General features: G+C 43.9%; 4 protein-coding genes and 1 pseudogene across 6 annotated transcripts in view; 2 read left to right on the top strand and 3 right to left on the bottom strand.

Annotated features, from left to right (window-relative positions):
- Positions 1-3658, top strand: part of CUNH20orf96 (chromosome unknown C20orf96 homolog) — a 23652-nt gene extending 19994 nt beyond the window's left edge. For 2 of the 3 annotated variants that reach the window (XM_040447420.1, XM_040447421.1), the window contains 4 exons: positions 53-154; positions 314-400; positions 1066-1184; positions 2528-3658. In XM_040447420.1, the coding sequence (XP_040303354.1) occupies positions 53-154; positions 314-400; positions 1066-1184; positions 2528-2588 (369 nt within the window). In that variant the 3' untranslated portion in view covers positions 2589-3658. The remainder of the gene's footprint in view (positions 1-52; positions 155-313; positions 401-1065; positions 1185-2527) is intronic. The other variant, XR_005782067.1, reaches the window with a different exon arrangement.
- A 25011-nt stretch (positions 3659-28669) lies between these two features.
- DEFB132 (defensin beta 132) lies at positions 28670-31199 on the bottom strand. Its single transcript, XM_040446803.1, has 4 exons — positions 30946-31199; positions 29512-29795; positions 28891-28998; positions 28670-28708 (listed from the first exon to the last, which is right to left on the bottom strand). Exons 1-4 carry the CDS (start codon positions 31133-31135, stop codon positions 28670-28672), a joined length of 621 nt encoding a protein of 206 aa, XP_040302737.1. The 5' UTR covers positions 31136-31199.
- A 5714-nt stretch (positions 31200-36913) lies between these two features.
- On the bottom strand, positions 36914-39229 carry LOC121012350 (60 kDa heat shock protein, mitochondrial-like; annotated as a pseudogene).
- A 918-nt stretch (positions 39230-40147) lies between these two features.
- LOC121012356 (cytochrome c oxidase subunit 7C, mitochondrial-like) lies at positions 40148-40897 on the top strand. Its single transcript, XM_040447427.1, has one exon. It carries the CDS (start codon positions 40706-40708, stop codon positions 40895-40897), a length of 192 nt encoding a protein of 63 aa, XP_040303361.1. The 5' UTR covers positions 40148-40705.
- A 15379-nt stretch (positions 40898-56276) lies between these two features.
- On the bottom strand, positions 56277-59210 carry DEFB129 (defensin beta 129). Its single transcript, XM_040446802.1, has 2 exons — positions 59153-59210; positions 56277-56824 (listed from the first exon to the last, which is right to left on the bottom strand). The coding sequence occupies exons 1-2, from the start codon at positions 59208-59210 to the stop codon at positions 56277-56279; spliced, it is 606 nt and encodes a 201-aa protein (XP_040302736.1).
- Between the last annotated feature and the right edge of the window lie 11199 nt (positions 59211-70409).

Below are 70409 nucleotides of genomic sequence, written 5' to 3'. Positions count from 1 at the left end.
GGACCATACTGGAGACAGGGCTGGTGGCCAACACCCTCCTGCTGGCCCCTAGGATGAGCTGGATGACCTTAATGAGATGCGCAGAAAGGTCCTGGAGTCTTTGTCTGAGCAGATTCAGAGGAAGAAGAAAAAACTTCTGAGATCTCTGGTGGTGGTGAGTAGCCAGCTGCTGGGGTAGGTATCCAGGTCCTGCCCCAGCCCTGCTTTCTTCCCCGTCCTCTGCCTCCAGGCCCCCTGCACCCCCTCTGGTCTCTACCACGCACTGCTGCCCAATAAGAGGCACTGGGGGGCCAGACCTCTCCTCCCTCCACAGAAAAACCAGCAGCGCCATCAGGAGGCTCTTCTGCAGAAGATCCGGGATGGCCAGGACATGCTGAGATGCACGGGCAAGTTCAGAGAAGTGAGTGGGCACGGAAGGTGACGGTCCCTCCGGGAGGGAGCAGAAGGGTGGGCGGTCCCCAGGACCTGTGGGAGTCAGGCTGGTCTTGATCTGGCGCTCGGGTCTCCAGCCCTGGTACTGGCCTCCCTCCTAGCCAGTGCCTTACTGTCACCTGCCATTCATCGTAGGAGGAGGTTAGTGCCGCCTCAGCCTTGCCTCGTTGACCAGCATCCCCGGTGATGACCCATTAGCAACATCGCCAGACATTGTCTGCGCGGCCATCATTTTACTGTCGTTCCCACCCCCTCTGTTCATCCTCTCATTTTTGTCACTCACCATCACCCGTTAGCCGTGTTAATGAACCTCAACCGTCACCCCCCCCTCGCGTTAACTTTCATTATCGTCTTCCTTCATCCACTGTCGGCGAGAGTGGCCTTCGCTGCCGGCCCCCGTTAAGTCTCATTACCAGGTACCGCCCCCCTTTGCCACCTGTCGCCATTCTCCGTGATCTCCTGGCTGCTTTCAGCGCCATCAGAGGTTGGCACTGACTCGCGAGCCCAGGAAGCCCTGTGACGAAGCCGCCCCGATTCCCTGGATGTCCTCGCTGCATCTGCATTCTGCCCCGGTCTCCCTGTTGTTGGGGGATGTTGGCTTCTCACTCTCCCCTGCTGCACCTCTGTCCTCAGTTTATCAGCCAGTTTGAGGAGGAAATACCTATCCTAAAGGCCGAGGTGGGGCGGCTCAAGGTCCAAGTCCAGGAGCCACGAGAGACCGTGTTTGCGGATGTTCTGCTTCGGAGACCCAAGTATGTGATCTTTTTGGCAGCTGCCTCTTAAACGCGCCATGCCGTGTGCTTGAAGAGGCTCTCTGTTCCTGGGGAAGGCAGAGCCCTGCACAGGGGGCCGGGGAGACCTGGGTCTCGCCTCACCTCGCCTCGCCTCTGCAGCTGACCACGTGGCAGATGTGACGTTGCCCGTCTGGGCCTGCTTGTCCCACCAGCGCACGGGCAGCTGACTTACATCATCTCTCTGGAACCCCCTTCTGGTTCCCAGATTCCGTGTTCCCACCAAGTGGGTGCACCCCTAAGCTTCTTGGTTGTTCAGGAAGGCGCAGTTGAGTGGGGTGGTTGACGCCAGGGAATAGCCTGGAAGACACTCTGAGGAGAGAAGGATGTCCTCTCTGCTTGGTACACCGCTGGGCTCCAGAGGAAGAAATTCCTTCCTTCCAAAGCCAGTTCTCTGCCACCTTTCTTGTGTCAGGCCCTTTGTGGCAGAGCTTGGGGGTCCTACTAGGTCTGGCCTCTCCGTGATGGCGCGCAAGACCTGGGGCACCTCCATGTGGAGGCCTCAGGTAGGCAGTTGACCTCAGAAGATGGGTACTGGCTAGCGATGGAAATTTAGGTATTGCCAGTATAGAGATGCGTTTCCTTTTTCTTCTTTTTTAATGTTTACTCATTTTTGAGAGAGAGAGAGACAGACAGACAGACAGAACACGAGGAGGGGAGGGGCAGAGACGGAGACACAGAATCCGAAGCGGGCTCCAGGCTCTGAGCTGTCAGCACAGAGCCCGACCTGGGGCTCAAACTCACGAACCGCGAGATTGTGACCTGAGCCGAAGTCAGAAGCTTAACCGACTTGAGCCGCCCGGGTGCCCCTAGAGATGCTTTTTCTTTTTACCATTATTATGAAACATTTCAAATATACAGACAGTAGAGAGAATATTAGGATGAATACCCGGTGGCCCGTGTAGTTTTAGGAGCGGTTATACTTTTGCCATATTGGCCTCATCGTCATTCCTTCTTCTTGTGAAGTGTTGTGAATTGCAGACAGCCTGACATGTCACGTCTAAAGACGTCCGTGGGCACCAGGAGACTAGGGAAAGCGTGAGCACGGATGGGAGAATTGGGACGGGGTGGAGACAGAGTGTCCTGTGTGGCCTCGTGGGTGTGCTGATCACTGGGGGGCGGGGGGGATGTACTGGAGATGCAAACCCATGGCGCTGGCTACTTGTGTGGAAAGAATGATGCCTGTCAGTTACCGAGCGCTCTTTACGAGCCGGCATGGTCTCACTCAGTCCGCCTGCCAACCACGGAGGCTGAGTCTGGCGCCCTGCTTGGCTTCTCACATCTTCTTTGCTCTTCCCTACCAGGTGTCCCCCAGACATGGACGTCATCCTCAACATCCCTGTGGAGGAACTGCTCCCCTTCTAGATGGCGGGCCATGGGCCACCCTTCCCTCCCTGCTCTTTCCCCCATATCTGGAGCCTTGACTTGTCTCCTTCCACGGCCACGTGTCCACTCAGACCCTGGTCTGCCCTCTCTCCCTTCCTCTCTTCCTTTCTGCCTCCCTCCCTCTCTCCCCCCACCCTTCCTCTCCTTTCCTCCCTCCCTCCCCCTCCCCCTCCCCCTTCCTCTTTTCTTTCTGGCTGGTGCAGCTGCTTGGGCCAGGTGTGCATTCCCAGTGAAGCGTGCCATTTCTTTTTTACCAATAAAGCTGGCTTTGCATTTGCTCCCTTGCTTGGAGATTTCCGGCTAGGCCTGGAGATGATGTGGTAGGCACGGACTGTCTTAAGATAAGGGGTGGGTAACTGTGCTGACTGTATCTGGGGGCACAGAACATCTCAAGAAGGGCTCCTGACCCCCTGCCTGAGTCTCCATGGCTCCGGGCTGCCCCGCCCCTGGCATCCCTGGTGCGGTGGGAGCCCAGCTTCCCTCCGGATTTGTACCCAGACCTTTTGAGGCCAGTGCCAGGGCGGAGGGGAGACCCCCCCGAGTCCGATGCACCTGGGATGTTGCTGGGCTTTCATAGCCGATGGCCGTCTCTATTCTCGTGCAGCTGTCTGTCTGTCCACGGCCTGTGCCCCAGCTGTGCGTGGACGTGACACCCGCCCAGGTGCGTAGTTGGGCACAGCCCCCAGCGCGTGCTCCCGGACTCCCTGCGTGCAAGGACTGTCCCTCCAGTTATTGGGAGTGCTGTTAGCACACATCCCTCGGCCGTCGGACCCTCAGGGGCTGCCTCAGCTGCAGAGGCCACTTCACCCAAGGTCAGCTGTCCTCCCACATCCGATGACTGCTCCGGGTGCAAATGCCGAAGTCCTGGCCATCTTGGCCTCACTTGGGACAACCCCGAAGGCCTGTTCTGGCTCCAGAACTCCCTGCAGGGTCAACTGAAACAGTCCTTGGGCCTGCCTCGCAGCTTGACCTCTCCCTCTGCCCAGTCCTGCCTCTCCCTTCCTCAGTTGACTCCCGGGTGCCCATTAAAAAACATCCTGCACTTTGTACTTCACCTCAGACTTGGCTTCCCTCGGACCCAGACTCTGGCTGCTCACGGATCCACTCTATCGAGGGACTTTGGGCTACAGGTTACGGGACACCTGACCAAACTGGCCTGAACAACAAAGGGCTCAGGTAGATAAGTGTTCTAGGTGAGGCGAGGCTTTACCCGGAAATCAAGCGAGGACACCTTCCTCTACTTTGTTCTCCAAAGTGTTCTCCTCCCCCTGAGGCTGGCACTCCTGTGGTCACGGCGTGGCTCCCAGCATCTCCTGGCAGGGCGGGGGTTACGATTCGTTGTTCACGTCCTACTGGAAAGAGTGTCTCTCCCAGAATTTTCAGCCAAAGTCTTCCATCTTCACTGTGACCGGACCGGCTTATACCGCGTGCCCACCTTGAAGCAGTCAAGGAAGTGGAGAATGCCTTCGGGTTTAGTCTAGGGCATGCACACCACCCTTGGAGCAGGGGAGGGGTGGTTGGGGTGGAGCACGTGACCTAGGCTAAGGCGGTAGGCACCTCCAGAACCACACGGGTCCCCAAATTGAAATGGAAAATGTTTTTTTTTAATATTTTATTATTTTTAAAATTATTATTATTATTTTTTAACATTTATTAACTTTTGAGAGACAGCACAAGCGAGGAGAAGCAGAGAGAGAGGAGACACGGAATCCGAAGCAGGCTCCTGGCTCTGAGCTGTCAGCACAGAGCCCGACCCGGGCCTCGGGCCCACGAACTGTGAGATTATGACCTGAACTGAAGTTGGACACTTAACTGACTGAGCCACCAGGTGCCCCTAAAGATTTGTTTAAAAGTAATCTCTATACCTGGGGCGCCTGGGTGGCTCAGTCGGTTGAGCAGCCAACTCCGGCTCAGGTCATGATCTCACAGCCTGTGAGTTCGAGCCCCGCGTCAGGCTCCGTGCTGACAGCTCAGAGCCTGCAGCCTGCTTCGGATCCTGTGTCTCCCTCTCTCTCTGCCCCTCCCCTGCTTGCGCTCTTTCTCTCTCTCTCTCTCTCTCTCTCTCTCTCTCTCTCAAAAATAAATAAACATTAAAAATTTTTTTAAAGTAATCTCTATACCTAACGTGGGGCTTGAACTCACAACCCTGAGATCAAGAGTTGCATACTCCACCGACTGAGCCAGCCTGGCGCCCCGGAAGTGGACAGTGTTGAACATAATCCGAACAAACACTTAGCTGGCACTTACTCTCTCAACCCTATGAGGTACGTGTTGTTAGCATTTTCCATTGTACAGAGGAAGAACCCAATATGTGAAGGGGCAAAGGGATTTTTCCAAAGTCACCAGGCTAATCAGTGGTAGAGACCGGTCACTCTCACTTAACCACTGTACCATCAGGAGCTCAGCTGAGCCGCAGAGCTGAGGTGTCCGAACAGCCGGTTAAGTCACAACTAATGTGACAGTCAAGCCTTTTGTTGCTTACCCAGTGCAAGGAAGAGGCTAAGCCAGAGAAAGTGTCCACATCCGCCCTGTTGCATTTTCCCCAAGGAATGGCCCACTTGGTCAGGTGGATCAGTGCCTGGGGGTGGTTTTGCTGCTGAGGGAGCCCTGAATGAAAGGCTCTTGGAGTTTTGTGAATCTGCCCCCCCCCCCCCCCCCAAGGGGTTGAGATGGGGAAGGGAGAATGGGAGGGGCTACGAGAAGGAAAGTAAGTGCTGGGTCCTGAGGCAGACTGGAGACAAGTATCTTCAGGGGTTCCCCTCCCCCCTGATACGGAGGCCTTGGCAGAGGTACCCGAGGAGGGCCTTGGTGGCTGAGTCCCTGGTTGCTCCCCATTCAGAGACTGCCGTGCACTGGCGGGGCAACGAGGCTGGTGGGGGGAGAACTTTTCCCGGGGAGGCCTACCAGGGAAAGCCTTCGTAATGGCCTATGGCCTAAAAAAATCACGTGGGTTTTTTGGGTTTTTTGGCTCGGATCACGATCCCAGGTTCATGGGATCAAGCCCTGCATGGGGTTCCGCACTGAGCGTGGAGGCTGCTTAAGATTCTCTCTTTCTCTCTGTCTCTGTCTCTGTCTCTCTCTCTCTCGGCACCTGGGTGGCTCAGTTGGTTGAGCGTCCCGACTTCGGCTCAGGTAATGATCTCGCAGTCTGTGAGTTCGAGCCCCGCATCGGGCTCTGTGCCGACAGCTGGGAGCCCGGAGCCTGCTTCGGATTCTGTGTCTCCCTCTCTCTCTCTCTGCTCCTCCCCCGCTCACACTCTGTCTCTCTCTCAAGAAATAAACATTAGAAAAAATAAAAATAAAAAAGATTCTCTCACTCTGCCCCTCTACCCTGCCCACGCTCTTTCTCTCAAAAATAAATAAATAAATAAATAAATAAATAAATAAATAAATGTAATAAAATAATATTCTAATGGGTGTAAAGTGATATCTCATTGTGATTTTGATTTGTGTTTGTCTGACCACTAATGATGTTGAGCATCTTTCATGGGCTTATTTCAAAGAGCCTTTTGTGTGACTGAGTACTTTGAACTTCTGATCTTCCTGAGATATTTATTAGCAAAAGTTTCTACAACCATTGTACAGCCCCAAACCGTCTTTTTTTTTTTTTTAAGTTTATTTATTTTGAAAGAAAGAGAGACTGCATGAGTGGGGGAGAAGCAGAGAGAGGGGGAGACAAAGAATCCCAAGCAGGCTCTGCATTGTCAGCACAGGGACCCGAGGCGGGGCTAGAACTCACGAACCTCAAGATCATGACCTGAGCCGAAATCAAGAGTCGGACGCTTAACTGAGCCACCCAGGCGCCCCTACAGACAAAAACGCTTAGCGTTTTCCCTAGAACATGTTTTCCTTACAGTGAATCTCTTAATGTACCCTTCGTCATTGCCCGGTGTATTTCCCAAACCAAGCAAGTCCTGGTTGCTTTTGGGTTGACAGCTTTTTCCCTCGCTTTATCTCTCTTCTCTCCCTTTTACTATCAACAGCAAGAAGAAACCAGGCTTCACCTTCAACAGGTTCTAGTTTAGGTGACCGGCAGGAATTAGGAGGGATTTGGTAAGGCCCTGAAGGGTAGGGACCTACCCCGAGGACCGCTGGTTCCCAGTAACCCGGTGAGGATCGACCGTGGCGTGGGCATACCGGATATCGCCAGCAGATGGCGGTAAAAGGCCAATAAAAATTAACCTTCAGGGCCGGCTCCCTCGGAGTGGACGGCCGGTTTGTAACTCGCCCGTGGCGCGTTTTATCGGAGTTCGCAATTGCAGACGATCATTTGGACCGTGAGAGTGGCGAGGGGGAGACCTCGGTTATGTGCCTGTTGCCATTGCCTGCTCCATGCATCCAGCCTCACCCCTTCCTATTCTTCTCCGGTCCCGATTTCTAGTCCCACTTTCCTTGCCTCCGTCAAACAGGCTGATTTCCCGCTCAGCCTTTGCGCTGGCAGGGCCCCTGGTCTGAATGCTCTTGTGTCCGTCTTACCATGCGGTGGTAGTTCAAATTTCCTTTCTCAGAGAGGTCTTGCCTGACCGCAATTTCTAAGGTGGTTCTCCTTGCCCATCACATCGTTCTATTTTATTCTAATTAATTTATCTATCATTTTATTTTATTTATAGCATCGACTACTGCCGGACATTAACACATTCATTTACTTCTTTTTATATCTGTGGTCTGAGTCCCCCAGCTATAAGGTAAGCAGCAAGAGGATAAGCAATTTGTCTTTCTGGTTTATGGCTACCCCTGGTGTGGGGCGCAGCGCCTGGCACACAGTTGATGCTCAACAAATACTTATCAAATTACTGAACGAGTGAACTGGCCCTGCTATTCGTAAAGCTAGGTTTCAGCAGTGACACTTGCATCGTCATGGAAACAGAGCCCCAACCCAGGGAAAAGGCTCCAATGAAGAGGCAAAAAGGAGTATAAGGCAAACTGCATTATAAGACCATCGCTGCTCTGTGAGCTTCCGATGGCAGGACCTGGGTGCTTGGCCACACCCTCCCATTGCGCTGAGGCGACAAACAGGACGTCTGTAACCTCCACGTCACCTTTTATCTTCACGCAGGCGTGTCCCTGGGTTAAACATTGCACAATCTTTTTGTGCAGCTTTTTTTTTAATGGTTGGCTTGAACCTGCAAATCGTCTCTTAAGAATGCAGCCGCGTTGGGGTGCCTGCGTGGTTTAGACGGTTGAGCGGCCGACTTCAGCTCTGTCATGATCTCACGGTTGTCGAGTTCGAGCCCCGCTTCGGGCTCTGTGCTGACAGCTGGGAACCTGGAGCCTGCTTCGGATTCTGTGTCTCCCTCTCTCTCTGCCCCTAATCCACTCGCATTCTGTCTCTCTCTCAAAAATAAATAAACATTAAAAAAAAACAAAAACAAAAACAATGCAGCCGCATAGGGGCGCCTGGGTGGCTCAGTGGGGTAAGCTCACAACTCTTGGTTTCCGCTCAGGTCATGATCTTGTGGTTTCATAAGTTTGAGCCCTGCGACGGGTTCTGCACTGACAGTGCTGTGGAGCCTGCTTGGGCTTCTGTCTCTGACCCTCCCCCACTCGCGCTGTCTCTGTTTCTCTCAACATAAATAAGTAAACTTAAAAAAAATTAACAAACAAAAGAATTCAGTAGCATTCACACACAAAAAAAAAAAAAAAAAAAAAAAAAAAAGAAAAGAAAAGAAAGAAAAAATGCAGCAGCAACTAGGGACGCCTGGCTGGCTCAGCGGTTGGTGCATGCAACTCTTGATCTCGGGGTCGTGAGTTCAAACCCCGTGTTGGGTGTAGAGAGGACTTAAAAGTAAAATCTTTAAAAAAATGCAACAGCAACTCGTGCCCACCCCACCTGAGCAGGGTTCAATTACCTCCATTTCCCATGAAAATGCATCATGGTGACTAGCTCTGAATGGGCCCTTGTACTCATGGAATTTCTGCAAAGTTCTGTCTTAGGCAAATTAGAATTTGCGTAGAGGGTTAAGTAGGGGAGATGATGCAAGATGCAAAGGCAACAAGTACAAGCTCTCACGGCTTAAGACAGTGGTTTGGGGGGCGCCTGGGTGGCGCAGTCGGTTAAGCGTCCGACTTCAGCCAGGTCGCGATCTCGCGGTCCGTGAGTTCGAGCCCCGCGTCGGGCTCTGGGCTGATGGCTCAGAGCCTGGAGCCTGCTTCCGATTCTGTGTCTCCCTCTCTCTCTGCCCCTCCCCCGTTCATGCTCTGTCTCTCTCTGTCCCAAAAATAAATAAAGCGTTGAAAAAAAAAAAAAAAAAGACAGTGGTTTGGTTATTACTAGGTGATATCTTAGGGCTGTGTAGATTCTTTCTAGTAGAAGCACATGAAAAATATAGATTCAGTGTCTAAGTAGCTATTTACACAAGTTTAATGTAGATGTGCATAGTTATGGGCAGGGTCCTTTCGAACAAGTGACAGAATACTGGTATAACATTGACTGAACAATCTTCTCTTTTTAAATGTTGACAATAGGGGCGCCTGGGTGACTCAGTCGGTTAAGCATCAGCTCAGAGCCTGGAGCCTGCTTCAGATTCTGTGTCTCCCTCGCTCTCTGCCCTTCCCCTGTTTGCGCTCTGTATCTCTCTCTCAAAAATAAATAAACATTAAAAAAAAACCTTTAAAAAATGTTTACAGTAAAAACAATTCTAAATTAAAAAAAAAAAAAAATCTGAATACACTCACTGTCCTGAGCCAGTTTTGAGAACTGCAAGGGTGTATTTCATCATGGAGCATCTCAGTTTGACTCTAGATACATGTACCTAATGCTGGCTCTCAGCTTTAATTTCAGTTGTTTAATGGAGAAAAAAAAAAAAAGATGCTTTCAGAGACTCAAATGGACCTGTGGCCCAGAACACTGAAACACAGCCAGTGGGGCGCCTGGGTGGCTCGGTCAGTTAAAAGTCTGACTATTTTGGCTCAGATCATGATCTTGTGATTCATGAGATCGAGCCCCACACGTGGGGCTTCGTGCTGACAGTGCAGAGCATTCTTGGGATTCTCTCTCCTTCTCTCTCTGCCCCTCCCCTGCTTACACTCTCTCTTTTTTTTCCCCCTCTTTCAAAATAAATAAATAAACTAAAAAAAAAAAAACCCACAGGGGTGCCTGGGTGGCTCAGTCGGTTGAGCGTCTGACTTCGGCTCAGGTCATGATCTCATGGTTTGTGGGTTCGAGCCCCATATTGGGCTCTGTGCTGACAGCTCGGAGCCTGGAGCCCGCTTCAGATTCTATGTCCTCCTCTCTCTCTGCCCCTCCCCTGCTTGCGCTCTGTCTCTCTCTCCCAAAATAAATACATATTTAAAAAAAAACCCACAGCCAGAAATTTCAGGATGTTTCATGACTTCATATCTCTTCTCTAAGTTTCTGGGGACACAGTATCTTCGTGGTCAGGATAGCTTGCTTTCTGCTTGTGATGGACAAGCAGGAAGCTACTCTACTTTCTGTAATAACAACTCCAAAACTTCCTTTTGGGGAATCCACCCCAATCCCTGCAGAGGCTGGCTCTATTTCTGGATTTGGGGGTGAGATTTGTGACCAAGACAATCAGAGGGTCCCATCCCCCAGCCACTGATTGATTTAGAGATGGGCACAAGATCTAAGTAGGGTCAATCGGGTCTACTGAGGCTCGGGTCTTGGACTTCTATTTGTGCTGCTGGGGTAGTGAAATCTCTTTCCTCCTGGATTTCTTATTGGAGTTGATGTGTAACTGCAGTTGCTTGAGAGCAGTATGCATATACAGCTATCAATGAATCCACGGCAGCAGGAGGTAGCATATTACCACTGGAGGTGAAAGAAGACAGGTTCTAATGACATCATGTGACCCCTCACAAACAGCTTTGATGATTGTCCCTGGTCTTTTGGTTGGGTGAGCCAATAAATTGCCTGGAGAGTGTTGACTGATATGTAACTAAATGGCTCCTTTTTGTATGGAAGCCTGGAATTGACTTTGAAATACATCAAGAAAATAAGATGTCTCGTTAACAGCACTTTCTAACGTTCGCCCTCTTAGGAAAAGGAAGATGCAGAAGCTTAAAATAGAATTCTTACTTATCAAAATACATGCATGAATTCTGGAAATGTGGCTTCAGGGCTGTTAAAATCTGTGATTAAGTCAATCAGTATTGCACACCTCGGGACCCCTGGCTGGCTCAGTCTCAATGGAGTGTGGGACTCTCGATCCGGGGTCTGGAGTTTGAGTGTGGAGCCTACTTAAAGAAATATTGTATGCCTACTCTGTCTGTGCCAGGTGCCCACTCCAGCAAGGTTGGGGCAGCTCAGTAGTGGGAAATAATGCAGACCCTAAATGCTTTTATTTGCTCAGTTGGCACGCCTCACTCAATGGGAATATCAGCACTGCCTTGAAGAAATGAACAATTCTCATCCTCCATCAGCTTCGAGTTCAAATTATTCTGATGTTCTGTCGCATCAGTAAAAATAATCACCTGATTTACCATGGGAGGCAGGGGTGGCTTGATGGGTGTGTGATTTGTGCAGTCACACAGGTCCCTATACTCAGAAGGACTCTCTGCTTGGTTTAATATTCTATGGTAGCTGTCTTGAAATTCTTAATAATTTTGGAACAAGTGACCTCATATTTTTATTTTGCACTGGGCCCCGCGAATTATGTCTCTTGTACTGACTGCGGTCCATTAAGTTGAACCTCAGATTCCTTAAATCCCACCACCAACCACCCCCTGCCCCCGCCATTTTTTGATTTGCAGAAGCAGCTGAATGCGTTCTTCATCAGATTTATGCCACCAGCCTGCATTTCTGCCATCTGATTCCATGAAAACGAATGCATTTCTGTACTATGTTTCATAGCCTCAGGACACACAGCGTGATGATTAAAGGCACGAACATGGAGAAATGTCACATCTTCTACTTCTTTCATCCTGTTATCTGACTGAGAAATGATGCTGTGGGAGAGGCGCATGAATAACTACTGGAACACTCTCTTCTGGTCTGCATTGCTCTAGTGAACCCAGCTTTTTCACATTCATGACAAATTTAAAAAATGATTTACCAGCGAAAGAGCCCAAATACAGGTGCTAAAATTAGGCCCAACGTTTTCTGCTAAAAATATCAAGATGGATGCACTTTATTCACAGTTCATGAGTTGGATCCTTCTTAGAGGGGCCCTTTGTCTAAGTAAAAATGGCTCCAAGGATGGGACCAGGGAGAGGTTGAATGCCAGGAGGGGGAGATTTCTTACTATCTGTAAGATACACGGGAGGGACTCAGCAGACATCTTTTGCTCCTTCCCGGAAGCCATGGCATCTTCAAATTAAAGACGGTTTGGCGGGGCAGGGGGCGCCTGGGTGGCTCAGTTGGTCCGACTGGCGTCCCACTTCACCCACCTCAGGTCATGATCTCGCGGTGTGTGAGTTCGAGCCCCGCGTCGGGCTCTGTGCTGACAGCTCAGAGCCTGGAGCCTGTTTCGGATTCTGTGTCTCCCTCTCTCTCTGCCCCTCCCCCGTTCATGCTCTGTCTTTCTCTGTCTCTCAATAATAAATAAACATTAAAAAAATTTTTTTAAAGAAGGTTTAGGGGATAGTGATCAAAGGCAGCTACCCAGGAGGCAGAGGGAAAGCATGCTAAGTGCCTCGGGAGAGCTTCAAACTCCCTCTGACTTGAAAGGAAGAGATACTCTTGGACGAGAAAAAACGTAAGTGGTTAGTCCATTCCCAGTCTCCATTTCATAGCAGACTCATTTGCCCAAAGTTTTCTTATGAAACATTTCAAACACATAGCAAAGTGGAAAGAATACCCTTTCCCCACCACCTAGATTCTACTCTTAACAATGTGCCATACTTGCCTCATCACATGTCTGTCCATCTGTCCATCTTCCCATCCAGCCATCCACCCATCTTATTTTCATGATATATTTCTCTTTTTTTTTTAGTTAGGAATTTGGTGTTTTTAAATTGTGGTAAAAAAAAAAATAAAATTTACCATCTTAACCATTTCTTTCTTTTAAATGTTTATTTATTTATTAATTTAATTTTGAGAGAAAGAGAGAGAGAGAGAGAGAGAGAGAGAGAGAGAGAGAACTATTGGGGGAGGGGCAGAGAGAGAGGGAGACACAGAATCCAAAGCAGGCTCCAGGCTCTGAGCTGTCAGCACAGAACCTGATGCGGGGCTTGAACCCATGAATGGTGAGATCATGACCTGAGCCCAAGTTGGATGCTCAACCGACTGAGCCACCTAGGCAGCAACCCCCCTCCACTGCCCCCGGTCTTAACCATTTCCAAATGTAGAATTTAGTGGTTTTAAGAATGCATCCATTGTGGTGCAACTAATCTTCAGAACCTTTTCAATTTATACAACTAAAATTATACCCATTAAATCTCAGCTCTCCATTTTCCTGTTCCCCCAGTCCCTGGCAAATGCCACTCTTCTTGTTTTCCTGAATTGGGGTATTCTTGGTAGTTCAGTTCAGTGGAATCACACGGTATTTGTCTTTTCTGCAACTGACTTTTTTTTCACTTAGCACAGCATCCTCCAGGTTCATCCATGTTGTAGCATCATTCAGAATTTCCTTCCTTTTTAGGGCTGAGTAATATTCCATCGGACAATTATGCCACATTTTGTCTTCCCATTCGTCCGTTAGTGGACGTATGGGTTGGTTCCACCTTTTGGCTATCGTGAATAGTGCTGCTGTGAAAATCGGTGTGCAATGTCTCTTCAAGTTCTTGCTTTCAATTTTTTCCAACTTTATTGAGGAATAATTGGCAAATATAATTGTATATATTTAAAGTGTATTAAGGTACTATTTCTATTTCACCTATCCACATTCTTTCTAGAAGTTTCTTTTTTACTAACAGAACCCCAAATTTTAAAGACTCATTGCCTCTGGGAATAAAGATAACATTTTCTAGCTTCCCTTAAAGATGGTGTGGCCATGAGACTAAGTTCTGGCCACTGGTATGTAAGCAGAAGTGTTGTGTGGGACTTTTGGGAAAGTTGCCTAAGGACGAGGATCCTTTTGTCCTCACCCATTCCTTCTGTTCTCTGAAACAAAAGCATGATGGCTGGAGGTCCAGCACCCACTTTGTGCCATGAGGTGACCTTGAGTATGGAGGCTATTCACTAGGGATGGTGAAGCAGCAAATTAGCAATCTGGGTTGATGATGACATAGTGGGCCTGTCAAACCAACTCCTGAACTACTTCAAAAAAATTTTTTTTAATTTTTTAATGTTTATTTATTTTTGAGAGAGAGATAGACAGGCAGACTGTGAGTGCGGGAGGGGCAGAGACAGAAGTAGACATAGAATCCGAAGCAGGCTCCGGGTCCCTAGCTGTCAGCACAGAGCCCGACATAGGGCTGGAACTCAGGATCTGCGAGATCATGACCTGAGCCGAGGTTAGACACTTAACCGACTAGGCCACCCAGGCGCCCCTCGCCCGAATTACTTTCTACAAAAGTCTTTTGCGTGAGAGGAATAAACTAAAAAAAAAAAATTAAAAAATAATAAACAAAAATTTTTTTTAAAGTTTATTTATTTTTGAGAGAGAGAGAGAGAGAGAGCACAAGTGAGGGCAGGACAGAGAGAGAGAGGGAGACACAAAATCTGAAGCAGGTTCCAGGTTCCGAGCTGTCAGCACAGAGCTTGATGTGGGGCTCAAACCCACGAACCTTGAGATCATGACCTGAGCCAAAGCCAGATGCTTAACTGACTGAACCACCCAGGGTCCCCAAGAGGAATAAACTTCTATATTGCTTAAACCCTTTTGGGTTTTTCTGTTATATGAAGCTGGATTTATATGAAGCTGGATTTAATAATAGTTTCTATTATATGAAGCTGGATTTAAATTACTTAATATAAGTAATTTAAGTAAATAAAGAAGGTTTCCCACCTTCTGTTTCTATCTACCGTTTTTACAGCCCCCAATTTTTCAGACACAACTCTGTAATAAATTCCACGTCTTTACAATCTAAAGCTCAAAACATTATTTTAATTTTTATGTTTTATAATTCCCAAGACTTTGGTGTATGAACTTTGTGGTAGTAATTATTGTTGCTTCTGGGTCCACGGTAGGTTTTTATTTCTTTGTCCCCTTGCGGCTGGATGGAACCATGGGACTCATTTTTTTTTTTTTTTTAATCTTTATTTTTTTTGAGAGAGAAACAGAGCGTGAGCAGGGGAGGAGCAGAGAGAGAGAGAGAGAGAGAGAGAGAGAGAGAGAGAGATGGAGACAGAATCTGAAGCGGGCTCCAGGCCCTGAGCTGTCAGCACAGAGCCCGACGCGGGGCTCAAACTCACAAACCCTGAGATCATGACCTGAGCCGAAGTCGGCCGCTTAACCGACTGAGCCACCCAGGCGCCCCATCATGGGACTAATTCTGACCAATGAACTGTAAGAAGTGGCTGCTGTCACTTGAGAACTGGAGCATATAACTGCCAGTGTGAGGGCCTGCAGGGCTCCTTTTCCTTCCGGAACGGTGGCTGGGAATATTAGCAGCCAGCCTGGGTCCTGGGGACAACGAGGAGCAGAGCACCCCATTGACATGTGATGGTCAGGTAGCATGATCAAGAAAGAAGCTTTTTTTCTTTAAGACCATTGAGATTTCCTGCTTGCTCTTACCGCAGCAGTAAGCACCCTAGCCCAGCTGTCCTCAGATGTGGTCAGTGGACTCCCAGGGGCCTCCAGAACCGCTTAAGGTGGTCCTCAGGGGGTGGTCAAACTATTTTCCTATCGACACAAAGGCAATTGGTTTTTTAATTTTTTATTCTATTTTTTTAATTTTAATTTAATTTAATTTTATTTTTATTTTATTTTTATTTATTTTTATTTTTATTTTATTTATTTGCCGTGTTGGCATTTGCACGCCTGGTTCACAAGCAGTCGTGGGTAAAACTGTTGGCCCCGTAGCATGAACCAAGGTGGTGGCCCCCGAGCTGTTCTTCCTCACCTTTGATTCACCGTAAAATAAAAGGAGCAAGCAATACACCCAAAGGAACAGCAACCACCACCACCACAAAAACCTAGCTGTACTTAAGAATGTCCTTAATGACAATCAGAATTTTGATCAAATTTCATCCCATGAGGCCTAGAGGCACCAAGGGCAGGCTGCTCCCACACGTGCCATTTTGGCACCCTGATTGTTTGAAATTAAAGTTACGTGATAATGGGGCCCCTGGGTGGCTCAGTCGGTTGAGCGTCCGACTTCGGCTCAGGTCATGATCTCGCCGCTTTTGAGTTCGAGCCCCGCGTAGGGCTCTGTGCTGACGGCTCAGAGCCTAGAGCCTCTTCAGATTCTGGGTCTTTCTCTCTCTCTCTGCCCCTCCCCCGCTCACACTCTGTCTCTCAAAAATAAATAAACATTAAAAAAAAAAAAAGTTACGTGATAATAAAAGTTACGTAGCGCAGGGACGCTTAGGCTGTTCTCTGTCCCCTTGAAAGCAGGAAACCAGTCTTTCCCTGTGAAAGATACCATCCCTGTACTAGAAAGTTAAAAGACATTTTCATCCTCAGAGGCAGGGACTTCAAAGGAGAGAAAGCTTAGAAGCACATTTTATTTTTTCAAATTTACTACCCCAGCCTACACTCTGCTTAGAATTCTCTACGAATTAAAGCTCCCAAACACCTGTTTTCTATATCCTGTCAATTCGTCACAGATTTATTGCCCAAAATGTATAAAAAGTGCCTGCCTTGGTCATTTCTTTAGGGCTCACTCTTGGGCTTCTGTGCACATCTAACAGAATCTCGGTTTTTTTTCCTCCTGTTCACTTGTCTTCTGTAAACTTAATTCTGGGTTGGCTGGAAGACCTTGGAGGATAGAGGAAGAATTTTTTTCTTCCGTACAGAACACATTCTTTTTCATCTTCTGTATGATGAAGCGGGAAGTACATCTAAAGCAGTTTGGAAGTATAATGGCGTCTCAAGGAAAAAAACACTTGTGCCGCTGAATTGTGAGCCACTCTTCGTGAAACACCATTTTAATTTGGATGAATGACTTATAGGCAAATTCTGGTTATCCAGACTTTGGTATGGTATTAACAAGAATGTGCGTCATTGTGATTTATAAGAACTACAGGGGCGCCTGGGTGGCTCAGTCGGTTAAACGTCCGACTTCAGCTCAGGTCGCGATCTCGCGGTCCGTGAGTTCGAGCCCCGCGTCGGGCTCTAGGCTGATGGCTCAGAGCCTGGAGCCTGTTTCCGATTCTGTGTTTCCCTCTCTCTCTGCCCCTCCCCCGTTCATGCTCTGTCTCTCTCTGTCCCAAAAATAAATAAAACGTTAAAAAAATTAAAGAAAAAAAATAAGAACTACATATTTGGTCTTTGCCTGTAGATCCTGGCTCACAGCTTCCCAAACCCTTGGAATTTCCTAAGGGTGGAGAGTGATAAAGGTGTCTTTTCTTATGTTAATGAGGCGACTTTTGGATTCTACCTAAGGGTCGGGGCTGGTTGCCAAGGGAACCCACCCAGCAATTAAAGGGTTGGGATTTCCAAATCCCCCCACCTCCCATCCTGGGGTTAGGGGGAGGGGCTGGAGGTTAAATCAGCCATTGGTCAATGACTTAGTCAATCAGGACTATGTAATAAAGCCTTCATAAGATCCAAGGGGACAGTTTTTTGGTCTTTTTTGGGGAAAGCTTCCACATGCCATTGAGTTGGACCCCGTACTCCAGGAGGACAGAAGCTCCCTTGTTTGGAACCTCGGCCTATGTATCCCTTCAAGTGGCAGTGTCCACATTAAGTGAGTGTTCCCCTGAGTTCTGTGAGAGACTCTTGCAAACTAATCAGACCTAAGGAGGAGGTTGTTGGAACCTCCAACCTGTACCTTGTCAGTCAGAAGCAAGGGCAATAGCCTGGGGTTGGCGCCAGGCATTGAGGCCGGGGTGGGGGACAGGCTTGTAGGACGGAACCCTTAGCCTGTGGAATCTGCTATCTCCGGAGAGACAGTGTCAGAATGAAGTTGAATTTTTCGATTCTAGGCTGGTGTCTGAGAGTTGTTTGACGTTGTGTGTATGGGAAACACCCCTACCCCCCATATTGGAATTGGGTCCAGGAACCCTAAGAGAAAATGATGTTTTGCTATTGTATAATGAAATATGTAAAAATGTGAAAGATTTGGTAACTCAGTGAACCAGTATTTTCCAAATGACCGATGCATGAAGTGACCAGATCATGCATGGGTAACAGATCCATTTGAAGAAAACAATAGACCCGGGCGCCTGGGTGGCTCAGTCGGTTGAGCGTCCGACTTCAACTCAGGTCACGAGATCTCGCAGTCCGTGAGTTTGAGCCCCGCGTCGGGCTCTGTGCTGACAGCTCGGAGCCTGGAGCCTGTTTCCGATTCTGTGTCTCCCTCTTTCTCTGACCCTCCCCTGTTCATGCTCTGTCTCAAAAATAAATAAACATTAAAAAAAAAAAGTTAAAAATAGAACTACCCTATGATCCAGTAATTACACTACTGGGTATTTATCCAAAAAATACAAAAACGCAAATTCAATAGACAAATTATGGAAACAGCTTAAGTGTCTCTCAATAGATGAATAAACAAGATGTGATATATATGCACACACATATACGTATATCGGTATCCTCTTCAGAATGTGACCTATAATGTCTATCTCCTGCTGTCTAATTATTATTCATATTTATATACATACACACAATGGAATACTATTCAGCTGCAAAAAAGAATGAAATCTTGCCATTTTCAATGACATGGATGGAACTAGAGAGTATAATTCTAAGTGAAAGAAGTCAGAGAGAGACAAATACCATATGATCTCACTCATATATGGAATTTAAGAAATAAAGCAAAACAAACGAACACAGAAAAAAAAAAGAGAGGGAGAAAGACAAACCAAGAAACAGACTCTAACTATAGAGAACGATGGGATGGTTACCAGAGGGGAGAGGCGGGTGGGGAGGGATGGGTAAAATAGTTGATGGGGATTAGGGGGTCACTTGTGATGAGCGCTGGGTGATGATATATGGAATTGATGACTCATTATATTGTACACCTGAAACTATTATTACACTGTATGTTGGTGTATCTACTCAATTTTAGTAAATTTTAGTCCACATAATTTTATAGTATAACCTGGGTGTACAGATATAGATATAGATATAATATAGATATACAGATATAGATATATAGATATATAGATATAGATATAAATATAGATATAGACATACGTAGGCTCCACACTGGAGTGATCAAGACCTGAGCCGAGATCAAGAGTCCGAGGCTCTACCAACTGAGCCACCCAGGTACCCCAGTATTTTTATATTTGAACCAAGTAGTAATTCATTATTCATGCCAGCCAGGGAACACTGCTTCTGAAGGCCTCACCTGATTTGGTCAGACCTATATGGATAACCTCTGTATATTAAGGCCCACTTTGACTTGAGACTTTTATTATATCTGCACAATCCCTTCATAGCTGGACTTTGATCGGTGTTTGATTGAATTAGCAGGGGACAGGAATCTGGGGGTGGGAGTAATGTTAGAATTTTGCCTATCACGAAACCCCAGTTTATATGACATTATAGGTAATGGAAAGAGAGCTGATGCTTTATAGAAAGGCAAAGGAAATTAAAATGTTATCGGCGGTTTTGCTTTCGTGTAAAAAGCAAATTAAAAAAAACCAGAATAAAACGTGCCATCTCTATTTTCAAAAGTTTTGACATTCTCTAACCAATGCATCGTTATAAAAGAATCGAAGCACGTCTCTATTCATTTTCTCAAAACAATGATAACTGTTTGTCAATTGTGCTTTTTGCTAATTGGTAAAATTAAGTACTGAAATTCCAGGGGCACCTGGGTAGCTGAGTCGTTGAACCTCGACTTGGGCACTTGGGCTCAGGTCACGATCTGGCTGCTGGTCAGTTCCAGCCCCACGTTGGGCTCGATGCTGTCAGCCTGTCAGCGCAGAGGCTGCTTCAGATCCTCTGTTCTTCTCTCTCTGCCTCTCCCCCACTTGCGCTCGCCCCCAAATAAATAAAAAAAAAAAAAAATTCCAAAACTGAGTGCTACAGACTGAATATTTGTGTCCCCCCAAGATTCACAGGTGTTAGTTCCCAAACTGGGGGAATTTGAGCGGGGGGGGGCGCGCAGATCTGGAACCGCCCGGAACCCAGAGGGCAGGGAGAGACCCAAGAAGGGGGCAGATCCGCCCCCAGATGGGTGGCTGGTTCAATGAGCGAGGGAACTTACCTACGAGAGGCTTGTCTCGAGAGCCTTAATGGGTTCCGCAAAGGCTCCATTTCCGACGGTCTCATCAACACAGCGCTCTCTCAAGGCTGTGTCCTTGAAAATGGCTCCGGCCGTGGAGGTGGTGGGCGGAACCAACATGCTAAGGACGGGGCAGGGGGTGAGGGACCTCCCAGCTCCCGGGTCGACCTGCTATCGCGTCCTCTGGATGACCTCCTCCAACCACAGGTCGCAGCCCCAGCCCCCCCTCCGTGACTGTACTTGAATGTGGGGCCTCTAAGGAAGTGCTTACGGATAAATGAGGCCATGAGGGTGGGGCTCGTATCCTTTCGGATTAGGTTCCTTGTAAGAAGAGACCCCAGAACCAAGCCCCCTGTCCGCCCTGTGAGGACACAGCCGGAAGATGGCCAGGAGGGCTCTTTCCAGAAACCCACCCTGCCAGCCCTGGATCGGTGCCTTCCAGCCTCCAAAACTGTGAGCAAATAGACCTCTGTCGTTTAAGCCACTCAGTCTATGGGATTTTGTTAGGGGAGCCTGAGCAGACTAATGCACTGAGAAATATCAACATTTCATACATTTTATTATTTGCCTTTACGTTTGGAAATAAGATAATAATTATTAAAATTTAAAAATCGGGGTGCCTGGCTGGCTCATTCAGTAAAGCTTGTGACTCTTGATCCCTGGGTTGGAAGTTAAGAGCCCTACGTTGGGTGTAGAGATTACTTAAAAGTAAAGTCTTTTATTTTTATTTTTATTTTTATTTTTATTTTTATTTTTATTTTTTTATTTTTATTTTTATTTATTATATATATTTATTTATATATATTTATTTATATTTATTTATATTTTATTTATATTTATTTTATTTATATTTATATTTATTTTATTTTTATTTTTAAAAATTTTAAATATTTATTTTTGAGAGAGAGAGAGACAGACAGACAGAATGTGAGCGGGGAAGGGGCAGAGAGAGACAGAGGCACAGAATCTGCAGCAGGCCCCAGGCTCTGAGCTGTCAGCACAGAGCCTGACATGGGGCTGGAATCCACGGGGCTGGATTGTGAGATCATGACCTGAGCCAGAGTCGGTCGCTTAACCCACTGAGCCACCCAGGCGCCCCTAAAGTCTTGAAATAAATTTAAAAACCAGCCCATATTAGAAGACTGGTGGCTTATTTTTTTTTCTCTGCAGCTTATAAACCAGGGCCATGGGATGTAGTTGTTTTTTTTTTTTTTTTTTAAGGAAAATAAACATTTTATTTTCAAAAACTTCAGGACTTCAGCTTCAGAATGGAATGTCTTGAAAGTAGTTACTGTGCCATTTTTTTTCCTGGGTATAATGCCATGGTATGTACATTATTTTTATCGGTTTCATGCCTTTCTGCCAATTTGTAGTTTGATAACTCACAAGTTCAATTTCTTCTATGAATACGACTGTTCTGAAAGATAGAATATTAAGGACTATTCAATTTCATAGCAGCATTTTGGTTTGGTTGGTTAACATTCATCTTGACGTGGGTTACTAGGACAACCTCTTAACGAAGTTTCCCTCCTCCTACTCTCCTCCCTCCCTCTGTCCTTTCCTTCGTGGCCAAGCATACAATCACCATACAATTATCCTTGAAGCAAGATTCAGAGTTGTCTTCTTTTGCCAGGAAAAAAAACTGGCAGAAATAGAGGAGCAAGCTAAATACACACCTATTAAAATAGTGATTGCGATCGAGCATATTTAGAGCTCTGTTCGGTTTTCAGAGCATACCTGTTCCCCATAATTCCGGTTTCAGTTCCCTGTAGCAAAATGACACAGGGGAAAAGGGAGGGAAAGAATCCTCATCTTCTCACAGGAGAATTGTTTACTTCAGGGGTCTGTAGACGTTTGAGTTATAGCTCTTGAGTAGTTACACTTTAATATTTTGTATTGATACTTTATTTGATAAGAGGGACGTGTTGACCTAAATGAAAAGTTCGCTGTCGTCTCAGTATATTGAAGACATTTCTCCCACCCCCCCCCATGACACTTTTGTGATTGTGTTTTTTACTCTTTGATTTCAAAAATTACCCTAGAGTAAAATGGACTCTTTTGGGTATACAGTTGTATGAGTGTTGACTACCACTAAAGTCAGGATGCAGAACAGTCCCCCGCCATCTCCCCAGAGTCCCTTGGTATCCTTGACTACCGCAGAAGGCAATTCTTTCATCTTCTGCCCAGGAAGTCAAAGCCTGGCTGGCAGGCCAATTGAAGCAGAGAGGGAGAAGGAATCAGGTGTCTTACAGATCAATAGGTGATCTTTGAATTCTTTCCTTTTAGAGTGGTTTTCAGCTCCTCCGGTGCTCTTGAATCTAGCATTTCTTTGTTCATACTCTGCAGAGCAGACGCTTGCCTCTCTCTTTATTGCAACTTCTGATCATCTTTTGCTCTGAGTGAAGACTGTGAAGTGTGTATATTCCTGCTCTTAATTTCATTTATTTATTATTTAATTTAATTTTAATTTCATTTATTTATTGCAATCTACAAAGACTTTGCTAATTTTTGTGAATCTTCCGCAGGTTTTTGTGAGGAAATGTTGATTTTTTCTAGTCATGCAGAACGTTCTTTTTTTTTCAGTTATGCAGAATATTTTGTATTTTAATTATTCAAGTTTGTTAATTGTTTAGTACAAATTCTCCATGTCCTTCTTTTTTTTTTCTTTTTGTACTTGATTTATTGATTTCTGTAAAAAAATTAAAAAAAACTTTTTTTAACGTTTATTTTTGAGAGAAAGAGAGAGAGACAGAGCGCACGCAGGGGAGGGGCAGAGAGAGAGGGAGACACGGAATCCGAAGCAGGCTCCAGGCTCCGAGCTGGCAGCACAGAGCCTGATTAGGGCCTCGAACCCACAAATGGTGAGATCATGACCTGAGCTGAAGTCAGACGCTTAACTGACTGAGCCACCCAGGCATCCCATTGATTTATTGATTTCTAATAGCATTGGAGGTCATTTACCTGGAAGAAATTTTAGGAGAGACATTTTGGGTGGGAAAAACTTTATAAGTAGAAATGTGGTGCATCATTTTCTCTAGTATCCCCTCAATTCTGTCTCCTCCATGCACTGTGGGTGAAGGGGATAGAAATAAGGCATAGTATCCCATCTTTTTCAGAGGTTGTGTCTCGTCCTTTGATGGTTCATCATTGGTGGCACCACAAATAATTTTGGAATCCTGCCTTGGAATTGTTCCTTTTTATAAGTCTGTGTACATTTTTAAAGATTGGGGTATAAATGACATATGTTAGTTTTAAGCATACTTTAACACAACTTTCAAATATATAATACAGTATTATTAATTATAGTCACCATGTTATACATATCATCCCAGGACTTTATTTATTTTATAATTGGAAGTTTGTACTTTTGATGCTCTTCTGGCCATTTCTAGCCATTGTGCCCCATGGATCCCTGTGAATCTTTTTATTTTTATTTTTTTTAACGTTTATTTATTTTTGAGACAGAGAGAGACAGAGCATGAATGGGGGAGGGTCAGAGAGAGGGAGACACAGAATCCGAAACAGGCTCCAGGCTCTGAGCTGTCTGCACAGAGCCTGACGCGGGGCTCGAACTCACGGACCGCGAGATCATGACCTGGGCCGAAGTCGGCCGCTTAACTGACTGAGCCACCCAGGCGGCCCATCCCTGTGAATCTTTGATGGGGAGTGAGGAAATGAGTAGGAAGCTAGAAAATGTTTTGCCAGAATGAAAACCACACTGAGATACCACCTCACGCCAGTCAGAGTGGCCAAAATGAACAAATCAGGAGACTACAGATGCTGGAGAGGATGTGGAGAAACGGGAACCCTCTTGCACTGTTGGTGGGAATGCAAATTGGTGCAGCCACTCTGGAAAACAGTGTGGAGGTTCCTCAAAAAATTAAAAATAGACCTACCCTATGACCCAGCAATAGCACTGCTAGGAATTTACCCAAGGGATACAGGAGTACTGATGCATAGGAGCACTTGTACCCCAATGTTTATAGCAGCACTCTCAACAATAGCCAAATTGTGGAAAGAGCCTAAATGTCCATCAACTGATGAATGGATAAAGAAATTGTGGTCTTTATACACAATGGAGTACTACGTGGCAATGAGAAAGAAGGAAATATGGCCCTTTGTAGCAACATGGATGGAACTGGAGAGTGTGATGCTAAGTGAAATAAGCCATACAGAGAAAGACAGATACCATATGGTTTCACTCTTATGTGGTTCCTGAGAAACTTAACAGAAACCCATGGGGGAGGGGAAGGAAAAAAAAAAAGAGGTTAGAGTGGGAGAGAGCCAAAGCATAAGAAACTCTAAAAAACTGAGAACAAACTGAGGGTTGATGGGGGGTGGGAGGGAAGGAAGGGTGGGTGATGGGTATTGAGGAGGGCACCTTTTGGGATGAGCACTGGGTGTTGTATGGAAACCAATTTGACAATAAACTTCATATAATAAAAAAAAAAGAAAATGTTTTGCCAGTTTGAGTTGTGATGTGCTTTATAATTATCGTGCTTTGGTTAGAGTATTACTTTTTCTCGGTAATGTGTTTACTATAGAAAAAATAGAAAGTAGATAAATAACAGAAAACATTATCCGTAATCCCATATCTTTGTCCATTTAGGGCCTCTGGTTATCAGAAATGTTTTTATGAGGGGCGCCTGGGTGGCGCAGTCGGTTAAGTGTCTGACTTCAGCCAGGTCACGATCTCGCGGTCCGTGAGTTCGAGCCCCGCATCAGGCTCTGGGCTGATGGCTCAGAGCCTGGAGCCTGTTTCCGATTCTGTGTCTCCCTCTCTCTCTGCCCCTCCCCCGTTCATGCTCTGTCTCTCTCTGTCCCAAAAATAAATAAATGTTGAAAAAAAAATTAAAAAAAAAAAAAAAGAAATGTTTTTATGATGATAAAGAAATAATTTACTTGCTATCCCATGCTATTTTCTAAAGAGATTAAGTGCTAAGGAAGGTTATTATCTGCTGACCTGGTTACGGAGGGAAGAGGGTGGATGGGAGAGAAGCAGCAAGAGGCCAAGAGGTATGTTGTAGAGAATGCGGGGGAATTATAGGGAGTGGGTTGGGAATTGGAGGCCTGGGAAAGAGCCTTGATGAATGGAGGAGTGCAGTGACTGCCAAGACCCAGGACCTGTGGGCTGAGGTGTCAGTGGCCAAAAAGGAACTTGGAGGAAACCAAGGACTTTGAAAGGGAATGGTTGTGAAGTTTTGCTGGATAGGGTGATGGAAAATGTCTTCCCTATTTCCCCGTGACATCTTCAGGAAAGCATTTATTTCTCATGACTGCATTGTGGAGTTGAAGCTACTGTGGGATGCATTGCATTGTTTTCTTTGAGAAGGTCACGGAGAAAAAATAAAAGCTGTTGCTAGAACACCCCCCCCCCTAGCATTTTGGGTGCCTGTTTGTGCGTGTGCATGTATCTTTGGTATACAATGGGATCGATATGGATGTGATTTTTATAGTGCTCTTTGAGTGAATAAAACAGTTGGATTCTTTCTGTATGACTGAAGAAAGCTCTAAATTTATCCTTTTGAAAGGATGTATGCATTATAGATTATGAATATATCTGCTTAACACTTCTCTCATTTCTGGACGTTTAGGTAGTTTGGAGTTTTTTGCTATTTTAATCTATGCTGTTATCTGTGTTTGTACAATACATTAAAAAAACACTTGGATTCTTAAAAACAACAACAACAACAACAACGAAAAACCACGGATTCTTGTTATCTCCTCAGAATGTGTTCATTCCTAACATCCGAGTCTCTGAGCCAAAAAGCATGAACGTTTTTAGGGTTTTTGAGAAGGATAGCTAAATGTCTTCCAGATTTACCCGTTTAGTCCTAACTAGTCTGATGACAAGGCTTGTTTCTATCTATACCTTGACAAACGTGGGCTTGCAAATCTTTCGAATATCTGACAATCTGATAGATAAAAATGAGAGGTCACTGCAGCTTTAATTTGCATTTATTGGTTTTATAAATTTAAAAATTTTATTTTTATCTGAAGTATACTTGACGTATATTAGTTTCAGGTGTACCACACAGTGGCGCAACAATTACATACGTTACTCAATGCTCATCCTGAGCAGTGGAGTCACTATCTGTGACCCGTTACAAAAGTATTGTGATACTATTACAGTATTATTGACTGTATTCCCTATGCTATACTTTTCACCCTGGGTGTTTATATTATAACTGGAAGTTTGTGACTTTTAATCCCTTCCACCTGTTTCCCCGCCCCTGCCCTCCCCACGACTCCTCCGACTCCGTGTTCATTCTCTGTATTGATGGGTGTGTTTCTCTTTGTGGTTGTTCTTTGTTTATGCATTTGTTTTATTTTGTAGATTTCACCTGTAAGTGAAATCACATGGTCCTTCTCTGTCTGACTTATTTCACTTAGCATCCTACTTTCTAGGTCCATCCATGTTGTTGCAAGTGGCAAAATTTCATTCTTTTTATGGCTGAGTGATGTTCCATTGAATATAATTGGTTCAATTTGCATTTATTTGAGACCGAGTAAGACGTTTTCTCCCCCATGTTCTTTGGCCATTTTCACAGTTACGTTGCTAGTTCATGTCACGCAGCCCTTTTTCTACTAGAGGTTTGAGGTTTTCCTCCTTTATGTTAACTTACTATATTTTTAGGGTATCAGCACTTTGTCATATATGTCTCAATTTGTCATTTGCCTTTTAACTATTTAACTATTTATGATACTTTAGTTTTTCTGTTTCACTTTGAGGTTTATTTTAATATACATATCTTTTGAGGTATCGTTGACATACAACAAACTACCCACATTTAAAGGGTCCGAGTTGGGAAGTTTTTGCCTTATGTATACCCCTGCCAGGCCGTCACCACAATTAAGATAATGAACACATTCACTGCCTCAAAGTGTCCTCATGCCTCATTGTAACTCCTCCTTCCACCCGCCCCTCATATTCGTAGGCAACCACTGGTCTGCTTTCTGTCATTAGGGATTACTTGGAGTTTTCTAGAATTTCATATAAATGGAATCAGACAGAATAAACTTTTTTGGGTAACTAGTTATTAAAGAGTTGTACATTTAAAAGCACAATGAGATACCACTACATGCTTACTAGAGTGGCTAAAATTTAAAAGACCGACCATATACCCAGTGCTGGTGGCAAGTAGAATGTGTACTTTCCCTTGATGGTGGGAATGTATAATGATGCAACCATCTTGGGAAACAATTTGGTATTTCTTCTGTTTTTTTTTTTTTTTTAATTTTTTATTGTTTATTTATTTTTGAGAGAGAGACAGGGCATGAACAGGGGAGGGACAGGCAGAGAAGGAGACACAGAATCTGAAGCAGGCTCCAGGCTCTGAGCTGCCAGTGCAGAGCCCGATGCGGGGCTTGAACTCACGAACCGTGAGATCATGACCTGAGCCAAAGTCAGACACTCAACCTCCTTAGCCACTTAGGCACCCCTGTTTCTTCTGTTTTTTAATGTTTATTTATTTATTTATTTATTTTTGGGGGGAGGGGCAGAGAGAGAGGGTGACAGAGAATCCCAAGCAGACTCCAGGCTGTCAGTGCAGAGCCCGACATGGGGCTCGATCCCACGAACCGTGAGATCATGACCTGAGCCAAAATCAAGAGCCAGGCACTTAACCAACTGAGCCACCCAGGTGCCCCCAGTTTGGTATTTCTTTTAAAAGTTAAACATTCACCTACCATGTGATCCAGCCATTCCACTCCTACGTATTTACAAAGGGAAATGAAAACATAGGGTCCATACAGAGACTTGTACATGAGTGTTCACAGAAGCTTTATTTGTAATAGTCCTAAACTGGGAATAACCCAAATGTCCATCAACAAATCTGGATAAATAAATTGTGGTATATTCATACTATGGAATAGTACTCATAAATCAAGATAAATGAACTATTGATATATGCAACAGTATGGATATATTTCAAAATGATATTTTTTGACGTGGAAGTTTAATATTTTATGCTATATAATTAGCTTAATTGTATGTGATTTTTTCCTTTATTGCTGTACTTAGAACTTTCTTGCTCTCAAATATTTAACTATATAATCTTTTTTTTTAAGTTTTTAAAGATATTTTATTTATTTTTGAGAGAAAGTGAGAGAGACAGAACACAAGTTGGGGAGGGGCAGAGACAGAGAAGGAGACACAGAATCTGAAGCGGGCTCCAGGCTCGGAGCTGTCAGCCCAGAGCCCTACTCGGGGCTCGAACTCGCGCACCGTGAGATCGTGACCTGAGCCGAAGTCGGCCGCTTAACCAGGCGCCCCGCTATGTAATCTTTTAATACTTTGTTTTTCACACTGTCATTTTTAAACCATCTGGAATTCATTTTGGTTTGAGATGTGAGGTAGGGAATTGGCAGTTCCGTGTTTTTGTGTGGTTAGCTGGCTTCCAGGATTTCTTGGAATTATTTAGGCCTGAGTGTTCTGGTTTGTTTCTCTCCGGGGGAATTTGGCATCTGTCATGTAAATGTTATAGAAAATTCATGGGCATCAGGATGTGAGAGGAAACTTATCCTGCTTTCCAACCCCCTCCCCCCCGCAAAAAAAGTCATAATTTTCATGAGTTTCATTGTATCCTTTGAAGAGATAGTTTGATATAATGGCAACCATTGTATAAATGCTATTTTGGATCATGTTACTCGTATGTACCCTATTCTCTTAAGTATTTCCATTGTTCGTAACTATATGTGTTATTAGTATATAGTGTTTCGCCGTTTAGAATTTTCCCGTTTTCTTGCCATTTTAAGTAACGTTGCATTGAACAGCTCCGTGCCTTTTTCCTTCCTTTGAATAACTTGACAAATGGATAGATTCCTAGAAGTAACGTTAACTGGATTAAACACGCAGAAGTTCTGTTTCTTTGTTCTTATTTCCACTTGACTTTCCAACAGGGCTGTGCCAGTTCCTATATTGTGAGGGGGCACATTTGCGTCCCAAGCACCATTGCGGCCTTGCTTTCTGAGACCGTTACCGATGTTGGATGTCTGCATTTTGTCCGTTTTATTACACAAACGAGTAAATGAATACCTCATCAGCCAGTCAACATGGCTGGCCAAACCGTGCACCTTCAGCCCTCCTCTCTCTCACCTCCTGCTTTGTGGCAGCCATGGAGGTGCACTGCTCAGACCTCCCTTCAAGAGAAGCGGCTGTGAGGATGTAGCTGGTGGACAGCCTCCGGTTGCCATACTTCCAGATCTGCAGTAGCATTTACCCAAGGCCATGTTCTCCAGGGGCTGCTCCCAGCCCTGGACTATACCCCAGGGGATACTCGAGCCTGGAGCTCCTTGCCCTGGGTGGGGCTCCTCTGAGGGGCTCCGAGCCTTTCCATCAGCCCTAGACCTGTAATCTCAGGCTCCTCCTCTCCAGTCCTCCCGTCCCTCTCCTTTCACAGGTATCAGACCCGCATTGCAGTCTGAAGGCTCCCCTGCCTCCTGCTCCTCCCCTCCTCCTGCCACAGGTGTTTCCCCCTCAGTGAAATCGTTTCGTGCCTACCTCTGTCTTGGTATTAGGTCTTAGAGCCCCCAGACTGACAACATACCCCATGGAGGAGTCCAACTGGGAGGCCTTCGTGTGGGCTAGATACAGACTCCAGGGTTTATTAAGTGGATGGCAGAGCGTTGTAGAAGACAGGAGCTTTGAGATGGGCCATAAACCGGAGCCGCGGAAGGAGGGAGCCTCCACCATTCGTGGGGGTGGGGCTAACAGTACTGGGACGACTTGGAGATGGTGTCGCGTTGTGCACCGCGGCTGTGGTATCGTAGATCGTGGTCGTGGCGTCGTAGCCGTCGGTTGCTTCTCGGTTTGGCTTTTCGTAGCTGTTCTGCAGAGCTGCTTCGATCTGTGGACAGGCGGTGGCGCGATGGGCCTCCCGTGGTCTTTGGTGCAGCACTGTTTGCTCCTGTCGCACATGAAGGTGGATCTCTCCAGGGAGCTGCAGTGCAGCCTGCAGGGTCCTGGGAACTTGCGCCCACAGCCCGACCCACCCCCGCTGGCTGCAGAGGAGAAGTTCAGGGTGGAGGCAGCCCCGGGGCCTGCCCAGGGATCGGGGCCGTAGGGGAGCGTTTGGCTTTTTATTCTGAGATGGCCACTTGAGACAGCAGGCAAATGAGAGGGGGGAAGTCCGGCAAGAGGAGACAGGACTTGCCTGGACTGACGGCCTCTGGGGAACCCCAAGGAGCTCTTTCTCCGCCAGTCTCCGCCTGTGACATCACTGTAGTTGGTGCCACAGGATGTGTGGGTGAAATCGGGGTGTGGGGAGCCGGGTCTTCATGGCAGGGAGGAACCTGAACCCTTGAAAGGGGGAGTTGGGGCTATTCTTACCCCCCGGCCTCCACTTTTCTGCCTCATTTGTTCTCAGGGAATAGGAAACCAAGTATCAGCCGACCCAGGGCAAGGAAAAAAAAGGTCAAATCGTTCCCCAACGCCTTAAAGGGAAATTAATGATTGCTACTTATGGGGTTTTTATGCATTCATACACTGCCGGATACCAGGGGCCACCTTCTGGTTAAATCTGATGGCTGTGTCTTAGCTCCGTCTGCCATCACCTCAGCAGTGGCATCTTCTGAGCACCGTTCCTTTCTGGATTTCTACGCACCCATTGCCTGGCTGTCTGATTTCTTTCTCTCTGGCTCTGCTTGCTCTCCTCACCCCAGGGTTCAGGTGGAGCACCTTGTTTGCCATCCTGTGTGAACTTGCCCTCTGGGAGGTGTCTTCGCCCTGCCTGCCAGCACTCTGTTGGGCATGGGGATGGGACCCTTGCTCCTAGGCCCAGCCTCTCCTCTGAGCACTAACTCTGGGGCTGATGAAAGTGGCAGAGAGAGTGGCCTTCTCAGCATCTTAGGAGCTTAGATATAGGGAGCTCACATAAAGTGAGAGAAAGGTATTTTGGACCAGGTTGAGGTTGACTTTTGTCTTAAAACAGGAAAAAAGTTTGAGGACTGGTTTTTGTAGAAGATCGTACACAGGGTAGTGGCTGGGTACGGGGTATTGAGGCCGGTGGTGAATTTTGAGTGATCCCTACCTTAGGCTGGAACTCAGGGGGGTAAGTCCTGCCTCCAAGCCTCCACCTGGCTTGCCTGTCACCCGAGCAACCAGATCTGTTAGCATTCCTGCCCCCCAGCCCTCCTCCTCCATCCAGTTTACCTGGAGTCACCAGGAATCCAAGGGATGCAAAGACCAGGAACAGGAGCTTCATGGCCGAAGGGATGCCTTGGGAAGCATGGTGGCGGTTTAATGGAGTCCGGCCCCTCTGTGTGATGTGCTTGGAGCTACTGCCTTTATAGGAGCCACATGATGCCAGGATACTGGGCAGTGAACCAGAGGAAGAGTTCATTGCCACCCAGAACAGTCAGATTAGATCATAATGGCTACCAGTCTGTAGCTGTGATTGATTTATTGAGCGCTTGTATTCTAGGCTGTTGGGAGGGGAAGAGGCAGAACACAGCACCATCTTTCAAAATATGCTTCCTAGCCAGTGTCGGCAAGGGTGTGGGAGAAACGACTGCTCTTTTGCACCGCTGCTGGGCGTGTTGATTGGTACTGTTTTGCTTTCAGAGAGCAATTTGGCAATATGCACCAGGAGTCTTGAAAAATGCCTGCATTTTGCCTCGGTAACTCTATTCCTGGACTTCGGTCTAACGGAAATAATCGAACAAATACACAAAGAGGTCTATCTCAACATTGTTTACAATAGCAGAAAGCCAAAAGCATTCTAAATGTTGGTGAAACATGGATGCAACTGACACCATACAGTGATTAGACCTATTGCAGGGACTCATTTACAAGGCGGACGGCTCACTAAAGACACGCCAACACTTCCTGTTTCAATTAGAAATATGTGGCGTCGCAAGAGACGGGCAATTCAACTAACAGTGGCTTAACTCATAGAAGTATCTATTATTTAATCAACAACAAGAAGGGGGTGATTTGGTGGTGGGATGAAGTTAGTCTTGGATCCTTCTGTTCTGCTATCCTCCGTGTGTAGATGCGCTGATTACCAGTTTATTCTCTTAGCCCCAAATCCACCCTTCTTTGTCCTGCTTTGCGATACTGGATTTGAACCCTGGAAAGATGCCTCTTTTGCCAGCTGGCCCTGTGTTAGGCTTTGACAGTGGAGGGTGTTGGAAGTGAAAGAGCGGACCTAGGCCGGCCGATGGAAGAACACCACAAACCGCTCATTTCATTCTGGGTTCCAGTTCTCCATTTTTAAATTCAGCCAAGGAGCCCCATGGCTCTCAGCCCAGCTCCAGCCCTGCTCAGGCCATGCTCCTTCCCCCTGGTGGCCACTCCAGTAGCACCACTGGCTGTGTCCTCAGGCAACTAACTGCCTCTCTGCCCCATGGCCACCTCTGCAGATCAGCTCTGGCCAGCTCCCTCTGGGGAATTTCTTCATCACTGCTCTGTGGCAGCCACGTCCGCTTTGAAGAGAATGTGTGAGGTTAGTTACTCCACTGGAACCCGGAAGTAGCGAAATGTGCTCTTTCCCTAACATTAATATTGCTGCTACTTCAGGTCCATAATCATTTACCTTTTATTTTGTTGATTAGGTCACTTAACAGTTTTTATTTATTTATCTTTTTTTTTTTTTGGGCGGGGGTTGGGGGGGAGTAATGCAGTAGGCCCATGTTTATGCCCACCAATAGAAATAACAGCCATTAACTGATTGACCCTTATGACTAAATGGGACATTTCCTAGACTGGTCACCATATCCCTTCTGGGATGTTCTTCCAATTTGCAAAAATGACTTTCCTTGTTTGACCTATGGATACATGACCTGTACCCTAGAGGAGTGAGCAACCATTCCAAAATTTCTGGGACTCACCATGATGCTTCCACAGCTACCCTCTGGAGTGATGAGGGAGTGACTGTCTTGGGCAGAGTAAGAGATCCAGCCCTCTAAACCCTTAGATGTTGCCTTATTCATGGAGGGTTTACAATTAAGCTGAAAACAACAGTATGAAACCTGTTAGTCACGCTAGACAGAGATCACCAAGGAGATTACCTTAGATGTACGATTGACCAGCCTGGGTTCCTTGGCCGACGTATCTTAGAGCCAATAATATTCTCTTGACTCAGTTGGCCAGCTAGGGGTGGCATTTTTATATTGGCTAATACGTCATGTTTTGTATTAGTTAATGCCAGCTGACTGACCGGGTTAGAATAATAAGTTTCTTGCAGTCAGGAATCGGTAGAATAGTTGACCTCGGCATGCCATTTAGTACTGTAGAACCACTTCTCTCGGCTTGGTCTGGGGACCCTCAGTACCCGGTTTAGGAAAGAATTCTAATCCTGCTTATTATTCTGGTTATCTGTTGCTATATAACAAACTGGTTTAGTGGCGAGAACCGCAGTAGTCGTTCACTTAGCTCCTGACTCTGCAGTTTGGGCAGGATTCAGTAGGAGAGGCTCATCTCTGTTCCGCATGGCGTCACCTGGGGCACGTTAGCTGGGGCTGGAGGATCTACTTCCAAGATGGCTCGTTCATATGGCTGCCAGGGTGGTGCTATCAGTTATAAACTCAGTGGGCGTGAGGGACCTCTTCATTTAGGCCTCCCCATGTGGCCTTCCTTACAGAAGGATGGCTGGATTTCATAGGTGAGCATCCCAAGAGATAGGGACTAACTTGCTGATTGCCTCATCTTTAATAGGTGTAACTCAAAGAACATCAATCAAGGCTGAAGAATCAAGTGATAAAGGTGTAGACATATTTGGCAATGTAGAGATAACATTGAGAACATTGAGATAACATTGTATTGACTCATATTGGATGTTTTGGAAAGGGAGGAGAGATAAAAAATAAGCTAATTCTATCATTGTTCTAGAAGGAAACCAGTAGATGCTGTAAAAAGAAAAGGACATCTAAGGATATGTATAACGTTATTGTTATAAAGATGACCACTCAAAAGTCTAAATTTAATTAAATATCTGAAACCTAAATATCAGAAGACCACACACACACACTACCTAGTGAATGACTTTTTAGAACATAAAAAATACATAAAGTATTTCAGAATTCAGACTGAATATTATTTGCCCTATCCATAAATATAGATGCTTAATTCATTCACCCTGAAAATTTCATATTAGATCATAAAGCATACCCAGCGCTGCACTGTATATAAGATACCTAAATTTCTGATTCAGAAAGAAGGGGGGTTCTGTCTCAAAGTGTTACAGACATACCAGTGCACCTGTCTTGTCTGCCCCCTTGAGACCTGGAGCAAACTGGCTTCTCCTGGAGTGACACCACTGCCCTATAAGCTGGAGCATGTGTTGGGGTCATGGTAACCTCTGTCTTCTTGGCTTGCCCTTCTTGGAACCTCTGCCTATGAGGAGGGAGGGTGATCACAGTCCAAGTATTCTTGACTTGGTGCTCCTAGGGGAGAGCCTGCACCCTAGGAGTGGGAGTTAGGTGGGGGAAGGAGGTCCAGTCTTTTGGACTGTGCTTGCCTTGACTAGAGTTGGGGTGAAGGCAGGAATGAGAGATACTTTTCCTCTGGTGAAACTGGAACCCTATCTTTGGAGTCTGGAGGGAAATAGTCACTGTCTTCTGAGCTGCCCTTGCCAAGAGTTCATGGACATTGTGTGTGTGTGTGTGTGTGTGTGTGTGTGTATGTATGTATTGGGAGCAAATGCTGGCCCCAGTGTTGCTAAATTAAATTACTAAATTTAATTTTTATTTTATTATAAAATTATTTTATTTATTTATTTTTAAGTAGGCTCCACACCCAAGGTGGGGCTTGAACTCATGACCCTGAGATCACAGTCACATGCTCTATCAACTGAGCTAGCCAGGCATCCCTATAAGGGTTTTTTAAATTTGGTGTTTCAGAGACTCTTGAGTGACTAGTTCAGTGCAGAAATTCCCTGGCCACCCACCTCCACATATTCCCACGTGTAGGAACCCTCCAGATTTGACAGGTGGTTCTCAGACCTATTTGCCTGGTCCTGTGGTTTTCAAACTATAGCACGTATCTGAGTCATGCAGAAGATTGGTGAAAATACATGTTGTTGAGCTTCTACCCCCAGAGTTGCTGATTCAGTGGGTCTCAGGTAGGTCTAAGATTGGCATTTCCCATGGTGTTGCTGCTGCTGGTTCAGAGACCACACTTTTTTTTTTTTTAATTGAGGTATAATTGAATATGTTATATTAGTTTCAGGTATAGAATATAATGATTCTATATGTGTATAGAATTCCTATAGATTTAATTCTAATGCTAATTAGATTTAATGCTAATTCCATTAGCACACATAATTACAGAGTTTCTGTTCTCTTACAATGAGAACCTCAGATTTGCTCTTTTAGCAACTTTCAAATATGGAATACAGTATTATTTTTATTTTTATGAAAAAAAAATTTTAATGTTTATTTTTGACAGAGAGAGAGCCAGAGCATGAGCGGGGAGGGGCAGAGAGAGAGACACACACACAGAATCCGAAGCAGGCCCCAGGCTCTGAGCCGTCAGCACAGAGCCCGACGCGGGGCTTGAACTCCCGGACCGCGAGATCATGACCTGAGCTGAAGTCGGACGTTCAACCGACTGAGCCACTCAGGTGCCCCTGCAATACAGTATTATTAAATATAGTTTCCATGTTGTACAGTACATCTCCATGACTTATTTATTTTAGAGCTGGAAGTTTGTACCATTTGGTCCCCTTCATCCGTTTTGCCCACCTCTGGCAAACTGCCCACCTTTTCCCACTCCCACCTCTGGCAACCGTCAGTCTGTTCTCTGTCTGTGAGCTTGGTTTTTGTTTGGTTTATTCCACATATAAGTAAGATCATACAACATTTGTCTTTCTCTTTCTGACTTAGCATAATGCCCTCAACCCATGCTGTTGCAAGTGGCAAGATTTCATTCTTTTTATGGCTGAATTAGATTCCATTGTATATGTAAACCACATCTATCCATCCGTCGATGGACACTTAGGTTGGTTCCCCTATCTTGGCTATTGTAAATAACCCTGCAGTGAACTGGGAGGTGCGGATACCTTTTCCAGTTGGTGTTTTTATTTCCTTCAAATAAATACCCAGAAGTGGGATTGCTGAATCAGTGGTAGTTCTATCTGTAATTTTTTGAAACACCTCCATGTGGTTTTCCATAGTGGCTGCACCAGTTTACGTTCCCACCAACAATGCTCAAGGGCTCCCTTTTCAGAGACCACATTTGAGAACAACTGGGTGAATCTTACATCCAAGGCGGGATTTTCTCCATGTCGGGGCACATGTTAGTGCTTTTATTGTTGTGCGTGTAGCCCACTTTCATTTTTTTGTTTGTTTCCTCACTTCCATTTCTTTCTACTCTTTTTTTTTTTCACTTAGTTTTGCTGATGATGTCATCTCTGTGTGTGCGTGTGTGTGTGTGTGCATGCACATGTATGTATGTATTTGCTATTGTTGGGGGGAATGTAATTAAAAATAAAATCTCTTCTCAACCCATAAAACCTCCCCACAGACGTAGAAGAGAAAGAAAACCGTTTTGTCACTAAATAAGCATTAAACTGGGACGTGATGCATACCGTAGACAATCTGCTAAGAGATTGCAAAGACCAAAATCTTACCCATTTCTATAGCCAAGAAGATACAACTCATTACAGACATGTTCTCAAGACAAACACTCCCTAGCCCTGAAGAGGACCAGAAAGTACCATTTGTCACACATTGCTGATCCTAGATTCACTTGATACGTAGAGTGGCTTCTCTGTGTTTGCTGATTGGTTTCACCCAAAGGAAAAACAAAATTCTCATATCCTTGTGGCAGGTGGTAGTTTTGAAACTTAGAGCGAGGAGCCTGAGGAACCTGCTGAAGTTAGGCTCCTACCTACCCACAAAAACTGTGACTACATTTCAGAGAGGTGGCTCCCAGGTCTTTGAGAAAGACATTCCTGGGTTGTAAAGTGGTCAAGAAGTCTATTTACATTAAAAAAATAATAATAAATGTTTTAAAGAAAGAGAAGGAACTTACAAGTTTTCTAAAGTAAATGCTCTAAGAAAAGGGAGGGGAGGGGTAATAAGTCTCTAACAGGGAGAATTAAGGCTCTTTCTTTTTCTAACTTTAAACAAATTTTCATTACACAAAAGTTGCCACATAGTTGGCTGTTTCTCTACTTTGTACACAATTATTCTTGCTCTCCACAGAAAGACTGCTTCTTAACTTTTCATCTGGTGATGGCAAGTATGAAAATCCCGATTTTAACATCATAGTAGTAAAAATGCCTCTTTTTATTCAAAAGTACAAAATACATTCTTTGTGAGCATGGACAATGACAGCAGTAAATCAGAATTTGTTGTCAACCGAAACCAGTAACTGATGGTTATCATGATTTTCTTAAACACCAGCCAGACTTTTCTTCAGTCATTTCCTCCAGTGGAATTCTCTGAAGTTATTGTTGAAGGGCCCTGCCTTGAGTTTCCTCTCACAGTTCATTCATAATGGTAAGGCACTGTTCTAGGAATTAGAACATTCCACCTTCCATACCCCCTCCCAGTCTACCCATTCCACCCATTCCTGGGTCCTTTTCTTCTTTAGGAATTCCGGTGACGACGACTTCTGCTATAGTTAACAGAAAGGCAATTCTAGCAGTATCTAGTAAAGTAGTTCTTACACCCTTAGTTGGATCAGTGACTCCTTTTCCCACCATCATTCAAAAAATCTCCAAAGCGTAGCGTCATAACCAACTTCTAAGGGACTTTGCATACGTTTCTCAACTATCAAGGATCATTCAACACCTGCATTCTTAGCAATGGTCATCGCAGGAATTTTGAAGATCTTCGTTAGCTGGAGTTATTGGATCCAAGGCTGGAATGCACCAAAGCAGGGCACAGCCCCTTCCCAGAGAATCTTCAGTAGCAGCTCGTGGAGCATTGAGGGCATCTGTAACTCTGTCTTTCTTTTCACTCACTTCAACATCATTTGTCCCAGCCTTCGGCACAGCTACTCTGAGAGTTTTGCCAGATGTTCATTCAGCTTTTCTTTTTCATATTCACTAGTTGTGATATCTAACTGTTGATTTCAAGTGATTTTTTTTGGATACGTTTTTCAATTTGAGCCTTGTTACCTTTTCTTTTTAAGAGCATGGAATCATCTTTGGTCATATTGACCTCTCCAACTTTTCCTAAGTCATGAAGCTGAACATCTTCAAGATTTAGAGTCAATCTTTCTTCCCCAAACACTGCACCACCAGTAGCAATAGCCATGTCTTTAAGCAATTTTTTTTTCTGTTGTCACCAAAACCTAGAGCTTTGGCTGCTTACCACCTGAAGACCAACTTTTAACCTATTCAAAACAAGTGTACTCAAAGCTTCTCCGTGAACATCTTCAGCAGTTATGAACAGGGACTTGCAGTGAGCATTGGCATTTCAAGAGCAGGTACAACGGACTGGACACTAGAAATTTTCTTTTTTTTCTGTTTTAGACATTTTCTTTTCACTCAGTAGAACATAGTCATCTTGGAATTCACATTTCTTTTTTTTATATATTTTTTTAATGTTCATTTTTATTTTTGAGACAGAGAGAGACAGAGCATGAGTAGGGGTGGAGCAGAGAGAGAGGGAGACACAGAATCCGAAGCAGGCTCTAGGCTCCGAGCTGTCAGCACAGAGCCTGACGCGGGGCTTGAACCCACAGACCGTGAGATCATGACCTGAGCCGAAGCCGGACGCCCAACCGACTGAGCCACCCAGGCGCCCCTCACATTTCTGATCTTTTGCTGTGTTAATGAAGTACAGAGAAATATAACCTCGATCAACCTTTATGCCTTCAACAATTTCTAATTCATCGTTTCGTGTTTTTCCAACCTTTACTGTGATGACACTCTCTCTTCCAGCCTTTTTCATTGCATCGGAAATGATGTTGCCAACTTCTTGGTCTCCACTTGCAGAAATCTAGCCATGTGAGCAATTTCTTCTGGGGCTGTCACAGGTTTAGACTGCTTCTTAAGTTCAGCGCTTACAGCATCAACAGCTAGTATCACACCGCTCCTGACGTCCACTGGCTTAGCACCTTTGCTAACCTTCTCGAAGCCTTCCTTGGCAATAGAGCGTGCCAGGACACAGCAGTAGTCGTGCCATCGCCAGCCTCTTCGTCTGTGTTATTGGCAACATCTTGAACAAGTTTAGGGCCAATATTTTGATACTTATCTTTTAAGTGCATGGACTTTGCAACGGTCCTGCCATCTTTGGTTACTTTGGGACTTCCCCAACTCTGTTCAATAATCACTGTTCTTTCCTTTGGCCCCATAGTAACGGCTACAACATCCGCTAAAAGGTCTATACCTTGGAGCATTAAGGCTCACGTATCTGCACCAAATTTTGTATCTTTGGAGGCCCGAGTGAGACGAGGAGCCAGTGCCCTGGATCCTGGTCTACTTTGGCAAAAGACTGCAGGTAACTGAAACATTTTTGCAGGGCAGTGGCAGGGCGTGCGGGCAGCAAGGCAGGCCATCGGAGGCGAGTGAGGCAAGGCTCATCTTTTTCATTTGTGTTTACCCTTACACTATCCTGCTTGCTGTTGGCTTTAAGGGAGGATTTGGGTGTGTAGCAAACTATTTTCAGTATGTATATGCCTTTCTTTCAGTTCCAAAAAGTTAATTTTGATGTTTTTCCTATAGGTTCTTGTATTGGATGCTTATTTTTATCTTCCCTTTATGTATTTGTGTTTTGTGTCAATTACATAAATAATATGTAATATCTTTTCTTTTAATCCTATGATTTTTTTATTTTGAAAGAGAGAGAGAGAGAGAGAGAGAGAGATCATGAGAGGCGGAGGGGCAGAGAATAATGAAGAGAGAGAGAAGCTGACAGTGTGGAGTCTGATGTGGGGCTTGAACTCATGAATGTGAGATCATGACTTGAGCTGAAGTTGGATGCTTAACTGACTGAGACATCCAGGCATCCCAATCCTATGAATTAAAAAAATTTTTTTTCCGATGTTTATTTTTGAGAGAGAGAGTGAGACAGAGTGTGAGCAGTGATGGGGCAGGGAGAGAGAGAGACAGAAACACAGAATTTGAAGCAGGCTTCAGGCTCTGAGCTGTCAGCACAGAGCCCGACGTGGGGCTTGAACTCACAGATGGTGAGATCCTGACCTGAGCTGAAGTTGGATAGTTAACCGACTGAGCCATCCAGGCGCCCCAGCTGTGAATTTTTAAAACATTCAAAACATTTAAAACATTTTAAAACAACGTTAATAAGAATTGCTAAAATAAAAATCCCAACAACACCAATTGCTGGCGAGGATGTGGAAAAAATTGTATCTCTTGAATTGCTGGTGGGAATGCAAAATGGCCCAGTTACTCTGGGAAATAGTTTGTCAGTTTCTTTTAAAGTTAAACATCAACTTCCCATTGGACCTAGCAGTCCTACATGTGGGTATTTGCCCTAGTGAAATGAAAACCTAAGACCACCCAAAAACCTATAAACAAATGTTTATAGCAACTTTGTGACAGCCCTAAACTGGAAAAACCCAAATGATCTCAATGAGTGAAAGGAGAAAAAAAAAAAAAATCTGCACTAGATCTCTAGAATATAATACTATTCGGCAGGAAAGAGGAATGAGTCATTGATGCACATGGAAAATTGGATAGACCTGAAAGACAAGCTGAGTGAGAGAAGCCAGTCACAGAACATTTCATTCAGCGGGTATCCTAGGAAACAGCAAAACCACAGTGATGGAAAATAGATCAATGGTTGCTGGGGGTTGTGGTGGGATAAGAGTTTGAATAGAAAGAGGTATTTTTTAGGTGATGAAGCTATTATTGTATGTTCTGTTCGTGGCGGTGGTTACACGAATCTAAACGTGTCAAAATTCAACACCGGGGAATAAGGCGGGGACTTGGTGTGGTGCTACGGTATCTTTCGTCTTGGGTGTCTGTCGTGCCTTTTGCCCAGCTTCCAACTGCACTATGTTGGGACAGAGCATCTGGAGGTTCACAGCCTCTGTGGTCTGTAGGAGCCACTCTGAGGAGGGTCCAGGGGAGAATTTGCCATTTTCAGTGGAAAACAAGTGGTGGTTACTAAATATGATGACTGTGTACTTTGGATCTGGATTCACTGCAACTTTGTTTATAGTAAGACACCGACTGCTCGAGAAATAAGAATGTTTTAAGTAATCCATTAAGCAGATGTGAAAAGGAACATTTTAAGAGGTGCGATCTCTTTTCAAACGCTTGAATTCAACATACCCGGTATGTTTGTTAATGAACTTGAGGCATGAAAAACAACCATGTCAAAATTCAAAGAACTGTATGCCAAAAGAACAAAAAGCCAAATTTACTCAATGAAATTGAGCAAATTATACAAAATAATTGTATCATCCTATGCTTATGGGTCCTTAGCTTCCTCGCGACAATTTAATATGTCCAAGAGCTCTTTTCACATCTAAAAATGTGGATCCTCAGGATTCTTTCTAATTTTACATCACTCTACGCATATGGATGTACAGTGGTTTAGCTCAAAACAGTACCCTTTTGATAAACTTGTATCTTATTTTTCCCATTTCTCCTTTTACAAACAAAATGGGAATGATTATTTCCCATCACATTTTTTTAAAAGATTTTATTTTAAAGTAACCTTTACCCCCCAACATGGGACTCGAACTCACAACCCCGAGACCAAGAGTCGCATGCTCTACTGACTGAGCAGCCAGGCGCCCCTCCCAGCACTTTATTTTTTTATTTTATTAAAAAATTTTTTTTTTTTAACGTTTATTTATTTTTGAGACAGGGAGAGACAGAACATGAACAGGGGAGGGTCAGAGAGAGCGAGACACAGAATCTGAAGCAGGCTCCAGGCTCTGAGCCATCAGCCCAGAGCCCGACGCGGGGCTCGAACTCACGGACCGCGAGATCATGACCTGAGCTGAAGTCGGACGCTCAACCGACTGACCCACCCAGGCGCCCCTCCCAGCACTTTAAATAGTTCTTCTATTTGTGGTCATGCTGCCAGTTCTACGCACGGTTTAATTTGATTTCTTTTGCTTTTAATTTTTAGGGATTGCTTTAAAAATTTTGATATTCTTATATTAGGTTAAATATTTAAATGATTCCAAAGTCAGATCTTCCAAATAGGGTATATTCAGAGAAGTCTAGCTTTTTTTTTTTTTAAATCTGTCTTCTCTGATTCATTTCTTCCTGCTCCTCTAAATAGATGTGCACTTAAATTTTTTCTTTCCTTTTAAAAATAAATGTATCTAATGCTTTTGTTTTCATCTCCCTTCCCTTCCATCACTCTCTCCTCAATATGGAGAATTCCAGGTTACTTACGGTCATTGAAGCCAGGAACAAGGGAGCAGCAAAAGCCAGAGGCAAGAACTTCATGCCTGAAGGATAGGGACATGTTTGGGGACAGTGCAGTGGGGTGGATGGACAGAACTACCTATGTCACTTGCCTGGAGCTCTAATCTTTATACGACCTCAAATGAGATCAAAAGTTGAGCAGTGAGCAAGTAATAAAGTAAAATAAAGCAGAAATCTCCGCCATTAGGGCCAAAGGATTTGGTCAGACTGTCTCATTGGCTACTGCATACATTTGCGGAGTTCTCACAGAATATCTGGAAGACTAGCATCCAGTCTTTGAAAATACACTTTCTAGCTACTGTTGGTAAGGGTGAGGCAACACAGGGACAACTGAGTACTGTTCCTGTGAGTTTAAATCAATGCAGTATATTTTGGAGAGCAATTTGCAATATATATTCAATGTCTAAAACAAAGTTAAACAGAACAAAACTATGCTACTCTTTGACCCAGAATTAACACGCATAGAATAAATGGATAAGTTCACAAAGATGTCTAAGTACTATATTTCCTTCTTAGCATTGCTCCTAATGAGGATGTGAAAATGTAAATGTCCGTCAATAGAGAATTTGCTGATTTATGGTACATAACACATTAGAATTCCATGCAGCTTTAAACAGTGTTAATCGAGGGCCTACAAGATTAAAAGCTGGTGTGATCTCTTTGAAAAATGAGTGAAAATTAAGTGAGAAAGGAAAGTTATGGGATAGTATGAGCTAGTCTTTGTTATATGTATTTATACATATGCATATATATGCATAAAATATAATCTGGAAGGATATGTACCCCCAATTTTAAGGGTCTTTATCTTTGGGAAGGATTATTTGTGGTTTTATTTTTTGTAATTTTATGTTTCTCTATATTTATGACTGTTTCTACTATTGTTGTTTGTTTCTCTTGCTTTTTACACTCCACATGTAAGTGAAATCATATGGTATTTGTCTTTCTCTGTCTGACTTATTTCACTTAGTATTATACCCTCTAAGTCCATCCACGTTGTTGCAAATGGTAAGATTCATTCTTTTTTTTATGGCTGAGTAATATTCCATTGTGTGTGTGTGTGTGTGTGTGTGTGTGTGTGTGTGTATCTCTATCTCTATCTCTATCTATCTCTATCTCTAATCTATCACATCTCCTTTATCCATTCATCTGTTGATGAACACAGGTTGCTTCCATATTTTGGCTATTGTAAATATTGCTATAGGAAACATAGGGGTACATAAGTCTTTTTGAACTAGTGCTTGTGTTTTCTTTGGGAAAATACCCAGAGGTGGAATTGCTGGAATGTATGTATTTCTATTTTTAGTTTTTTTGAGGAACCTCCATACTGTTTTCCGGAGTGGGTTTTTTGAAAAATTTTGAGATGAATATACTTATACAGCAATATTTGCTTTCTTTCCTGATTAACACAAAAGATTGATTGGATTCAAATCAGGTTCACTGGAATCCAAGATCTTTCCTGTGTTAAGCTTTAGTAGCAATTTCAAGGATACAGGTAATTATGAAGCACAGGGAAAACATGCAAAAGTCTCAGGTGTTCATGTCACTTCCCAGCTCCCATGTGCCTCATTAGAATGAGCTGTGGATTGGGTTTAATGCAGGAGATTTCTGAGTGATGTCTAAGTGATGCATGTGAGCGTATCACACAAAGGGGGATGTTTCCTTAAGAAACATTTCCATTTTAGTCTCTGAAAATTACATAACGTTATACATGCATGACATCTTTTAAGGAGCCATGTCTTTATAAATTATAGATTCCAGGTTTGTTCACTAGAAACAATTCTAGATGTATTCAGAGCAGATTATTCTGTTAGCTAAAGACTGCTGCTAGTGAATGCTATTGGTGAGTTCTCTGGGTCTGCTTGCATGTTTAGAAGGGGATCTGATAGAGTCAACATTATTATTTTTCTTTCTTTCTTTCCAGGAGCATCCCTGATAAAGGGAGAAGATTGATTGTAGGACTGTTGTTAACCCCTTTCTTCCCATCTCTCTCTCTTTTTTTTTTTTTTTTTTAAATTTTTTTTTCAACGTTTTTATTTATTTTTGGGACAGAGAGAGACAGAGCATGAACGGGGGAGGGGCAGAGAGAGAGAGGGAGACACAGAATCGGAAACAGGCTCCAGGCTCTGAGCCATCAGCCCAGAGCCTGACGCGGGGCTCGAACTCACGGACCGTGAGATCGTGACCTGGCTGAAGTCGGACGCTTAACCAACTGCGCCACCCAGGCGCCCCTCCATCTCTCTCTTTTTTTTAAAGTTTATTTATTTATTTTGAGAGAAAGGGAGACAGAGAGAGAGAGCACAAGGGAGGGGCAGAGAGAGGGAGAGAGAGAATCCCATTGCTAGTGTGGAGCCTGATGTGGGGCTTGAACTCACAAACTGTGAGATCATGACCAGAGCTGAAACTAAGAGTCAGATACCTAACCAACCGAGCCACCTGGATACCCTATTGTTTCTTCTTCTTCTTTTCCTTCTTCTTCTTCTTCTTCTTCTTCTTCTTCTTCTTCTTCTTCAAATTTTTAATGTGTTTTTAATTTTTGAGAGAGACAGAGACAGAGACAGAGTGTGAGTGGGGGAGGGGCAGAGAGAGACACACACATAGAATCCGAAGGAGGCTCCCGGCTCTGAGCTGTCAGCACAGAGCCTGACTTGGGGCTCGAACCTACGAACCGCGAGATCATGATGTGAGCCAAAGTCGGATGCTCAACTGACTGAGCCACCCAGGCGCCCCATGTTCCTTGTGTTTCTTTCTTTTTTTTTTTAAAGTTTATTTATTTTTGAGACAGAGAGAGACAGAGCATGAACGGGGGAGGAGCAGAGAGAGAGGGAGACACAGAATCGGAAGCAGGCTCCAGGCTCTGAGCCATCAGCCCAGAGCCCGACGCGGGGCTCGAACTCACGAACTGTGAGATCGTGACCTGAGCTGAAGTCGGACATTCAACCGACTGAGCCACCCAGGCACCCCATGTTTCTTAATAACAATTTTAAGTACTTTCATTGTCATGGTTCCTATTCTGTGCTCTAATGCCATTTCTCCTAAATTCCTTTTACAGTGTGTTAGCCAGAAAGAAAGGCAATAATCCAAGTGTGAACTCACCAGGTCTTAAATTTGGCAAATGTAGGAGTTGTCCAAGTTCTTTGGGTTTATTAAATCCTTTAGGATAGGCATATTTGCTCCTCTTCCTCTTTGTAATGGGTGACTAGCAGATGTCACGATCAAGTCCTTTATAGCTTTTTCTAAGCTGTTGCTAAAAGTCCAAGGTGAGGTGGTCCATGTAGGTACCTTAGTATATAACTGGCACTGGGCTCATGCTCCAAAACTGTTGTCGCTGGGAGTTGGGGTTGTGTGGCAACTAAGTGCAGGGGCTCTGTTGTTAGACAGGCATGGATTCAAGTCCTGGTTCTACTACTTATCTGTGACCTTCAGCAGTTTTACTAAAACCTCAGTTGCATTATTTACAAAAATGTAAGATTCTCAAAGTTCTCAGTACTGTACTTGGCACTTTAAAAATGTCCGATAACTCTTAAATACTCTCATTATTAGTATTGCTTTTCTATAGATCTTCTTCCTGGTTGCTATCCTTCCCTTAGTTCCCTGCGGTATTATAATAGAGCACTTATTAATTCACTGGGTTGCCTTTGAATTGAGCTTCCATTTATTGATCTTGTTCACCAGATCCCTTTTTAAATTTTTTTTTTTTTCAACGTTTATTTATTTTTGGGACAGAGAGAGACAGAGCATGAACAGGGGAGGGGCAGAGAGAGGGGGAGACACAGAATCAGAAACAGGCTCCAGGCTCTGAGCCATCAGCCCAGAGCCCGACGCGGGGCTCGAACTCACGGACCGCGAGATCGTGACCTGGCTGAAGTCGGACGCTTAACCGACTGCGCCACCCAGGCGCCCCACCAGATCCCTTTTTAATTCTCAGATTCTGCAAGAGTTAGAATGCATCAGCGATAAACCCTGGGTATGTGGAATCCGGAGTTACAAGGGCTTCTTTGTCATATATGTGTAGAATCTGTAGACATTAGCATCCAGAGGTACTTTCACCATGGTCATGCCTTTGTTTCCGGGATTGTGCTCAAAGCTGAAATTCAGGATGGAGGACAGACGGTAGGAAACACGGTGAGTTCTGTTTTCTTTCTTGGCCCAGACTCACTCAAGAGGGGAAGCAACTGACAGTGTTAATGGTGATTTGTCATGTAATTCTTAAGCCAGCTTGTTTTCACCCAGCGGAGACCGTATAGTACGCTCTCTGCATCTTGTCTTACCTTTTTTTCCTTAGATCCTCAGGAAGCCTGGTAATTTTATCAGAATATCAGCGCAGGTCTGCAGTGTCCTCATCAGACCTGGCAAAGACAAAGTAGTTGGTAGCTTAGTTGCCTGCTACATACGGCCAGGAAGTGTAGGAAACCCTCCCTGAAAATAACGAGCCTCTGAATTTTCGCAGCATATTGAGAACGTTCTCTGGCTTGTGCCTTCCGGATTTTCCCGGGGCCAGGAGTGGGCAAAATCTTCCCAGCTGGTCTAGGTTTCAGTGCGAGCTGCTCTATCACTTGTTGTCTACTCCTTTCATCCCCACCATTGTTTTCGATCTCAGCTATTGAATTCAACACCCCTCCGTGACACAGACTCATTGGTCTGGGCAAGGCTCATCTCTTACTTTACCCATTCATTTCTTGTTAACTGTATACCCTATTATCTTTCCCCTCCCTCCCCTTGGCTCTAATGAATTTAATGAATATGTTTTACATGTTCTTTTTCTTTCAGTTTTATTGAGGTACAATTGGCAAGTAAAAATTGTACATATCTAAGGTGGACAACACGAGGGTTTGATATACACGTATGTTGTGAAGTTACCACGATCAAGCCAATTAAAACATCCGTCACTTCCTATAGATACTGTTTTTTTGTTTGTGGTGAGAACACTTAAGATCTCCTCTCTGCACATTTCAAGTACACGGTACAGTATTACTAACTAAAATCACCATGCTATACATTAGCTTTCCCAAATTTATTTTTTATTTTTATTAAAAAAACTTTTTTTTAACGTTTATTCATCTTTTGATAGAGACAGAGCGTGAGTGGGGGAGGGGCAGAGAGAGAGGGAGACACAGAATCTGAAACAGGCTCCAGGCTCTGAGCTGTCAGCACAGACCCCGACGCGGGGCTCAAACTCACGGACCGTGAGATCATGACCTGAGCCGAAGTCGGATGCCCCACCGACGGAGCCACCTAGGCGCCCCAGCTTTCCCAAATTTATTAATTGTACAAGGGAAAGTTTGACCATCCTCTCCCCATTTCCCCCATGCGGCAACTGGCAACCTCCATTGTACTTAGTGCTTCTCTGAGTTTGACTTTTTTAGATTCCATATATAAGTGAGATCATACAGTTATTAATCTTTTTTTTATTTTTTAAATTTAAATTCAAGTTAGTAACATATATCATAATATTGATTTCAGGAGTAGAATTTAGTGATTTATCACTTGCATATAACACCCAGTGCTCATCACAACAAGTGCCCTCCTTAATGCCCGTCACCCATTTAGCCCTTCCCCTCACCTCCTCTCCAGCAACCGTCGGTTTGTTCTCTATATTTAAGAGTCTCTTTTGGTTTGCCTCCTCTGTTTTTATTTTTTCTTTTTCCTTCCCTTCCCCTATGTTCATCTGTTTTGTTTCTTAAATTTCACATATGAGTGAAATCATATGGTATTTGTCTTTCTCTGATTGACTTATTTCACTTAGCATAATGTACTCTAGCTCCATCCACATTGTTGCAAATGGCAAGATTTCATTCTTTTTGATGGCTGAGTAATATTCCATGTGTGTGTGTGTGTGTGTGTGTGTGTGTGTGTGTGTGTGTGTGTTATGTGTATGTGTGCGTGTATATGTGTTTGTACCATATCCATTCATGTGTTCTTTATCCATTCATCAGTTGATGGACATTTGGGCTCTTTCCATAATTTGGCTATTGTTGAGAGTGCTGCTATAAACATCAGGGTGCATGTGCCCCTTCGAATCCGCCTTTTTGTATCCTTTGGATAAATACCTAGTAGTGCAATTGCTGGGTCGTAAAGTAGTTCTATTTTTAATTTTTTGAGAAATCTCCAGCCTGTTTTCCAGAGTGGCTGCACCAGTTTGTATTTCCCACCACAGTGCAAAAATGTACCCTTTCTCTGCATTCTCACCAACATTTGTTGTTTCCTGAGTTGTTCCTTTCAGCCGTTCTGACAGGTGTACGTGTTCTTTTAATTGTGTTGTTTTCTGCATATATTTTAAGTTTACATAAATGGTATTATATGTCTGTTCCTTTTTTTTCCCCCCCACTCAGGGCTATAATAGTTAATGTCTACGTACATAGCTATGTGTATACCGAATCTGTTGCTCCCATCTTACATGTTATATTCTAAAGTATGTATTCCTATAATTTTATTGATCCATGACTCCAGAATGTCTGTCCAGATTGCCTTAGATTGGTATTGGTATTGCTAATACCAATAATGCTGCAACTAACTAATTACATAGTACATGTCCTCTTAGGACTTGGGCAAGAATATTTTGGGGATATAATGAGGAGTAGAATTCTTGAGTCATAAGATAAGTGTATAATGAACTTAATGAAGTACTAGATTGTTCTCAGAAAGATGAACTGTTCATACTTCTTCAAGTAGTATTTGAGGGTTCCTATGTTTCTACATCTTCTCTAACATGTGCCATTATCCAGTTTTCTAATTTTACCAATGCCATTATTGGTTTGATTTGCTTTTCTCCAATTACCAGTGAATCTGAGCATTTCCTTATATGCTTTGGTGACTATAGAGTCAACATAATCCCTATCAAAACTTGAGCAGGATTTCTCTTTCTTCAGAAACAGACAAGCTGATCTTATCACTTACGTAACAAGACCAAAAAAAAAAAAAAATTAACAATTTTGAAAAAAGAACAAAGTGGCAAGGCTTTCATTTGGTGAATTCAAAACATATAAAATGCAGTCATCAAGACACTCTTAGCACCGTAGGAATAGAATGCGACCCCCTTAATCTAATAAAGATCCCTTGGTCAACAAGCTAAAACCACATAGTGTACATGTCCCCCTTCCCTTCCCCTACAAAATCATTCCTAATGTAGTTCTTCCCCTAAGATGTGTCTTGCCCTGTCTTTTCTTCTTCGGCCTTTCTCTGATCATTAAAAATCACCCATGTGGGCATATATAAAGTTATCTAGAGAGGGAAAAGCTGATGGGTTATCACTCCAGGTTGAGAAATCCCAAAGTTGATGATGACACGGACCACTGATCTGTACAACAAACCTGTCTCTGCCACAGGCAGCCCTTTCGGAACTCAGAGGAGGTCCTTGAAGAACCACTCAACAGATTACTCTCCCTCTTCCCAAATTAAAACAAAATGAAGCTGAACAAAGTCAAAGCTGCTCCCCTTCCCAGAACAGGAGTTTACTGGGGCACCTGGGTGGCTTAGTCAGGTTACGTGTCCGACTCTGTTTCTGTTCAGGTCATGATCTCACGTTTCTTGGGATAGGGCCCCGTGTTGGGCTCTGTGCTGTCAGCGCAGAACCTGCTTGGGATGCTTTCTCTCTGCCCCTCCCCTGCTCTCTCTGTCTCAAAATAAATAAATAACACATTAAAAAAAAAAAACCCAGGAGTTTACTTAGAGGGCTCATCTGAAAAGAAGAAAACTACCACTTACTGCAAAAAGCTGTTATGTGTGAAATCAAGTGGAGCCTGGCTAGACTCGTGGGGACAGTGCAGGGTGCTACAGGTGGCTGCTGATTTTGGAGGACCATTGACACCTTTGGTGCCTGTCATCAGAGAAACAGTTTTGGCTTTAGGCCCATGGAGCTGCCCTAAAAAGAAGCATTTCTGATTATAACAAATCACTCTTGGGCCCTGTTCGTCTTTTCATGGATGGTTAGATCCTAAGGGACTCCATGGTTTGGGTCATCCTCTCTCTGCCATGCTTTGCCTTTTCTTACTCAGATGTTTTTCTTACCTTAACTGAGCTTCCTGGGGTCATGTCCAGATGGGCAACCTAGATTAGGAGAGGAAGTTTTGTGATGGAACAGCGCTCACTTCAGCATGCATTTTTCTTCACAGCTCAGGAGATTCATGGTTGATGGAGGTACTGATTTCTTTTGGAATCTGGAGGATGGCCAGTGGATGACCATTGCTGGAGGTCAGACACTCCACTGGAGGACCAATTAACAAACCAGGAATTGAGAGTGGATAGAAGAGAACAGCTCTCCCAATGCAAAAGAAATTCATGCCCAAGTGAGCAAGGGTTCAGAGACCCAGGGATGGAAGGAAATGTTAAGCACTACCCTACGTGGTGTCATACATTATCTTGTAACAGCCATGTGAACTTGGGTCTTCACTAACCAAAGACATGGGACTAATGCAAAGACTTGCTTCTTTTACATCATAATATATTAATTTTTTTGGAGATTTTATTTCTCAGTAAATCTCTACACCTAATGTGGGGCTTGAAGTCACCACCCCAAGATCAAGGGTCACATGCTTACCAACTGAGCCAGCCAGGAACTCCCTATTTATTTTTATGTCTATTCTATTCCATTAGACTGTAATTCCCATCAGAACAAGACCCTATTTATCTTGTTCACTTTGGAGCCCCAAGGATTTAGTACTCAACCTGATACATACTAGGTCCTCGTTAGGTAGTTCTCAGATGAGTGAAGGAAGGACTGGAAATGAAGATGAACACAGGGCTGCCTCGATTTATGACATGGAAGGAAAATGACCCATTTCTATTGAGTATAACTGAGCTACAGAGTGTTCCAGGGGTGGTATATAAGTGATATCCTTTAGTACTTAATTTTTTTTTTAAGTTTATTTTTGAGAGAGAGACGGAGTATGGGCAAGGGAGAGGTAGAGAGAGAAAGAGACACAGGATCTGCAGTAGGCTTCAGGCTCTAAGCTGTTGGCACAGAGCCCGATGTGGGGCTTGAACTCACGAACCGTGAGATCATGTCCCAAGCCAAAGTCGGACGCTTAACTGACTGAGCCACCCAGGTGCCCCTGGGTTCAACCTTTTTGACAGTAATATTTCACAGTATTGCTGTGTGTTTCGTATCGCACCCCATCAGGTGGCACACATTTTCAGAATGTGCCAGTATTAGTCATGGTGAGTCTGGACACTGGATTAAGGGGGTGCTGCCAGACCTCTGCCTTCTAACGTCACAGCTCCCCCTCTGTCACTGGCTAATAATCTGTGGCTCTCTGTAAAACTTTGACACCAAGCGAGTACCTAGTTCTCCATCAACATTTCACCTAATTTTTTAAGTATCCAGTTACGACTCTTCTAAAATTTTTTTTTTCAACGTTTTTATTTATTTTTGGGACAGAGAGAGACAGAGCATGAACGGGGGAGGGGCAGAGAGAGAGGGAGACACAGAATCGGAAACAGGCTCCAGGCTCCGAGCCATCAGCCCAGAGCCTGACGCGGGGCTCGAACTCACGGACCGCGAGATCGTGACCTGGCTGAAGTCGGACGCTTAACCGACTGCGCCACCCAGGCGCCCCATAGTTACGACTCTTAATCTGAATCAATTGTTTCATTTGGGACTGCATATTGGTGCATATTGGTGACTTTCTCATTCTGTCATGTGAGGAATACATCTTTTTGAGGTCCACTACCATATGTGTGATGAAAGGGTGCAGGCATGCTATGTCTCGGGTGATAACGTCTCAGGCCTGGCTGAATTGAAGTAGCCATCCTTGTGCCTAGGTCACTTTCTCTAGGCACCCCACCAGCCGTCTGTCCACTCAGTTCTTTACTCTCTACTTGCCAATTGTGGGATCACTGAGCAGGTGTCTTACTGTGTTTGGGGCACTATCATAGAGTAACGTAGAACAGGAAGTTTATAAACAACAGACATTTATTTCTCATTTCTGGAGGCTGGGAAAGCCAAAATCAAGGCTCTGGCAAATTCAGGGTCTCATGAGGGCCTGCTTTCTGGTTCATGGACAGCTGTCTTCTCACTGCATCTTCACATGTTAGAAGGGGTGACCGAGCTCTCTGGGGTCTCTTTTGTAAGGTTACTAATCCCATTCCCAAAGGCCCACCTCCAAATACAATCACATTGGGGGGTATGATTTCAACATACAAATTTTTTTTTTTAAGATTTCATTTTTAAGCAATCTCTACACCCAACGTGGGGCTCAAACCCACAACCCTGAGATCAAGAGTTGCATGCTCCACTGACTGAGCCAGCCAGGCACCCCTCAACATGTGAATTTTTAAAAAATGTTTATTTATTGTTGGGAGAGAGAGAGAGAGAGGCAGGGGGAAGGGAATAGAGAGAGGAAAACAGAGGATCTGAAGCAGGCTCCTCACTGACAGCAGAGAGCCTGATGTGGGGCTTGAACCCACAAACCGCAAGATTGTGACTTGAGCCAAAGTTGGCCGCTTAACCAACTGAGTCACCCAGGCTCTCCTGAGATGTGAATTTTGAGGGGACATAGACATCCAGACTCTTAGTCTTCTAGATTTGACCCTAGGTTGTTGGTTAGCCCAATTTGAACTCTATGTGCCATCACCAAGGCATTTCAGCCAATCACTGGCGGAAATGTCTGTCTCATGGAGTTTCTTAGTGATTGAATTGAAGGTTCCAACTTTATATTCCAAATCCTTGGGTTCATCATATGAAACAGGCATAGCCTTGTGGAATGTATTAGTTTGTGTGTTAAGCAGTGAACACCACAGATTAACCTCTCTGACTAAATATGGAGACAGGGATAATTTGTAATAGAAAACCAACTCAAACCAATTTAGGCACAAAAAGACATTTATCCACCCAAATTTCTGAGGTGTCTAGAAATGTGGCTGCTTCAAGCAAGCCTGGTCCAGTGATTCCAATGTCATCAAGCTTCTCTATCCATATGCTTCTCTCTGGGTGTTCATCTTGTTCTGCGGACAGAATTCTCTGTGTGATAGAGAATGTGGCCGAAAGCAGCCCCAGATTCATTCCTTTGCAGGATGAGGTCCTGAGACAAGATCCTGGTTCCAAATGGAAATATCCCGGGAGAGAATTCTGACTGGTCCAGCTGGAGCCACGTGCTACACCATTCACTTTGGCCAGGCCAATTTCAATAAAAAAAATAAGTGAGGCGTGAGTTTGTGTACCCAGCTGGTGGTCAGGGGGAGGAGGTTGTTTGATTGAAGGAGTCAGAAGATGATTTGGTCTGGGAGACAGAGGGAGAGCTAGACTCAGAAAACAGTGACTATTCAGTTCCTAATGGAACCAGCAGCCGATTTTCTTTACATATTCCTTTGCTGATTAGTCTACATTTAACAAGGATTGGTTAATAGTTAACTGGTTGTAGGCTTGCAGACTCCTAGATCGCCTGGATGAGAGAGCAGGGCAACGAGCAAGAGGAGATAATCTGCCCCGATAGGGGTGGGGGATGGGAGCTGAGATAGGGGATGTGGGGGGGGGGGTGGGGATGAGGAGGGGTGCTCTGGTAGCAAAGATTTCCTCTGACACTCATCGTCTATACACTCTGTCTCTGTCTCTCTCTCAAAAATAAATAAACATAAAAAAAAATAAAAAAGAAATTAATGTAGCTTAATCATACCCAATTTACATTCTAGGTTAACTAATTAATATGAAAGGGTGATTATTTTTCTTTAAAACTCACAGATGTGGGGCGCCTGGGTGGCGCAGTCGGTTAAGCGTCCGACTTCAGCCAGGTCACGATCTCGCGGTCCGTGAGTTCGAGCCCCGCGTCAGGCTCTGGGCTGATGGCTCAGAGCCTGGAGCCTGTTTCCGATTCTGTGTCTCCCTCTCTCTCTGCCCCTCCCCCGTTCATGCTCTGTCTCTCTCTGTCCCAAAAAAAATAAATAAACGTTGAAAAAAAAAAAAAAAAAACAAAAACTCACAGATGTAATCTACATATACACGATTTTGAGAATAATTTATTTTTTATTTATTAAAACTTTTTTTAAAGTTTATTTTGAGAGAGGGAAGAGAGAATCCCAAGCAGGCTTTGCGCTGTCAGCGTGGAGCCCGATGTGGGGCTTGAACCCACAGACCGTGAGATCATGACCTGAGCTGAAACCAAGAGTCGGACACAACGAGGTGCCCCGATTTTGAGAACAATTTAATACGTGAACTTCAACAATACAACTCTATTCTAATGTCATTATTTGAAATATAAAGAAACAGATCCTTACAAGACCAAAATAACCCATAAGCCATGAGGTTGGGTTTTATATTTTTCCTTATCTTTAAAAAAATTTTTTTTAATGTTTTTTATTTGTTTTTGAGACAGAGAGACAGAGTACCAGCGGGAGACGGGCAGATAGAGAGAGAGAGGGATACACAGAATCGGAAGCAGGATCCAGGCTCTGAGCTTTCAGCTTTCAATGTTTATTTATTTTCGAGAAAGAGAGAGCACAAGCTGGGGAGGGGCAGAGAGAAGGGGACAGAGGATCTGAAGCAGGCTCTGTGCTGACAGCCCCGATGCAGAGCTTGAACTCAAACTGAGATCATGACCTGAACTAAAGCCAGATGCTTTAACTGACTGAGCCGCGCAGGCGCCCCAGGAAAAGTGGCCTTTAAATTGAAGGAGGTGCTAGGTAGCGGAGAGGAACATGCTGCAGACCTGGAGCAGGGGACTGTGCCATTGTAATTTGGGCAATAAGAGGAAGGGAGTGTGACTGGGATCGAAGGAAGTAGATTCTGGGATGTAATGTGACGTTTACATCTGTATTTTGTGAATGGTTGAACAGATGCTCGTATAGGGATAAGTGATCTGTTCAAAGCCAAACAGCTAAAAAGTGCTGGAACTAGAATGCTAGCTCAAGAGCATCAGATCTGAATTTCTTACATGCTCTACCACAGCCCTCAGAAACATCACTGTCTTCTGAGTAGGACCATCCCCTTTCGCTTAACAGTTCTGTAGCTACTAGTCTGTGCCCTCGAAACTCTCTAACCTGATGCTGTCCAGTACGGTTGCCATGGGACTCTTGAGCACTTGGAATGTGGCCAGTATGGATTGAAATGTGCTGTAATGGTAATGTACATATGAGATGTCAAGGACTTAGTAAAAAAAAGAAAAAAAAAGAATACAAAACGTCTCAGATCATTTTTATATTGATTTTTATGTTGAAATGATAATGTTTTAGATTTACTGTGGTCGATAAAATGTATTATTAATATTCATTTCATCTATTTCTTTTAACTTTTTCATTTTTTTTTTCAACGTTTTTATTTTTTTTATTTTTGGGACAGAGAGAGACAGAGCATGAACGGGGGAGGGGCAGAGAGAGAGGGAGACACAGAATCGGAAACAGGCTCCAGGCTCTGAGCCATCAGCCCAGAGCCCGACGCGGGGCTCGAACTCACGGACCGCGAGATCGTGACCTGGCTGAAGTCGGACGTTTAACCGACTGCGCCACCCAGGCGCCCCAGTTTTTTCAAATGGAGCTATTAGAAAATTCTCGATTACCTACATGGTTTGCATCTGTGGTCTGCCATCTGTTGGAGGCACCACTCTGCCTATCGCCTGTTGTCCGTCCCCATTGGGAATCTTGTTGAAATGTCTTGGCCCAGAGGTGGAAGTCCTACACCTTCTCCCTTAGCCGTCCTCCCTTCCCCTGTTCCCCCAGATTTTTATCTTAAATGGCACCATGAGCTCTGTGCTGACAGCTCAGAGCCTGGAGCCTGCTTCAGATTCTGTGTGTCCCTCTCTCTGACCCTCACCCGTTCATGCTCTTTCTCTGTCTCAAAAATAAAAAAATAAAAAAAAAAACATTAAAAAAAATTTTAATGGCTCCATGAATTAGTTATGTTCTTCTGCGGGGAAGGTAGACTTAGTCTGCCCACATTCTGTCTTGCATATGGGCCTTTTCTAAAAAACCTATGAAAAAAGAAAATAATGACGATATATATATATTTTTTGTCCTGTTACCTCAAGAAAGGCGCATTAGATGAGAACCATAAATCCTTGTTACAGAGGCCTAATCTGGGCTATCCGTGAGCCAAGTTCAGTGCTCACTTTCTCCCGGGCGTGCAAACTAAAATTCCATTCCTCTCTAGCTCTGTTTCCTCTGTGAGGTTTCTGTGAGAACGATAACATTATGTAAACTGTAGGTGATTGAACGGTATTTATTGAATGACTAATGACTGAGGAAACAGTCCTGTGTTTCATTTTACAGCCAGCAAAGATGGAGAGGAACCTGGTGTTTTAAGGGAAAGACTCCTCTGGTCATCTGCTTCCTCCGGTTCCAGTCCTGGTGTTGAGAGTGTCTGTGGCGGTGGTGCTGGTGGTGAGGAGTCAGTGGCCAAATCTCTGCTTTCTGTGGTGTCGTTCTTGGCAGAAATTGTAGTGTATGTGATCTTGCATGAGGTTGTAGGGTTGGTGATGGCTGAGTTTACAGTGGTGGCATTTGGGATGAGGAGGGGGTGGACGTTGGCAAAAGGGCTGATGCTTTTGGTTCTGGGGAGAAGAGATAAAATTTGGTATTTTGTTTGGATCGAAGCATCAGAATTCTTGGTAACTTGTAGGTGTTCTTGGGAGTTCCCTTCAAGTGTGTGGGACATTTCATTTTGCATGTAGTTTTTTATCATTTGAACCACTTTCTGTCCAATGCAACATTTCCTCTTCTTGCATTTCTGTATCTCCGTTTCACCCACGGCACAGTAGTCTTTGCATCTCCCAAAACCCATTAGACATCTTCTCAAGCCAAAGTACTCTGCACAAAGAAAAGAAGAAACCATTGAGCTAAGGTTAATATGATATTAAGACTGATGGAGGGAGAGGAATAGAGTAAGAGGTTGTTTATTAATGCTAAGTTTTTTAAAAAAATGTTTTATTTTATTATTTTTGGGAGAGAGAGACAGACTGTGAGCAAGGGAGGGACAGAGAGAGAGGGAGACACAGAATCCAAAGCAGGCTTCCGACTCCGAGCTATCAGCACAGAACCCCAACGCAGGGCTTGGACTCATGCACCATAAGATCATGACCTGAGCCGAGGTCGGCCACTTAACCGACTGAGCCACCCAGGTGCCCCTATTAATGCTAAGTTTTTTTTTGTTTTGTTTTTGTTTTTTTATTTTTTTTTTTAACGTTTATTTATTATTTTTGGGACAGAGAGAGACAGAGCATGAACGGGGGAGGGGCAGAGAGAGAGGGAGACACAGACCCCGACGCGGGGCTCGAACTCACGGACCGCGAGATCGTGACCTGGCTGAAGTCGGACGCTTAACCGACTGCGCCACCCAGGCGCCCCTAATGCTAAGTTTTAAATGCAGTCTTAGGGATGTTGATGAAAGTACCTGGCAGGCTAAGAAAGTCTCTGTACACCCCTGAAATCCAAAAATCTAGGGCACATAGAGGAAGGGAAAAAAGGGAAACACAACTTTTTGCTTTAGCATACTATTTTATTTATTTATTTATTTATAATTTATTTTTTAAAGTTTATGTATTTCAGAGAGAGAGCATGAGCAGGGGAGGGACAGAGAGGGAGGGAGAGAGAATCCCAAGCAGGCTCCTTGCTGTCAGCACAGAGTCCCCTATGGGGCTTGAACCCACCAACCATGAGATTATGACCTGAGCTGAAACCAAGAGTCAGACGTTTAACCGACTGAACCACCCAGGCACCGCCAGGATATGATGTTAGACCCCCCACTTAGTATCTTAGACACTTACAGGGCCTCACTGTCTCTCCTCCTGATCCTAGGAAATACCTACAAGAGCAAAATCTGTCATAAAGCTAATCCAAGAAAGAATTTCAAAAGACAGCAATAGGACTTTCAGGAGAGCTGACCTCTTGCCAAACCCAGTGGTCCATGACTTCACTCTCCTTGACTCTTGCTTGACCTGTGGTTCCTCGGGCGTAGCGTTCATCATTTTCAGCCTCTCTGGACATTCTGTCCCTCAGATGATGTCCCTTATTCATAATCATAGCCATAGTCTCATCTCTACCAAGGTAACTCCCACATGGTTATCTATAGCCCTACATTCTCTGCTTTGTTTAGAATCTCATCTTCACCTGATTTTTTTTTTTCCGTCCCAATGTCTTCACCTTTTTTTCTGACTCAGGAAAGTTCTCCCTTGCTCTATAATCTTACCAATTCAACTGATTTTCCATAAATAGTAAGAGGCTTATGTAGTACCTAATGTTCACATACATTTCAACACCCTTTCTCTCCAGAGACAAAACAGTAAACTTCGTATATTTCAAGCAGCTGCATGGGTTAACCTGCTATACTCATGTGGAATCTGAGGCTCAAAGTGGCTAAATGACTTTACCCAAGACAACACGGCCATACCTGCTTATGTTACTTCTCTTAAGGTCCCAAGGTAAAAACATTAGAAATATCTTGACTCTTTCACTTTCCCTTCCCTGACCCATTGCCAGTTGTTCTAAATATCTGGGTGATTCTTGTATTCTGAAACAAGTCTTAACGCTTCTCTTTTCTTTCGAAAAAACAACACTCAGTCCTCTGGTTTAGCATTTTGCCACAATGCTTTCCTAGATGCCCTGATGAGTGATTTGGCAGTTTCCGAGAAGACAAAGCCTGAGAAAAGGGATGAAACTTTACAAATCTGAAAAAGTTGAGATGGAGAAGAGACCTTTTTAACTGGATCCTTAGAGGAGATGTTTTGAGCACAAGGGAAGGGACTTCGTATTACACCAGAGTATAAACTGATATGAACATTTGCTTCAAAAGATGGTTTAAATTAGAAATAGAGCAAAAATGAGGTAGACTTGGCTGAGTCCCAGATGATAGCTATGTAGAGGGCAGGAAGGCAACCTTTATATGTTGGATAGTTTCTGAGCACACACAGAAAACAGCCTGCTTTCCTGTAGCTCTGCGTATATCCCTATCAGCAGAGTCTAGGATTGGGGCCTATGGGGATGTATGGGGGGCCGTGCATGACTGAGGCAATAGGCAAACTCTTCAGCCATCTGTTTGGGCATCTCATCTGTCAGCATTACTTGGGTTCCCATTGTCATGGACAGCCAAATCCCTGCTTCCTCACACCGACCCCTTTTAATCCCGTGATTCCACATTACCTGTGTTCACCTGGTACTGTAGCATGAGGCTGGCCAAGATAGGAAAAAGGAGCTTCATGGCTGGGTGCCAGAGAGGAAGCCTTCGATCTGGGTTGGTGTTCTTGGGCTCCAGCCTTTATTGGCCTCTTCATGGCCTGAGGCTGTGAGCAGTGAAGTGCAGCCGCGGCTCACAGCAGTTGTATTTTCACTGATTCTGTCTGAGAACAGCTTTCCTGAACGCTTCTGTGCAACATACTTCTGCTCTTGATCCTGCGGGAAACATAAGACATATAAGATATGAGTACTTGGCATCTCCACCGGTTAGCGTGAGCACTGGATTACCATGATAATTCAGTGTATGTATGTTGAATGAGTTTGTTGGAGGCAGCTCTTGGCATAACTTAAAAAGAAATTGTTTATTTATTTATCTATTTTGAGAGAGAATGAGAACGAGCTAGCAGGGGAGGGGCAGAGACAGAGAGGGAGAGAATCCCAAGCAGGCTTTGTGCTGTCAGCACAGATCCTGATGTGGGGCTCATTCTCACCAACCATGAGGCCATGACCTGAGCCGAGATCAAGAGTCAGTTGCTTAACCAACTGAGCCACCCAGGCGCCCCTTGGCATAACTTGAACTTTTTTATTGAGATATAATTGACATATAACATTTGTTTCAAGTGTTCAACGTAATGATTTGATATTTGTATATATCGTGAAATGATTATGACAGTAAGTCTAGTTAACATCCATCACTGCACTTTTAAGATTTACTGTCTTGCAACTTTCAAATATACAATATAATATTATTGACTATAGTCACCATGTGGTACATTATATCCCTGGGACTTACTAATTTTCTAACTGGACATTTGTATCATTTGATGATCTTTACCCATTTTGCCCCCCTTCACTCCCCCCACCCTAGGCAACCACCAATCTGTTCTTTGTATCTATGAGTTCATTTATTTTTAGATGCTGCATTATAAGTGAGATCATATGGTATTTGCCTTTCTCTGTCTTGACCTAATTCACTTAGCATAATGCCCTCAAGGTCCATCCGTGTTGTTGCAAATGGCAGTATTTTCTTTCTTATGGCCCATTTTATATATACTACATTTTCTTTATCCATTCATTCATCAGTGGACACTAAAGGTTGCTTTGATGTTTTGCTATTGTAAATAATGGTATAATGAACATGGGGGCGGTGTAGATGTATGTCTTTGAGTTAATGTTGTTGTTTCTTTCAGAAAAATACCCAGAAATGGAATTGCTGGATCATAATGATAGATCTGTTTGTAATGTTTTGAGGACTCTCCATACTGTTTTCCATAGTGGTTGCATCCATTAGCATTCCTACCAAAAGTGCATTAGGGGTCTTGTTTTTCCCACATTTTTGCCAACACTTATTTCTTGTCTTTTTGATAATAGCCATTCTAACAAGCATGAAGTGATATTTCATTGTGATTTTGATTTGCATCTCCCTGGTGATTAGTGATACTGAGCACCTTTTAATGAACCGCTTGGCCCTCTGTATGTCTTCTTTGGAAAAATGGATCGATTCTCTATCCATACGTAATTAGATATGTTGTTGTTGAGTTGTATGAGTTCTTTATATATTTTGGATATTAACCCCTTATCAGATACATGGTTTGCAAATATTTTCTCCCATTTGGTAGGCTGCCTTTTTCTTCTGTTGATGGTTTCCTTTGCTGTGCAGAAGCTTTTTGGTTTAGTGTAGTCCCATTTGTTAGTTTTTGCTTTTGTTTCCTTTGCTTTTGGTGTCAAATCCAAAAAATCACTGCCCAGATTGATGTCAGGGAGCTTACTGCCTATGTTTTCTTCTAGGAGTTTATGTTGTCAGATCTTATGTTCAAGTCTTTAACTTTGAGTGAATTTTTGTGTGCAGTGTGAGGTAGTGGTATAGTTCATTCTTTTGCGAATTCTTTTGTGACTGTTCAATTTTCCCAACACCATTTATTGAAGAGACTGTCCTTCCCCTATTGTATATTCTTGGCTTCTTTGTCATTAATGAATTGACTATATATCTGTGAGTGTTATTTCTGGGCTCTCTCTTCTATTGTTCTGTGGGTCTGGATTTAGGCTCAGACCATACTGTTTTGATTACTATAGCTTTGTAATGTAATTTGAGAAAAGGAAGCACCAGGCCTATAGCTTTGTTCTTTCTCAAAGTTCCTTTGGCTATTTGGGATCTTTTGTGGTTCTATTCAGCTTTTAGGGCTGGTTGTTCTATTTCTATGAAAAATTCCATTGGAATTTTGATAGGGACTGCACTGAATCTATAGACTGCTTTGGGTAGTATGTCCATTTTAACAATACTAATTCTTCTGATGCGTGAGCATGAAATATCTTTCCGTTATTTGTGTCACCTTCAATTTCTAGCATCAATATCTTATACTTTCAGTATGGGTCATGAAAGTATAGGTCACCTCCTTGGTTAAATTTATTCCTAGCTATTTTATTCTTTTAGGTGAAGTTGTAAATGGGATTGTTTTCTTCATTTCTCTATAGTTCATTATTCATGTTTAGAAACACAACCGAGTTTTGTGTATTGACTTTGTGCCCTGCAACTTCACTGAATCACTTACTAGTTTTACCAGTTTTTTGGTAGAGTCTTTAGGGTCTTTTGTGTGACAATATATCCTGTGCCAATAGTGACAGTTTTTCTCCTTCTTTTCTCACATGGATGCCTTTAATTTCTTTTTCTTGCCTAATTGCTCTGGCTAGGATTTCTCATACTTTGTTGAAATAAAGGTGGTGGGAGTGGGCATCTTTGTCCTTTTCCTGATCTTAGAGGAAAAGAGTTCAGCTCTTCTCCATTGAGCATGATGTTAGCTGTGGACTTGTCATATGTGGTCTTTATTGTGTTGAGGTATGTTCCCTCTATAGCCATTTTGTTGAGAGTTTATATTATAAATGGATGTTGAATTTTGTCAAATGCTTTTTCTGCATCTATTGAGATGACTGTATGATTTTTATCTTTTATTGAGTCACATGACGTCTGATTTGCAGACGTTCAACCATCCTGCATCCCTGGAATAAATCCCTCTTGATCATGGTGTATGATAGTTTTAATGTGTTGCTGAAATTTGGCTTGCTAATAATTTATTGAGGGGTTTTGCATCTATGTTCATTAAGGATATTGGCCTGTAATTTTCTTTTCTTATGATATGCTTGTCTGATTTGGTATCAGGGTAATGCTGGCCTCATAATATAGTCATAAGTTATTTTGCTACTTTTGTTTTTTAACCTTCATACTAGCTTTATAAGTAATTAACCTATCACCTTTACAACATTAAATTATTCTGAATTTTACTGTATACTTTTACCAGTGAAATTTATACCTTCATGTTTTCCTGTTACTAATTAGTTCCCTTTCATTTCATCTTAAAGAAGTCCCTTTAACATTTCTTGTAAGGCTGGTCTACTTGCGTTGAATTCCTTTAGCTTTTGCTTATCTAGAAAACTCTTTATGTTTCCATCAAGTCTGAAGAACAGTTTTGCCAGGTAGAGTGGTCTTGATTGGCAGTTTTTCTTTCAGCGCTTTACATATATTGTGCCACTTTGTTCTGGCTTGTAAAGTTTCTGTTGAAAAAATCTGCTCAGGGGCGCCTGGGTGGCGCAGTCGGTTAAGCGTCCGACTTCAGCCAGGTCACGATCTCGCGGTCCGTGAGTTCGAGCCCCGCGTCAGGCTCTGGGCTGATGGCTCGGAGCCTGGAGCCTGTTTCCGATACTGTGTCTCCCTCTCTCTCTGCCCCTCCCCCGTTCATGCTCTGTCTCTCTCTGTCCCAAAAATAAATAAAAAACGTTGAAAAAAATTAAAAAAAAGAAAAAAAGAAAAAGAAAAAATCTGCTCATTTTGTCATATGGTGAGTCCTTGTATGTAACAAGTTGTTTTTCTTTTGCTTCTTTTAAGATTCTCATCTTGTCTTTAAAATTTGAAACTTTAGGGGCGCCTGGGTGGCGCAGTCGGTTAAGCGTCTGACTTCAGCCAGGTCACGATCTCGCGGTCTGTGAGTTCGAGCCCCGCATCAGGCTCTGGGCTGATGGCTCAGAGCCTGGAGCTTGTTTCTGATTCTGTGTCTCCCTCTCTCTCTGCTCCTCCCCCGTTCATGCTCTGTCTCTCTCTGTCCCAAAAATAAATAAACGTTGAAAAAAAAATTAAAAAAAAATTTGAAACTTTAATTATAATGTGCCTGGGTGGGTCTTTTTGGGTTCATGTTTTTTGGAACTCCCTGGGCTTCCTGGATCTGCTTGTCTGTTTCCTTCCCAAGGTTAGGGGAATATTCAGTCATGATTTCTTCAAATAAGTTTTCTGCCCCTTTTTCTGTCTCTTCTCCTTCTGAGACCCCTATAATGTGAATGTTGGTTCACTCGATATTATCCTATAAGTCCCTTAAGTTTTCTGCTCTTTTTATCATTCTTTTTGTTTGTTTGTTTGTTTTTTGTTTTTTGCTGCTCTGATTGGGTGAGTTCCACTGCCCTTTGTGGTCACCGATGCTTTCTTCTGCTGCATCTAGTCTGCTGTCAACCCCCCACCCATTGTACTTTTCAATTCAGTTATTAGGTATTATTTTTTTTAACAAATATTTATTTATTTTTTGGGAGAGCACAAGTGGGGGAGGGGCAGAGAGAGGGAAGAGAGGATCTGAAGTGGGTTCTGCGCTGGCAGGCCGACAGCAGCAAGCCCAATGTGGGGCTTGAACTCACGAACCTCGAGATCATGATTTGAGCCAAAGTCGGATGCTCAACCGACTGAGTCACACAGATGCCCCCAGTTATTGTATTCTTAAGCTCTGTGACTTTTACTCTGTAATTGTTTATATTTTCTATTTCTCTGTTGAAATTTCCACTCTGTTCATCCATTCATCTCTTCTGAGCTTGGTGATCATCTTTATGACCGTTATTATTATTATTATTATTATTATTATTATTATTATTATTATTTTAATGTTTATTTTTTAAGAGAGAGAGAGGCAGAGAGAGAGGGAGACACAGAATCCGAATCAGGTTCCAGACTCTGAGCCATCAGCACAGAGCCTGACGTGGGTCTTGAACCCCACAAACCGCGAGATCATGTCCTGAGTTGAAGTCAGTTGCTTAACCTACTGAGCCACCCAGGCTCCCTGACCATTATTTTGAACTCATTATCTGACACATCACTTATCTCTCTCTCACTCAGGTCTTTTTCTGAAGTTTTATTCTATTCCTTTGTTTGGAACATATTCCTTGGTTTCTTCAATTTCCTTGACTCTGTGTGTTGGTTTCTGTGCATTAGATGAAACAGCCACCTCTCCCAATCTTGAATGATTTGTATCCCAATCTTGAATGATTTCCCTCATGAGGGAGATGAATCTTACTGTTCAACCTCACTCTGGCTTTGGTTGTCTCTCAATCATTGTGACTGTCCAAGCTCCTACTTTATTTTTAGGGGCTATCAGTAGTTGAGGTGCGACAAGGCCTGTCAGTGTTCCAAAGGGCAGGGTCTTAGTCAACACTTAGGTTCCAGCTGATTGGAAGCCTTACTTTCAGGCAGCAGCTTTTAAAGTATGTGAATATACTTTTTCCGGGAGAAGATTGGGAGTTGGCATTTCTGTCTGCTCCCTCTGCCCTCAGCTCTGGGATAATAGCCCTTTGAGAACTGTTTCTTTTTTCTTTTTTTGCTACCATCCCACTGAACCCATGAGCACAAGCCTCACTGGTCACCAGAGCCATGCCACCAGGGGATGTGTCCTCTGGGTGGCAGACATAAAAGCTGGGGCACAGATGCATACACCAGGTCCTTTCTTGGAGACACTGATGGCCTGGGGCAGGACAGAGGGAGGGCATGAGGATGGCACCTGCTGGTCTCCCAAGTCTCTGGAGAGGGCTGTAGTTGTCCCCTAGATGTGTGTTTAATTAGAAGCTCGTCCCTCAGGTTACAGCTGTGAAGAGAAGCTAATAGGCCTCTTTCACAGAAAGACTGGGGATGCATTTCAGTCTGCTGTCACTGCGCTGCTCCCTGCAGGAGAGGGGGTGTCACTGGCTACAAATTCTTTCTTCCTTTGTAACAGTCTTGCAGGCCCTGTGAGCACAAGCCCCGCTGACTACCAGAGCCAGATGATTGAGAGATGTCCCCTGTGTGGCAGATGCAAAAATTTCGGGGCCCTGTGAGCACACAGGCTCCTCCCTTGGAGATACTTGTGACCCGGAGGGAGGGAGGGGAAGTGCAAAGATTGAGTCCACCAGCCTCTGTCCCCAGAGAGCACCTCAACAGGCCTCTAGGTGTTTGCCCAACCAGAAGCTCCAAGGTAAGAAATCAGCTTCTTTCACAGAAAGACTGGGTATGTGTTTCAGTCTGTTGTCTCTGCATCGTGCCCTACGGGATTGGTAGCCAGCCAAGAACTGTCTCTCCACGTATTACAGTCCCATGGGGCCCATGAATGCAAGCCCTGCTGGTCATCAGACTCAGGCAATCAAGAATTGTCCCCTGGGTGGCAGGTATAAAAACTGGGGCACCAGATGCAAAAACCAGGGCACAATACGTGTATGTAAATTCCGCTCTGGGCATCGTATTCTATAGTAGCAGAGGGAGAGAGCAGAGATAAGTGCCTTTCTCTTGAGGTCTCTGGAGAGGGTTACAGTTGGCCCTTAGATGTGTGTTTCATTAGCAGCCTGTTCCTCTTGGAGCTGCAGCTCTGAAGATAAGCTAATAGACCCCTTTCACAGAGTGGCCAGTCACCTCAGTCCGCTCTGCCCTGGTGTTGTTAGTGGGTTAAGAAATCTTTCTCTGTTTTTGTCCTGTGAGACCTGTAAGTGTAAGCCCTGCTGGCAAATAGAGGCAGGCAGTTTAGAGGTGTCCCCTTGGTGGCAGCGGTAAAAACCTGGGGAGTCAGAAGCTGTATAAGCTCCTTTCTGGGAGATATTGGTGAGCTGAGTGAGGCAGAGGAACAGCACAAATATGGCGCTCACCGGCCCCGGTCTTTGGAGAGTATTTGCATAATCCCCTAGATGTGTGTTAAATTAGATGCCTGCCATGCTGGAGGTGGGATTTCTGGTGAGATTGTGTCTCAGCCTCTCCTACCTACTTCAGTGTGTTTTTTTCCCCCAATCATCCAATGTATAGGAGTTGTTCAGCTAGACACTGTCCTCGCCCCGCCTCACCCGCCCAAGGAAATTGTTCTGTATGTAGCCGTAGATTCAGTGTGCCTGTGGAAGGAGGTGAGTTCAGAATCCTCCTACATTGCCATCTTGAATTGGAATCTCCTTGCTTTTCTTTCGATTGGCTAAATATTTTTCACTTTAAATTTATTCCCATCCCTTGTTTGGAAGGCACACACTATATGTATTTTTTTTTTTTTTAATTTTTTTTTCAACGTTTATTTATTTTTGGGACAGAAAGAGACAGAGCATGAACGGGGGAGGGGCAGAGAGAGAGGGAGACACAGAATCTGAAACAGGCTCCAGGCTCTGAGCCATCAGCCCAGAGCCCGACTCGGGGCTTGAACTCACGGACCGTGAGATCGTGACCTGAGCTGAAGTCGGACGCTTAACCGACTGCACCACCCAGGCGCCCCGGCACACACTATATTTACTTAATCAGTAACTTAGCATTTTTTTTTTTTTTTTAACGTTCATTTATTTTTGAGAGAAAGAGAGCGCATTGGGGCAGGGGCAGAGAGAAGGGGACAGAGGATCCAAGGCGGGCTCTATGCTGACAGCAGCGAGCCCATGTGAGGCTCGAAGTCGCAAACTGTGAGGTCATGACCTGAGCTGCAGTTGGATGCTCAACTGCATGTGCCACCCAGGTGCCCCATAGAAATTTTATCATACATACTCACCTATCAAAATCTAATTAGTGTCTTTCTCCTCCTTATAAAGATTTAGAGCATTATAATTCCACCTCTCCTGACTTATGCACAATAGATTCTGTGTATTTTAGTTATATAATTTTTAACCCAAGACAGTATGATTATTGTTTTATAAATCAAGCCTTTTCTCCTTGGTATTATTCCATGATCTGAAGTTAACTTTGTTGGATTTTGATATAGTGACTCCAGCTTTCTTTTTACAGGTGTTTGCATGGTATATCTTTTCCCATCCTTTCATTTTGAGACTACGTATATTTCCATATAAAATGTATATATTTGTAAATAGCATATAGTGTAAAAAACTCATTTATCGGGGTGCCTGGGTGGCTCAGTTGGTTGAGCATCCAACTCTTGATTTCAGCTCAAGTCATGATTCCAGGTTCGTGGATTGAGGCCCTTAAGCCTGCTTAAGATTCTCTCTCTCCCTTTGCCCCTCACCTCTTCTCTCTCTCTCTCTCTCTCTCTCTCTCTCTCTCTCTCAAAACAAACAAACAGGGGCGCCTGGGTGGCGCAGTCGGTTAAGCGTCCGACTTCAGCCAGGTAACGATGTCACGGTCCGTGAGTTCGAGCCCCGCGTTAGGCTCTGGGCTGATGGCTCGGAGCCTGTTTCCGATTCTGTGTCTCCCTCTCTCTCTGCCCCTCCCCCATTCATGCTCTGTCTCTCTCTGTCCCAAAAATAAATAAAAAAAGTTGAAAAAAAAAACCAAACAAACCCAGAAACACCCCCCTCCCTCCAAATCCAAACCCATTTATGCTCAACACATGATTCACCATTAAGGAAATGCAAATCAAAACCACATTGAGATACCACTCCACATCTCTTGGGCATCTACTATCAAAAACCCCCCAAAATAGCAAGAGTTGGTAAGGATGTGGAGAAATTGGAATCTTTGTGCACTATTGATGAGAATGTAGAAAGGTGCAGTTGCTAAGGGTAATTGCATGGCAATTCCTCAAAAAACTAAAATAGAACTACCCTGTGATCCAGCAACTTCACTTCTAGGTATGTACCCCAAATAACTGAAAGAAGGGTTTAGAAGATATATTTATACGCTCATATTTATAGCACCATTATTCCTGGTGGAAGGAACACAAGTGTCACAGATGAATGGATAAAGAAAATGTGGTATATATACATACTATGGATAATAATGCAGATTTTAAAAGGAGGGATATTCTGAAATGTGCTGTAACATGAATGAACCTTGAATATAACGTTATGTTATGTGAAATAAGCCAGTCACAAGGAAGATAAATACTGTATGATTCCACTCATGTGAGGTACCTAGAGAAGTCAAATTCACAGATACAGAAAGTAGAAGTGTGGTTTCCAGGAAGTGAGCGGAGGGGAAAATGAGGAATTATTGTTTAATGGGCAAAGAGTTTCAGATTGGCAAGATTAAAAGAATTCTGGAAATTGGTTGCACAACAATGTGAATGTACGTAACACTACTGAATTGTATACTTAGAAATGGTTGAGATGGTAAATGTTATGTCTATGTTACTACAATTAAAAAATATTAAAATAAGCCATGGCTCTTTCATGGGTCTCTAATTTTCTAGTGAAAAAAATCCATTCATATTTTAATTTCTGTATTTAAACTATTTCCATGTACTATGATTATAAATATATTCGGGTTTTGGTTTATTTTTGTTTTCTGCTTGTTCTTTCTTTTTTATCTCCCTGTTTCACCTCTTCTGCCTTCCTTTAGATTATTTGAATATGTTTCTAGTATCTCTTTAAAATTTTTTCATTGATTTTTTTTGACTATATAGTTTTTTTGTGATTTCTCTAGGGATTACAATATATGATCTTATCTTTTCATAATCTACATAGAATTGATATTTGAATGGAAGGTAGTATTCTCACCACTACATAAGTCCCTTTATACTGTCCTCTGTATGTTGTCATATGTATTACATTTACATATAGTAAAAACCCCATGAGACCTGTTATAGTCATTGCTTTTAGTTGGTTTACACATATATTTTTTTTAAAGTTTATTTACTTTTTGAGAGAGAGAGAGACAGCATGAACGGGGGAGGGTCAGGGAGAGAGGGAGACACAGAATCTGAAACAGGCTCCAGGCTCTGAGCCATCAGCACAGAGCCTGATGCGGGGCTTGAACTCACGAACTGCGAGATCATGACCTGAGCCGAAGTCGGACGCTTAACCCACTGAGCCACCCAGGCGCCCCTACACATATTTTTTTTACAAGTTTATTTACTTTTTGAGAGAGAGAGAGGCAAAGTGAGAGAGAGAGAGAGAGAGAGAGAGAGAGAGAGAGAGAGAGAGAGAGAATGCTCTGTGCTGGCAGAGTCCCAATGTGGGGCTCAATCCCATGAACTGTGAGACTGTGACCCGAGCCAGAATTCAAGAATGGGACACTTAACCGACCGAGCTACCCAGGTGCCCCGTTATATGTATTTTAAAGCACTTAAGAGGAAAGACTAGTCTATTATATTTACCAAAATATTTACCATTTCTGTTGCTCTCCCTTCATTGTTGAACTTCTGTTTTCCTCTGTTGTATCTCCTCTCCTCCCCCCACCACCAACCTTTTTTGGAAGAAATTTCTTCAGCCTTTTTTTTAGAGCAGGGTTGCTAGTTTTCTTTTATCTGAAAATGGCTTTCTTTTCTTTTCTTTTCTTTTTTTATAAAAAAAATTTTTTTAATGTTTATTTTTGAGACAGAGAGAGACCGAACATGAATGGGGGAGGGTTAGAGAGAGAGGGAGACACAGAATCTGAAACAGGCTCCAGGCTCTGAGCTGTCAGCACAGAGCCCGACGCGGGGCTTGAACTCAGGGACTGTGAGATCATGACCTGAGCCGAAGTTGGACGCTTAACCGACTGAGCCACCCAGGCACCCTTCTTTTCTTTTTTTTTAAACAAACACTTTATTGAGGTACCATTGACATACAAAAAGGTGTACGTATTTAGTGCACGCAATTTGATGAGTTTGGAGATGGGTACATAAATATAAAACCATCACCACAATCAGCACCACATGCTTATAAACATATATGACCTCCAAAAGTTTCTTCCTACGTTTAAAGCCTATTTTTCATTATTTAAAAAATTATTTTTATTATTTGTTTGTTTACTTATTAAGTTTTATTTATTTAAATAATCTCTACACCCCACATGGGGCTTGAACGCGTGACTCAATATCAATAGTTGCATGCTTTCCCAACTGAGCCAGCCAGGTGCCCCTAAAAATATATTTTTAAATTTACTTAGTGATAAGAACACTAAACATAAGATACATTGTTTTAGCAAACTTTTTTTAAACTTTTTTTTTTTAATGTTTATTTTTGAGAGAGAGTGCGTGTGGGAGAGGGGCAGAGAGAGAGGAAGACACAGAATCTGAAGCAGGCTCCGGGCTCTGAGCTGTCAGCACAGAGCCCGACG

This window comes from Herpailurus yagouaroundi, unplaced genomic scaffold, assembly GCF_014898765.1.
Source record: "Herpailurus yagouaroundi ecotype Mexico unplaced genomic scaffold, PumYag 196, whole genome shotgun sequence".
Classification (NCBI taxonomy): Eukaryota; Metazoa; Chordata; class Mammalia; order Carnivora; family Felidae; genus Herpailurus; species Herpailurus yagouaroundi.
Note: the sequence above shows the minus strand (reverse complement) of the source record. Positions and strands in the feature narration are given on the sequence as shown.

Excerpts from the sequence above, each read along its gene's own strand:
- DEFB132 (XM_040446803.1), bottom strand. The coding sequence starts at position 31,135 with ATGAACTCTTCCTCTGGTTCACTGCCCAGTATCCTGGCATCATGTGGC. Across the intron at positions 28,999-29,511 it reads ACCATCTCCAAGTCGTCCCA|ATCTGGAAGTATGGCAACCG; the intron begins GTACTGTTAGCC and ends ATGCTACTGCAG. Across the intron at positions 28,709-28,890 it reads TGGCTGCCACAAAGCAGGAG|GAACTGGCACAGCCCTGTTG; the intron begins GTGAGAGAGAGG and ends CTCACAATATAG.
- LOC121012356 (XM_040447427.1), top strand. The coding sequence starts at position 40,706 with ATGTTGGGACAGAGCATCTGGAGGTTCACAGCCTCTGTGGTCTGTAGG.
- DEFB129 (XM_040446802.1), bottom strand. The coding sequence starts at position 59,210 with ATGAAGCTCCTTTTTCCTATCTTGGCCAGCCTCATGCTACAGTACCAG. Across the intron at positions 56,825-59,152 it reads ACAGTACCAGGTGAACACAG|AGTACTTTGGCTTGAGAAGA; the intron begins GTAATGTGGAAT and ends TTCTTTGTGCAG.